The 72,089-nt window shown below is 42.1% G+C and overlaps 1 long non-coding RNA gene across 2 annotated transcripts; it reads left to right on the forward strand.

The window, feature by feature from the left end:
* The first annotated feature begins 12,549 nt into the window (after positions 1-12,549).
* LOC129784750 (uncharacterized) lies at positions 12,550-40,088 on the forward strand. 2 transcript variants are annotated; one of them, XR_008747816.1, is made up of 3 exons: positions 12,550-12,670; positions 29,874-29,970; positions 38,146-40,088. It is a non-coding gene; the product is annotated as an uncharacterized LOC129784750 (long non-coding RNA). The 2 variants fall into 2 exon arrangements; XR_008747817.1 differs by lacking the exon at positions 12,550-12,670 and adding an exon at positions 16,641-16,778.
* Positions 40,089-72,089: the final 32,001 nt, after the last annotated feature.

A 72,089-nucleotide genomic window follows, 5' to 3' on the forward strand; every position in this document is an offset into this window, starting at 1 on the left:
CCAGCAGGCACCTCCCCTAGCTGACTCACTCACCAGCTGTGTCAGGCAGTTATCTTCCACAGGCTCTGGAACTTCCTAGACTTGTTTCCTCTTTGCTGTATTGTATTTCCAGCAGACATCTGGTAAGTTGAACTCCCCAAAGAGAATGAGAGTTAGCGATTGTGAGAATTCTCCCTGCTGCTGATAGAATATTTCATCTGCTTCTTCATCCTGGTTGGGTGGTCTACAACAGACTCCTACCATGATACCTGCCTTGTTGACCTTCCCCCTCATTCTTATCCACTCAACTCTATTGTCAGCATCATCAAGCTCTAGACAATCAAAACACTCCCTAACATACAGGGATAACCCACCACCCCTCCTTTCTTGCCTATTCCTTCTGGGGAGTTTATAGACATCAGCTGCAGCACTCCAGTTGTCTGAGTCATCCCACCATGTTTCTGTGACTGCAAGTCTAGCGTAGTTTTCTTGCTGCGCAGTGGCTTCCAGTTTGTTGCCCCTGCTGTGTGCATTGGCATAGATGCACTTCGGCTTGGCTATAATGCTGCCACCTTTCTGGGGAAAGAAGCCCTAATTCCTATCTGATCATTCTCAGGCACTTTTGTTTCTTACACATCAATAACTATTGCATATTTGCTGCCACATGGCTCTCCATCCCCTGCCTCCACTGAGATGACAGACTGAAGGACCGCACCATTCCTCAAACATTGTCAAGCTGACCCCAGGTATTTAGCAACTCTGGTTTTATCCCTTTCCCCCTTTAAATCTGGTTTAAATCTCTTACAGTGATCTCTAACTCCTGTGCAAGGATCCTTTTCCCCTGTTGGGACAGGTGTACCCCGTCTGTTGCCAGCAGGCCTCCTGCCATGTAAACTGACCTGTGATCAAGAAACCCAAAATTCTGCCTCTAACACCAGGCTCGGGGCCAGGTATTGATCTGCTGGCTCTTCCTGCTTCTTCCCTCATCATTCCTGGCAACTGGAAGGACAGAGGAGAGCATTGCTTGTGCTCCTGATCTCCTAACCAGTCATCCCAAGACCTTGAAATCTCTCTTGATTGCCCTTGAACTTCTTGTTGCAACTTCGCTGCTGCCTGCCTGAAAAATTCATAATGAATAATAATCTGGGGGCTGTACCAGGGATGCAGCAGACTTCCCTAAGAAGTGGGTCTGGTCTGCAAGTTGGGCTTTCTGTTCTCCTCAGGAGAGACCCTTCTATAATAATGACCTGTCTTTTTATCTTTATGGAAGCAGGTTTGACACAGGGCATATGCTGACTTAACCTTGGCAACACCTTCAAACTAGATGAACCATCGTCCTTGTTATTGCTCAGTTCCACTTGCAGAACCTCACACCTATTATGCAAGGGCACTTGGGAAGATGAGGTGGTCACAGAGGAGACATGGTTGCTGCACTATGCAGGAACTTGTTGCCGTTCCCCCCCATTCCTTAAGCCAATGCATATAGTGTATACGTATGCATATTGTATACATACAATATAGTCAAAGATTAAGAAGGGACCATAGTTCTTGTCTCCGTACACACAGTAATGGCACAGAGACTGGTTCTGACACCAGCAAAGGTTGGTGGCACCTGCTGGCATGATCATATCCTCTGTTGGGCCAGGGGTGTTGTGTTCTAGATGCAAAAGGCCATGAGAGAGGTACTAAGCCAAAGTTTGCTCCAGCTGAGGAGTGTGCATGCAGCTAGCTCAACAAGGAGAAGCAAGCTCTTCATGGGCCAGACATACATCTGTACACACAGGCTGGTTCTGAGCTTGGACAGGATCCCTGCATACTGACAAAGAGATGATATGGCAGTCCCGACAAATAGCCAGCCACACATGCTTCAATGGCAGCATGTTGGGTGGCCCAGCAAAGGAGAGCATCAACCATCTGTGTGATATTGTCACTTCCAGGAAATCCCATGTACAGAGGAGACCTATGGTGGGTCAGTGCAGGCAACAAGGGAATTAATCTGTCAAAGCCAGAGTCCCCCCCATGAGCAGCTCATTCAGTGTTGCCAAATTAGAGCTGTAATCAAGTACAGAAATCCAATAGATACTGTTCCCCCTGCTTGGCTTTGCATTTCAGGGAGCACCTCTCTTGCTGTAAGGCACCGTACACCTCATGTCACAGTCTGCATGGCTTCACAGAAGAAGCTTTCTCCATTGTTCAGCCAGAGTGCTTCGTGTTCTCTTTGCTTGGTCTGAAGAATATCAATTACCAGAGAAACATCCTCAGACCTGATTTGTGGATCAATGAATACAAATATCTGCCTTCCAGGCAGACCTATGTGGTGACACCATCTCTGAAGGTTTCTCACAGCCTTCACATCTTCTTGTAGCTCTTGCTCTACACAAAGCAGCTACCTGAGCAATGGGAAGGCATTTAGTTAACAGTGTGAAAAAGAACAGAACATGATCAAGTCAGGAGAAGAGAAAATAAGGCGTGCAGCAAAGCACAGGTTTGGAAGTGTATTCTTCTTCCAAAGCTTAAGAAAATACAGTGGTTTATCATCGTGCAGCTCCTTTCCATGGCAAAGGGGGAAGCCACAGCAGGCCAGCCAATGATTTCTCTCCCTGGAGTGGCAGTTGATATCGTGCTTCCATATCAGGCTCATTTTCCATCTACAGGACTTCTTATGAGCAGCCTGTGGCTTACCAGTGTAAGCAGGTCTGGATCTCATTGCCAACAGCACACTGATTTCACCTGGAGACTTGCAATCTACACAGTGGACATGCCTGGTTTCAAAGCTGTTCAGAGTACAGATAGAACCAGCATCTCATATTATTAAAGCAATACCTTTCTGGTGTGGAGCTTTTTCCAGGCAGGTTCAAAAAGTGGAGAAATTTTTCACAAGCTTCCTGTCTCCCTTCTAAATACAGAAGTGTGCATGGTAATGTCTACTGATGAAAAGAACATGAAGAAAATGTGTGCAAAGATACTGTTTGTGAACTGGTACCAGTAGCAGCAAAGGCTATGTGCTAAATCCAAACCACTGTATGTTAACAGTTCGCTTACAGCTCATGAACACTAGGGTTTAAGAGCTAGGTTTGATTTGTGGACTCATGGTGATAGTCCAAGAGTCCAAGTTCAAGTCCAAGTTCAGAAGGGGCAAGATTTACATTTAAGGTCCAGTTCTAGGAGGTGGAAGCTGGGCTGTGGTATGTAGACCTGGGGTCAGAGTTTGCCTGCAATGCTCATAAGCGTTAGTTAAGCTATTCTAAATGTCAAGCCACTGTCTAATTAAAAATATTAATAGAATCATGGAATAACTTACATTTGAAGGGACTTCTGGAGGTCATCTGGTCCAATCCTGACTTAAAGCAGGGCCAGCTTTGATCAGGCTGCTCAAGGCCCTCCCCAGACTAGTTCAAAGTACCTCCAAGGGAGTCTGAGAAAGGAAAGGCAGATTTGTGCTGGGGGATATGAATTAGCTTTTCAGAAACTGTGTTTGGGAGAGCAAGGGAAGGAATAGAGGGCATGATCAAGGAAAAAAAAAAAGAGCATGCTTTTGATAAAATAATTGTTTGATACATGCAAAGGGTGGGGTCCATTTTGTTTGCTTAATGGGGATGTAGCTATTTGAAATTTCGGAAAACATTTTTGTGGCAAATAGCACATCACTAAGTATAAACAAAGCCTCAGGTCAGCATACAGCTTGCTTTTTTGCCACCTCTTCTTAATACCATTGTCTAAGAGAAAGGAGGAAAAGGATATTTGGATAAAAGAATAGATTTGGAGTTCTTCCTCTTCATTGCCTGTTTGAGTGATTTCATCTGTTAGAGCTATGTGAGGTTGGTAGAAGGCAGTGTTTCCAAATATTTTCTTCCAGAAAAGTCTAAACTTAGAATAGAAAACACTGTTACTTCATGTTATGTCATCAGTGACTTCGTTATGGTCCTACAATGTTTTACTCAGTACATCAGTGCTCATCTCATAGCTGCTCACAACACAAGGATTCAAGTCCTTTAGTGCTGCCCCTTTGCAAGAAGCATTAGATTCATTAGAAGCATTGCTAAATATATTAAGATTAACCTAAAATCTCAAACAACAGGTAGTATTGGAGGTATTGTAGATCTATCCAGAAATGTGCCAAAGCAGTCATTTGTTTCATCCAGCAGGCATCACTGAATTAGGCTGACATATATTAGCTCATTTATAGTTCAGTGGGGGATGCAAGAAACCTCCCCAATTTCTCAGAGCTGGACTTGGGTTCAACACAGCAACTATAGCTACAGAAAAAAAGAAAAAAAAGTATTCAAAAGAGAGTTAAATTTAGAGGAGGTTGTGCTATGGAAAGGGGGCTTTGCTTTGCGAGTGCTTTCACTCATTATCAATAGAAACATCAGTTCTAACCATCCAGCTTTCAATACAGGGACAGGCTAAAATCTTCACCACAACTGGTCTCAGCATATGCAGGCCTCTCCTATCTCCTCTTGTAACTGATCTGAAATCAGACTTTAGGATAATTGAAAGAATAACTCTAAAACACTGAGATTTCTTCCTTGTAGGATGTAGAAGAAGTTGAAAAGATTGTGAGTTTATACTCAGCAGTAAGTTCTCCAACCTCCTGTCAAGTCATTCATCTCCAGTCTATTCCTCCAGCAAGTGGTAACTACACAGATGATCCACGTATGCCCTTGTGCTCACTTGCTATGCGCCTTGTAAGGCATTTGCCTCTGCCTGCTAACAACAGGTCTTCTAGCATTTCAAGGAATAGACACTGGGAAAACTGAGGGCAGAGGCTAAGACTGTGACCATTCAGTTCATCACTTTGGAGCTTGAAACTAAGAATATAACCCACAAAAGTCATCCTTAACAAAAATAGACCAAAACCCAGGAGTTACAAGTTCCAAACGATTGCTTAAAAATTCAAATCTACAGCTACATTCTGCTTTCATGGTTTTCTTCCAGGGAAAATGTCAGAAGTAAATAGCAAGTATTGAAAACTACCTTCCACATTTTATTTCCAGCCTCAGCCATTTGGGTACTGGTCCATATTTCTGCCAGTAATTACTTGTAAATCTTCCAAGATGGAAGGGCTACAAAGAAACAGGTGTAAGAAGAAGGCATAATGGTAAAAAGCTTACTTGGCCCACCTTGGATTTAGAAATTAAATTTCCCCTAATCACAGTATGCAGTTAAGTCACTGTTTTCTTATGCCAACTGCACAACCAGAGGGATTGTATAGCTTTATCCAGGCCTTATTCATACCCAATGGTTGTGGTGGATTTGTCGTTTCAATTATGCATGCTCTGAGAGTAGAAAGCTGAATTCATAATGAACTTCCAATGCCATCAAGGAGAAAATCAACTTCATGTGCTGAAGTAATGTGCAGAGTATTTTTGCCTTATGCCTGCCTACAAAAACATTTCCAAAGACAGCAGGAGGGAGATAAGTCTCATATGTATAGAAAAACAACAGTACACTTACCGCGTCTCTCATACGCATCCATCGTTGCAAATTGCCTCTATAAAACACACTCCTCCACCTTGCTGAATAGCCAGCTCAGCCTTCCTTTCCTTCTCAGTGGGTAACAGAACCAACTCCCCCACTTCTTCACCCCTTGTCAGTTAATCATGATGACCCAGTAGCTCCAACAGAGACACGTATCATTTTCAGAATATGGTGTTCAAATGTGTCTAACAGAGAAATTCACTTTAGCCTCCACATAAGACTGAAAGATTTTACATATCGGAAAGGTGTCATCTTTTGATTATACCCCCTCCTCTTAGAGCCTCACTTTCCATCTGCTACGGTTTCCCCTACTCCTGTCATTCACCTTCAGCAGCAAGCATAATCCCAGTTACTTCATTGCAGTAGAATTGACTCGGTGATGGACAAGCATAAAGTAATTATCAGGTCAAAGTAAAATTTGGGATTATTTCAGTTTCCACACAAAAATCCATTTTCACAATGGAGGTTATTGACAGCACACATGATATGCCAAAGAAATTAATGTAGAAAGAACCCAGAATAAGCTAGATAAATCTCTGCAGCAACATTTCTTCTAATAGCCTCTAATAGAGAGTAAACGTGAAAACAGCTACTGTCATGTGTTCAAAATATGTTCCACATTTGTCCTAGGGTTTGCTTATTGAGAGGGGTGGGAAGGGGTGAAAAAGCACTTTCAAAATGCTTTCCATTCATGAAGACCATCCCATACTGCTATTCATTCATTGAGACTTTTGGTGTTTTCCTTTTTACCTAGTGAAAACAAACTCATCACTTCTCATTTTTATCTGGAAGTTTTATTGGCCAGAAATGTGACAGTTTTCTGAGGCACTTTGGACAGCCATTACGTTGCTGACAGATGAAAATAACAGTACGTTATAGAAGTACCAAAATAATGTGCAACAATTAGCTAGCTTTAACTATCACTACATACTCCTTAGTTTGTTGAGTACCCTCTTACCTCCCCATCTTACAGAAGGAACAACAGCACAAAAGAGACAGAACCTCCTCACCCAAAGTTGTAACAAATTTGAAATACAGCTTCAGTTTGAACCCAGGACTCTGATGTGACCACCAGGCTTCAAAATACCTGATTCCTCTAAAGGAAGAAAGAAAAATTTAAAAAAGACCCCAAACTCTCACTTGGTCACTCTAAAATCCAGTTAAAAGGCTTTCTGATGCCGTAAGGACAGGACTGAATAGCAACATGTCCATAAAGCCTTTTGTTTTCACACTGTAAGATTTGATTCTCAGCTTGGTCAGTCTGATGGCAAGCAAAAGACCATTTCTCTTTAACAATTGCTTAGTGGCCTGCACAAAACAAATTGGTTGTTATCTTGATCTTACATGGAATGGAAATTGAACAAGATAATCATTACAACTGTGAGAATAACTTACAGTGATTTATATACCCAGTGAATCAAAGCTTTTTTCTCCTTGCAAAAAAAAATCAAGGCTTGCACTGAAGAGGAATTCATTGGAATGGAACACACCCCATTTTTGCTCAAATGCAGGTCTTTTGTTTAGATGTGTGAAGATTTATGCCTATACAATGCAGTATAAATATAAGCAACCAAGTTTCATCTGCCTTTGCCAATGAACTTGATAGCCACTTTAGAGGGGAGCAATGAGCTTATATTAATTTCAGTAGAGCCTGAAATTAGCCATCCAACAAGAATTGTTCTCATGGTGTTGATATTCAGCATTTCATGACTGATCAAAGATGTCAAAACGATAAAGAGAGTCTCCTTCTGAAGATCTGTGGGTAAAGTGTGCTGTTCAGGAGCATGATATTAAAGCATCAAGATTAAAGTGGCAGATGTTTACTTTTTACCCAGAAGTTCTGCAAAGCACCTTGAAATATTTGTACTTCCTTCCTGTAACTGGAACTGAGATAAGCTTTCAAGTCTTAAAATTGAATTTTCATCCTCTGGAGGGCTTTAGAGCACCATCCATTTTTTACACTGTAGAGAGAGGGTGCCTGTGTCAATCCATTTTTAATAGCTGTGATTAGTTGTGTTTCTTGATTCAACAAATAGAACTCATTTCATTTGGAATGAAGGAGCAAGAAAGGGTAAAGAAAATGTGCTAAGAACCTTCAAGCCTTTCATGGGCCACGTGAAAGCATGGCCTTAGGTCTCCCAGTACCTTTGTTTTCCATAGGTAGGATGAAGGTGCTCAATGCTTTTATACCTTACTTCCCCAAGGAGAAATTACGTGCTTCACTGTGCAAGAAGTGCCATTCTTCCCCTTTCTTTCTTTTGTGCCTGACCCTGAACTCTGTCCAAGAAATCCTGCTTGCTGTTATGTTCAGGCTACATCTATAACAATATGTTCATGTATGCCCAGAAATGTTCAAGATCTGGGGCCTGGCTGTTTATGACTATAAATGGTCAAGATGGTTATTCCCTGGCAAGTCTTGACCTGTGCAACTAGTTCCCAGGCATGGCTGGTCTGACTCTAGCCAGGCCTCTTGTACAGGTTGTAAAAGCTGGAAGAAGTCCCCTAGGAAGTTTGAGTGTCTCATGTCATGGTGAAAAGGGTAGAGATGCTTCAAACTGGATAACTCACAGTTCATTTGTGCGTATTCATGAACCCTAGCTGTAGAAAGAGTTAGTCAATTGCTGTTTTCAAAGATGAGAATGCCTGAGAATTTGAATCAGTAGATTATAACCATTTTTTCCCAATAATAAATAAGTCAGTTGCTCTTCCTCAGTTTAATTTTTGCTCTTTTGAGTTACCATTTTCTAAGTTTAATGCAATAAAGAAATGGCAAAAATAAGGCTTGACACTTGTCTTAGAGTGGTCAAACTAGCATTTTACTAAAAAGATACTAACTTCTTTTGAGACCGATTGTAGCGGTGTGAGGCCTTCAGGTCAAAGAAATTCAAGACTGAAATCACCAGCACTATTTCATTTATCTTAGACAGGACAAAACCAAATTCAGAGCGTGCCAAAAGGTACTAATTTTAGTAGCCTTGCACATCCAAAGAGCAAACAGCTTTCAGTTAACCAAATGTGTTCTTTCTTTATCAGTCATCAGCACAATGAAAGGAAGGATGAAACAATCTATCTGCCAGACCAGACATACTGAGGCTACAGGCACATGTAATACAACCCAAGGGCAAGTCCCAGGCTCAGCAATGCAAAGAGTCAGCAATCACAGCCTGCCACTTCCACTATTCCGGAAAGCAGTGGTGACCACCTGTTGACAAACTGGAAAGGATTCAGAGAAAAAAATGTAAGTCTATTTCAATGATAGGATATGTTTCCTCCTAGTAAGATGTTTAAATATGTGCGTTATACCTGGGTCATTAAAAGAGTTGCTAGATCATAACTTAGAATTACCTAATGGGAGAATAGGAGAACGTTCTGACAGTAAGAGGTACAGTCATGTGTCTGGATATCTGACTGCGCTGGTTTTGGCTAGGATAGCGTTAATTTTCTTCATAGTAGGTAATAGGAGGCTGTGTTTTGGATCTGTGTTGACAGTACAGAAATGTTCTTGTTACTGTTGAGCTGGGCTCACATAGAGCCAAGGCCTTTTCTGCCCCTCACCCCACCCCACCAGCCAGCAGGCTGGGGGGGCACAAGAAGCCAAGAGGGGACACAGCCGGGACAGGTGACCCCAACTGACCAAAGGGATATTCCGTGCTATATGGCATCATGCTCAGTGTATAAAACTGGGAGAAGACAAAGGGTGGTGGGATGTTCGGGGTGATGGCATTTGTCTTCCTAAGTAACCGTAACATGTGACGGAGCCCTGCTTTCCTGGGGATGGCTGAACACCTGCCTGCCCATGGGAAGCAGTGACTGAATTCCTGGTTGTGCATGGCTTGCATGCAGAGCTTTTTGCTTTACCTGTTCAAATGTCTTTGTCTCAAACCACATTTTTTCTCATTTTTACTCTTCCATTTCTCTTCCCCATCCCACTGGGGGTTGGGGGTGGGCGTGGGTGGGCTGAGTGACCTGCTGTGTGGTGCTTAGTTGCTTGCTGCAGTTAAACAATGACTAAAGCTGAACACATTCAGATTAGAAATCAGGTATACTTTCAGAACACTGTGGTGAGGGGGACAATCTGCTGAAGGATGTATGGATAATCTATTAGTTGAAGTTAAGATGATCTAGCCTTAAAAATAAGAGTCAGCCAGAAACAATGATTCTGATGCACAGATTTCTAGTTAGAATCATAGATTCGTTTAGGTTTGAAAGGACATTTAAGATCACCAAGTTCAATCATTAGCCTAGCACTGCCAGGTCCACCACTAAATCATGCCTCTAAGCACCACATCTACATGTATTTTAAATACCTCCAGGGATGGTGACTCAGCCACTACCCTGGGCAGCCTGTTCCAGTGCTTGACAACCCTTTCAGTGAAGATTTTTTTCCTAATATCCAATCTAAACCCCCCCTGGCACAACTTGAGGTCTTTTCCTCACCTGGGAGAAGAGACCAACACCCACCTCGCTACAACCTCCTTTCAGGTGGTTGTAGAGAGTGATATGATCTCCCCAGAGCCTCCTTTTCTCCAGGCTAAACAACCCCAGTTCCCCCAGCTGCTTCCCATAGGAATTGTGCTCTAGACCCTTCACTGGCTTTGTTGCCCTTCTGTGGATGTGCTCCAGCACCTCAATGTCTTCCTTGTAGTGAGGGGGTCTAAAACTGGACACAAGATTCGAGGTGTGGCCTCACCAGTGCCAAGTACAGGGGGGTGATCACTTCCCTTGTCTGGCTGGCCTCACTCTTTCTGATACAAGCCAGGACACTGTTGGCCTTCTTGGCCACCTGGGCACACTGCCAGCTCATGTTCAACTAGCTGTCGACCAGCACCCCCATGTCCTTCTCTGCCAGGCAGCTTTCCAGCCACTCTTCCCCAAGCCTGTACTGTTGCATGTAGTTGTTGTGACCCAAGTGCAGGACCTGGTGCTTAGCCTTGTTGAACCTCACACAGTGTGCCTCAGCCCATCGGTGCAGCCAGACCAGATCCCTCTGCAGAGCCTGCCTGCCCTCAAGCAGATCAACACTCCCATCCAACCTGGTGTCGTCTGCAAACTTCAGGAGGGTACACTTGATCCCCACATCCAGATTGTTGGTAAAGATTCATAAACAGAACTGTCCCCAGTACTGAGCCCTGGGGAGCACCACTTGTGACCGGCTACCAACTGGATTTATTTCCATTCACCACCACTCTTTGTGCTCATCCAGCCAGCCATGTTTTGACTCAGCTATACATGCCTGTCAAAGCTGTGAGCAGCCATTTTCTCCAGGAGAATGCTGTGGAAAGCTGTGTCAGAGACTTTAGTAAAGTCTAGGTAGACAACAGCCACAGCCTTTCCTTCATCCACTAAGTGGGTCACCTTGTCATAGAAGGACATCAGGTTAGTCAAGCAGGACCTGCTTTTCATAAACCCATGCTGGCTGGGCCTGATCACCTGGTTGTCCTGTGAAAGCCACGTGATGGCACTCAAGATGTACACCTGTGCAGCAGGCCTAAGGTTAGGATCAAAAGTAGTCTGGTAAATGACTGAGTAAATGCAGGTGTCTTCCTCCTGAACAAAAAGACACATGCTGACTGTCACGGGACTGTTATACAAAATTAGCTGTTTTCAGGGACCCTTAAAGTATGACCCACCTGACAAAATGTAGACATCTAATATTAATATCTACAAAATGTAGACATCTAATGGTAACCAATATCATTGTGAGAGTATTTTTTGTCAGCTTTGAAAAGCGGTACCAACTGGGAAACATGCAATGACACCCCCCCCAGATATTACCCCATCTCTAAAATAAATGGAAAGGAAGTGGATTCAGGGAGCTACAGTTCTGTCAGCCTTCTTTTAGTTTAGGGGGGGGACAGTAAAGTAGACAGAGATTCTTCTTAGTCATGCCCAGTAACACTAAAATAGGCAATGAGTACAAACTGAAATATGGAAAATTCAACTTAAACATAAGAAGAAAACAACTTTACTGTGAGGATAGTTAAACACTGGGACAGGTTCCCCAACAGAGGTTGTGGGGCCTACATCCTTAGGGATATTCAAAACTGTCCTGGTTTCGGCTGGGATAGATTTATTTTTCTTTTCAGTAGCTGGTACAGTGTTGTGGTTTAGGTTGAGTTTGAGAGTAATGTTAATAACACACTGATGTTTTCAGTCATTGCTAAGTAAAGTTTAATACTAAGTCAAGGACTTTTCAGCTTCTTCAACCCTGCCAGCAAGAAGGCTAGAAGGACACAAGGAATTGGGAGGGGACACAGCCTGGACACCTGACCCAAACTAGCCAAAGGGGTGTTCGATAGCATGGGATGTCATACTGAGTGTATAAACTGGGAGGGTTGGCTGGGGCCCAGGGATCGCTGCTTGGAGACCACATCAGTCAGCGGGGGCGACCAGTTGTATTGTACATCGCTTGGGGTTTTTTGTTCCTTTTGCATTTTATTCCTCACTATCTCTCCTTTTCATTACAATTGTTGTTATTGTTATTATATTTTTGTTTATTTCAATTATTAAATTGCTTTTATCTCAACCCATGATTTTTAACTTTTTCCTGATTCTCCTCCCCATCCCACTGTGGGGAATAGGAGTGAGCAAGTGGCTGCATGATACTTAGTTGTCACCTGGGGTTAAACCACAACAAAGATCCATCTGGACATGGCCCTGAGCAACCTGTTCTAGGTGACCCTGCTTGAACGGGGTGGGGGTGGACTAGTTGACCTCCAAAGACCCCTTCCAACCTCAGCTATTCTGTGATTCCTTAACTCAGATCCAGCATGTTAGAGAAAGACAGCAAAGGTTTATCTGGTCCTTGGAGTATTTTCTCTTTCTGCTCTTCTATGTGGGCACCTGAGACCTTGCCAAGGGAGACCCTAGCCACATAAGGAATGACTACAGAGCTCTGGAGGTGGGAGTGAAGGGCATAGGAACCTAGCTGGTGTTTTCCCCAATCCTGCTGATGAAGGGGAAAGATAAATGTAGGAGCAGATATTTTGCAAGTCAATAGCTGGTAGTAAAGCTAATGTTGCAGGCAGGGTTTCAGCTTTTGTGAATACAGGAGTCCCCTCTGAGGAACAAGGACACCTCAGGAGACATGGGATTCACCTGACAAAACAGGACAAGAACATCTTTGCCAACAGGCTTTCTAGCCTAGCAGGGAAAACTTTAAGTCAGATTCACTGGAGAGATGAAGTACAAAGGAAAAGCAAGGGTGCAGGTAAGTGCCTATAAGGGAGTGCTCAAGGGACTGTATGAGAGAGGAGAATCTCTTTCAAGAGAAATCAGTATGACTGTGGGAGAACTACAGTGTCTATGCAGAAATGCACACAGTGTGGAGCAAAGGTTTTGTTTGCATACAGAAAAAATGCCATACTGTACATAACTCCTCCATACTCAAAATGGCCTTATTTTTCCATGGACTTAGTATTCTCTGTGGGTCTTTGCTGAGGGAAGAGTATTTGTTTGAACACCTTTTTTGCAGATATGAATAGCAACTATTGCAGTTATGAGATGAAAGTGTAGAGAAACACTGGGGGAGGGCAGGCAAGAAGCATACTTGCTATTTGCATCAAGTTGTGTGTTCTGTGCAAGTTATCCTGCTGAAAACATCTTTGAACTGAATCACTAGGTACACATACATTCTGCCTCCATACAATACCTCCCTTGGAGCAACTGGGAAACTAAATTCCTTATAAAAAGCTTCATGCTTCTGCTTTGGGAAGACATACTGCTCATACAGGAATACGTAACTTTGGGCTAGATGACTCATGCCTGTAAAAATTCGTAGTTGAAATGCAGATGAAGAGAAATTTAAATGAGAGTAGCATTACTTGCTCTGATAAGCTTCATGTTAAGCGTGGTGATACAACTCAATCCCTCCTAGGTTTCTGGCTTTGCCAGTGTTTAAGCAATTACCTTATATGAATATGTGATATACCAAAAAGTAATATGAACAAGGTTAGCTTAAAAAGAATAGTAGTATTTCCCTTCATTCCTAGCTACCAGTCTCAGTTTGCAGGCAGGAATTTCCAAATTGCAATTGTTCTGGCATCACCACTGGCAGCGATGACTACAGCAACTTCTAGCTGGCTACACACATATATGGAAAAGTGTTAGGAAAATTATTCAGACAGCATCTGTGTCCTACTTTGAAGTAGCTTGCATACGGCTCTGCACACATCTGTTTAGGAACCTCATCTAAAGGCATTTCCATCTTTTTTTGTTCATTAGAGAAAGAAAAAGCTCTTCCCAGATGCTTTCTTCTCACAGTGTTCTTGTAGCTTCCTCTGTTTCCCTTAATATTAATTTGTCAACAGCACCATACTGAGTCATGAATATACAATTTTTCTGAAATAAAATATGAAAGGCAATTACTAGTGCATTTGATTTTCTTGAAGAAAACCTGTAGCATGGTGGGGTTTTTTTTCCTTCAACTGACATGTTCTGAACTGTTAAAAATAATGGAGCTCTTTGAACTGTGTTTGAGGTCAAATAAATATAGGAGTAAAAAAGAAACAACAAAATCTTTGCCTGCAACATTTTGGTGATGTCAAATCAACAGATGCCAATGCCTGTATAGACAATTTTTTTCCTCAGGATTTGAGAATTTCTGCGAAGAGAAAGATCATAGCAGGTTAAAGACTTAAGGGAACGTTTCACTTCAGTATTCACTACTCCTGTGCCCACTTTTGGAGCTTTGGAAAAAAGCAGGTGCGTTCATAACTATCCCGGTTTACGAATGCACTTCTCTAGAAAACCAAAACCATCAGAAATCCAATGGGCAATTCTACAGTCAGACATTTCTTTAAATGTAGGTGGCTACAATCTCTGCCTTGGCAGCTGCTCTGCTTGCCTTGCAATCTCTCCAATTTGCAGGACAGAGCTCCAAGACCAACCACATGTACAAATAGAACTGAAGCCTAATGACTTTGGGAGGAGAAATACATGCATTGCTAAATCCACTATCACCTCTTCCATCAGCAGTCATCCTGAAGCACTGACTTTAATACTAATGTTACAGTCCAGAAACATCAATTGCCTCTTAACATTTAGCTTGACTGTGGCACTGATATGGCCATCTTTCAGTCTATTTGATTGCTGAAAAATTTAAGTGGAATTAAGCTACTAGTTGCAATTAGTCACAGATTGAGATAGTATGACTACAGTTTCCTAATTTTCTTCTCAGTTAAAAACCTCCAGTCTATCTCATGACAATTCCTGCAATGGGTTCTGTATTATGAAGAATGAAAAACCTGCAGCTAAGGGGAAAAAAATAAATGAATGCAAAATAAATTGCATTTAACATCAAAGCAAATTCAAGGGCTATGGCACAACGTGTATTATTCATTTTCATATTTAATTCATTAAACTTCATCTTTTTTTAATTTAAATAAACCTTACACTATCTATTTTGCCTACTGGCCCAGAGCATTGCAGGTATTCCAGATGAGTCAGAAAACTTACACGCACTTTGCTGCTCCATACACAGGCCCTTGAAAAGTCACACACAATTGCATACACACAAAGGCATGAAATATGCATATCTTCATGCATTTTAGAGAAAGCAACGAAAAAGTACTGTCCCTTTATTACTCCTAATACTGTTTTTCTCATTTTATTTCTCCTTCCTTTCCCAGACTTTCCCACTACCATCTGCTCAATCTCCTCTGTTTTTCCACCACAATCCTTCTCTTCCTTACATTGTTCTATACTTAATGTAGATTACAAATTTTCCATGGTCTAGAAAGCAATATCCTCCCCAGAAAAATAACCACTCAACCCCACACCCCCTTAACGATTCTTCCTCCTTGATTTTTTTTCCCCTCCTCTTTCATAAATGCTTTCCTGAATTTTCCCCTTGCATCTTCCTCACCATAATTGCCCTTGATTCTTTTTCAGAAGTAAAGCTTAAATCTCTAAGCCTCTACCAGTGCAGTTTAAAAAAAAAAAAAAAGCTGCTATCATTACCTTATTATATAAGGTGTCTGTGCTAAAAATAGCATTACTTGATTAAAGAAAAGATAACAGAGATGCTCATCCATAGGATTAGTGTCTCAAGAGCAGGCAGGATCAACATAAGGTAGACAATAATCCACCCCTGAGTTTCGGTATTACTGTTGCAGAAAGTGTGATGAAGTGAGAATATATTATGTCTGTTGTGACAGTACAATCGAAAAGGAGAAAGATCTGTGGAGGGAATCGTCATCTTGGAGGGCAAGGTGCACATGCTGTACATTTTCTCCAGTACGTGACTGAAAGAGATAGGTTGTCTCAAGTTAAAATCTACAAGGCTCTTTAGGAAGATGGACACTCATGCAGTTTCAGTCACCCTGTCTTTAATGTACTACCTGTTCCGGGACAGGCAAATCCCCACTGACACAATGGAAAGCTAGGAAAATGCAGAAAGCATCCTTGGTGTCAGGTTCAAATTCATGATGTGGTTCAGCATTTCCTAGAGGATTTCTTACAGCTTTTTTCTGTGGTGTGTTGTCAGAAGTGCTTCCCCCACACAGAAGGCCGTACTGTCCTGGTCTTCCCACCTCTTCTGCAAAACCACAGCACAGCTTTCTCCTCCCTTTCAGAAGTAGTTTAACAATGTTTATTGTAGCAGCACTCCCTGGTTACAGCGAAAAATAGAAGTCAGGAACCCTTCCAGTTTTAAAATGAGTAAGTGACATGTGAGCAGATGGCTGTCTACCGAACTGCACCCCAAGGAGCTCACAGAGTAGAAATGAACCACTGTCTACTTTGGGGAGTTATCTGGCTCTGGTAGCAGTCATCACACAAAAGAGGCAAGTCAGCCCACAAGGTTGACTATAATTTACCTTCTCCACGGAAGACCTGTCTTAGTGGGGGATCAGGATGACTTTGGACCCCCAGGTATAGAATATCCCTTCATTTCCCACCACCCCAAAATTGCTGTAGCTCTGCAGCTATTAGCAAAGGGATCACTATGTATGTAAGTCAGCCTTTCCAAGATAGGCCTAGAAGAAAGGACTGTGAATTGACAGGTTCAGCTTCATACAGTTCCCACTACACTGCATGCCAAACAGAACAGCTTTTCCCATTGCTGGTGTTGGAGATGGTCAGTCAAGTCATATGTGTTCCTGGACCAAGGCTGCAGACCCTTTGGCTGTGCAGCAGGCATACCTTGCATCTCTCTTTTTTTTTTGGTTCACTGCAGCTCCATAGAAGACTAAACTGTTGGCCGAAGGTGACTCAGGGGAGGAAGAGAGAGGAAAAAGTCATGAAAACCCCTTGAAAGAACAGGTTTGGAATCAGGGATTGAGAAGACAAGCATTTTCATCTCTGAGTAAGCCATGCAGGTAGTCACAAGGGGTTTTATGAGAAACTTCAGACACAGAATGCCTCCTCCTTTCTTCCTCGATGGCATTGGTTCAGTGGAGCAGGCTCATGCAGTGCCCAAAATAGGGAAGCACTGAGTTGAAAAGTGTGTTCTCATATGGAAAAGAGGAAAAGCTGTTTTTCCATCACAGAAAATACCACATTAAATAAAGCCTTTCAGCTAGCTTTCGGATTTAGTCATCCTTGGAAACAGCCATAAGCACAGTTTGGCTAATACCATCCAAATAAGCACGGTGATCAGTGACTTTTGCCAAGTGTTTTCAAAAGGTGCCATTACCACAGTTTCTGACCCTTTAACAATGACATCCAGATCTTGCAACAAGACACGGACACTTTTTATTGTAGCATCCATTGCAACCCCTATGAAAAAAAAAAACCTCAAAACCAACAACCAATCAAACAAACAAAAAAAAGCTGTCAAACAAACCAGTGGTCACAAGCATCACAAGAAAGGGCTGGGGGCTAGAAATAAGAAGACTTCCATAAGTGAGTCAGGAGCAGCAATATGTGTTGCAACCTTTTTGATTTCTGCTGACTTTGATAAAAAGGGCGGTGGGGTGGGGGGGTTGCTATCAAGGCTTTGGAAAAGTTCTAGACAGGTGGTCTCAGGAGGACAGACAAGCTCTGCTTTTGTTAGAGGTATGGGAGTACAAGAGCCCTCCTCTTCAGACAGGTCTCTCTTAGCAGGGCCTTCTCTTTAGTAATGATAAGAGGAAAACTGTCATTCCATCTATTTCCCCCCCCCCCCCCATGTTTATAACTTGCGGCAACAAGACCATGAGCTGCAATTGAAATTTTGCTCTTGGGAGATTAAGAACTGTCCTACAGTGCTTCTGAGGCCAGTTTATGCCTAACCTCCTAGCCTTCCTGCAGTCAAGAACCTTCCAGGATCTGCTGCAAGCAAGTGTATTTTCAAAAGCTGGTGTGGAACTAGCTCTCTATGACCTCTCTGGACCTACCAAAGATGGTGACAGCTGTCAACATGTTACCAGAATTATTGGGTAGGGACACACCACGCCTGAAGGCATATCTTAATTCAAGCCTTCAAACCTAACCTTGAGAAGAAACCAGTTTTAAAAATGACCCAAAGAGTCATACAGCTGCAATTCCTACCGTTCATGTTTTTGCTTGTTCCCTCCTTCACCACACCACAAATCACTCTGAACTGAGTATGGTGTATTTATTTACAATGCCTTCTTCAGTTTTTGATTAGCCATGAGCTGTATGGAGCTCTGGAGCTGAATCTCACCGAGAGACTTGAACACATGCCATTTGTTTACATCTCCATCTTACTAGAAGACAATTGCTGCAAAGGTCTCATCTCAGCTATTTCAGGATTCAAGTTATCTAGACCATGAGGCATCTCATCTTTCGCTCCACCATGAACCACTTACCTTGCCTTGTAGTACACTAAAAAATGCTGGAAATCACATTTGTTTTCTTATTTCTCTATTCATGTGGAAGAAGAGGACCACCAGCTTGAAATTCATATTGCCTCTTCAAAGGACAAAGGAAGCAAAGAAGCAAGACATATTCTAGAATTCACCTTCAGTTAAAATCTAAGAGGGTTTCCCCTGCTCTACCAGAGAATTACCATTGCTCAGACCCTCACTAGCCATAAAGAAAATTCATCCTTATGACTGTCTACACCAGTGTGCTTTACAGCTACCCGTTAACTTCCAAAAGTTGTCTCAACTTAAAAAAACCCACCAAACTACAAACAAAAACAAAACCCTCAAACCCCTAACAAACAAGAAAATCCCTAACAGCTTGCTTTCTGCTATCCACAACCTAACCCAGCCCACAATCCCTCACACAGCACATCATCTGCCTACCCATAATTATGGTTGAGGGCCAGCAGCTGCTTTTAAAGTGTTTCTTCATATTACTGATTAGGCCTTCAAACTCCACCTGGTTTGGGTTTCAAACACCTAGCTAGGCTTGCAGAAGACCTCAGTAGGGACTTAACTCTGTCTGCTGGAGCTGTGCCTGGTCTTCTCTTTCTCTTGAAATAGCCATACCTCACTGTGATGGAGTTTTGGTGGTGTGGTTTTTTTTTGCTATGGCTTTATCTTTAGTATGCTCACAAGTGTCTCTTAATGAGGTGGAAACCAGAACAGCAAATCATTTTTAAAAAGTATCTTTTTAAAAGCTATATGTTTGTGGTGCAGGCTACATCTATCAGACTATCTGATGAATTTAGTGAAATCAGTGTAAATAAAGTTTAGCCCAGGGCACTAGACTGGAAATCCAGAACATTTTTCTCAGTTTTGGCCTGATAAATGAAGTTGTACACATTGCTGTCAACTCTGTGTCTCAGTTTCCCATATATAAAATAGTAATGAGCTATTAAACTTACTTACGAAGTGCTGTGAAAGCACGAGAGAATAAACCTACCACGTAAAAAGCTTGGTATTATTGAAGCAACAGGAATTTTTAAAATTGAGTGGCCTGTATTTAAGGACTTGTGAAGAATTAAAAGATGCTGAAATTCCTTCCATTTGTGTGGATCTCATTTGCTAAAAGATGAAAAAAAGAAACAAAGGAGTAATCAGGCATGTTGAGTAGGTTGGGCTCTGAAAGTGGTGAGGGCCAGGTGTCTGCATTCCTTTTCCCATTGCATGAGGCTTATAAGCAAACTTTGACATGTATCAGTTTTTCTAAGAAGAGAAAAATACAGTGAATTTCTTACAGCTGACATGATCTCTCATCAACCATGTGCTCTACTGCATTCCAAACCCTGATTCCCACAGTATTTATACACCTAAAAATAAACACTGCTGCCTAATGGTGCTCTCAAAAGGGCAGATGAAGGGCTAACAGCCCACTGAAGTCACCAGTCTCTTTAGATGCTGTACAAAAAACTAGTAAGTGCCTACATTCACCTGCAGGCACTAAACCAGATTAGAAAATGAGGCATTGAGTCAGGAGTCTAAATCCCATCAAATCATCAAGAGTATAGGGGCTATATTCAGCCTGCCTAAAGTAATGGTCAAAGATGTTTTGAGAGGAGGAAAAGATGCTGAGTTCCCTGGTTATAGTGTAGCTTAGAACTTTACTCATCCTGAAGCTGTCACTGATATCTTCTAGAATGCACAAAGCGAGTATAGAAATGGTAGATCATGACAAGGTGAGTGCACCTTCACATCTGCCAAAAATGGAGTTGAGGCTGCAACAGAAACAAGTGTATTAGGAACGAGGCAGTAGTTTCTAATATGAAAACATCTTCATGGCATAGCATGAGGATTTCAGTCATAGGATCCTGCATGTTAGTGAAACATATCTAATTACCACAAAAAATCACACAAATATGCTGATACGGGCGTTCCCGTTTTTGGAAAGCATCTCATTCCCTATAACGTATGGTCTGTGGTAGAAATAGTGAACTCAGTAGAACGGTAAAAAACTATGGATCATTGGGATAGATTTAGATGCAATAACTTAATGGTTTTGTTCATAAAACTTCTGTATCTTTCATAACAATCAATACTGAAATCAAAAGGTCGAAGGATATTCCCAGCTTTGTGGCCCAGAGAAGTTGTGGATGCCTCCTCTGTAGAAGTATTCAAGGACAGGCTGGGTGAGGCTTTAAGCAAGCTGATTTAGTGGAAGGTGTCCCTGCCCATGGCAGGGGGGCTGAACTAGATGATCCTTAACCTCCCTTCCAACCCAAACGATTCTACGATATTACAATTCTACGAGAAGCCTGCTCTGGGGCCTTAGCTTGAAGCAGGAGTGAAGCAGGGGATAGTCCCAGACGTCTTACTGTAAGGTACTCATGTCATGGCCATGGTGGCTGCTGTCTATTCAGCACACCCAGCTGTGGCCTCACAGCTCTGAACAGCTTGGAACTGTCCCACTGATCACCATCACAGTCAGGAGCAGCAGGCTGGGCTTGCAGCAAACAAACCAGCTGCGCCTGACATGCAATCATAGCTCTGAACACCTCTGAACATGGAGCATGGGCTTTGTATACCTGTGCATATTTCTTGGGGAAGAAGGGTCAGCCAAATAGGAAGAACCAGTTTTGTGGGAAAGTATCCAGTTCCAGCTCTGCATGGAAATGTTCCTGTGGATCTTTACTGAATCTCTGTTGTCATTTAAATGCTTTTGAAAGCATAATGCAGGATGCATTTGGGCTGGGTGGCTTTTCCTCAGCTGCCTTTTCACAGGCAGGCTTGTCCTTTCCACTCCTCCTCCCCCCTCCCACCTGCTTTCAATTCCCTTCAGCAGTCCTGCTGATTGCTTTGTGGAATTTAGAAACTTGCTAGACAGAAAAAGCTGTTTTCTCTAAATTCCAGTGCTGTATGCAGCTGAAATCAGTGTCCATTCAGAACATGTTTATGAAGAATTTTGGTTTGATTTGCAGCTTGTGTAAGCATGCATCAGCCTTGCAAAATAGAAAAGATTGCTTATTGTTCTACATGCGTATAGCAAGACTGCAAGACAACTTCATCCTGTGCATGTACAAAAAAATTTATGGGCTCAATTAATTTTCTTTCATTCTGTATTATAATCTAGTATTTGTGTTATGCTAATTTTGAAAATAGAGTAAGCATTTTCCAGACCCCTTCCAGAAGATTTAATCTCTATTCCAGTCTATTTGTGTTGTTTGTTTATTTTTGACAGTTTTCTCTGGCGGGACAATGAAAATATGCTTGGCAGTTTCAAGTTTAATTTATAAATCATTATAGAACTTTCCTATGCAATCTAACAGGAAATGGTAATTTTCCTGTATGTCTGGGGATCACCCTGTAGAAGATGCTAATGCACAGTTGCTCTGCTGTGATATTTAGTCTGCCAGATGACTGAAGCAACTTGCATAAATAAAGATCTATATCTTTGATGTAGCTACTGAATCAATGCAAAGGGAGCTTTATGCCAATTTTGCAGTTTCCTGATTCTTGGGATATTCAGTTGCTGGGAAAATTCCCATTGGAAAGTTAAAATGCAAATGATCAAGCTAATCATGGCAGCCTCTCATCCTCTCTTTCTGTGGAGTAAAAAAATTAAAATTGCAAGTGACGTGTGTTATCAGCTGGTTCTTCACTGAAAGGACAAGTAAGCAGTGGGATTCTTTGTGGGAGTTAATAATGGATGCTTATAGTTTACACAGTCTGAGAAAGCAACAAGATCCTGAAAACTGGAAGCATATTCTGAGGAAACATCTTTATTACTTAGGTATTACAATCCTCCGTCTTGGGACCTGCTATTGACTGCTTTCAGTGGCAATACAGCCTTTCATATGACTTGGCATGGCTCTTATGAAGAAGGAAAGCTTCCTAGAAGAAATTCTGCAAATCTTGTGGAAGAAGCTGCAAGCTTTTGTGAGTTCAATGCATCAGAGCCCAGTGGGAAGGAATATGGCATCTTGTTAATTAATGGGCTGAATTGTCAGGCAACTTTAAGCTCTCAATGGGCTACTCGACTCCATTAATCAGCCCAACCCTGCATGAGTCTCCTCTAATACTGCTGGTAGTGCCACACGGTATTAATAATCAAAATTCCAATTAAATGACACTTTGCAAGTCTGTCTTTCCCATGTGCAAATGAAACCTGAAGCCACAGTGGTTTTTGTCTCTCTTTTATAGGGTTTTGTAGTTATTGTTCTGTAACACCTGTTTTGGAGTGGAGTTTATTTGCTCAAGATCTCATTATAATCCTCAACATACAGCAAACACACTCGTCCTATTGTTTTATTTTCATTTATTTTTATAATGAATAGAACAATTAAAGACACCATTTTGATAAGCACCTAGGCCTCTCTGAACATGCATGGATATAACCTCCAGGTGTTGCCAGAATCCTTTTTTTAAGTACAGAATCTTTTTTTTAAGTACAGGCCCACCATTTCTATGCTTTGTGATTCACTTGAAACCCATAACTCAACATGACGCTCACTTAAAAACAGCATAGTCAGCCTGGTTCGCAAATTGTGTGATCCACTTTCAGGAGCCAGGGAAAAGAAGGAGGAAGAGAGGAGAGAAGGGCTAGGTTAATTTCCAAACTTCGTGTAGATTTGATGAGAAGTCATCAGCTGAAACCTGGCCAGTGTCTGTGAGTTCAGAGTACACCTTAAATGTTTGGTTTACTTGCTGTAGGGGTGAGATTTTACAGGGAATATCTTAATCAAAGCCCTCTGCCTAACATATTATTCAGAAGTTAATTAGTAGCTGAAATCTGAGTCTCTCAAATAATCTTTGAATCCATAAGGACATCTATTAAGAGCCTTGAAGAGCCTTGTGTTGCTCTGTGTCACCTCAAAATCTTTCTAACGGGTCTCTTTGATTCAAAGAGCCACATCCTGGCATGGAGGAAGGCAAAACATTTACATCTTAGACTATTCCTCTCAGCATCTTTCCTCTAATATTCATAGGTTAAGTGCTGTATATTAAAGTTCTATCTTAATTATGAGTTCTGGCTCAGACTACTCAGTAACTAAAGTTTATGATGTTGGATTTAAGAAATATAGTAATTGTCTATTACTGAGATTAAAAATCATAGTCACTGATATTTTTTAAATGTCTTCATGCTCTTCCACTGGCTCTGATTTGTTATGTACATTCCTTTGCTGTGAGCTGCCTGAGACTGAGAATATGTTTTGATATTTGTATCCAAAGAGTTCTTTGCTGAGCAGTTTGTATGTACCACAGGGAAGGTGGGGTATATGTCCATGAAATCTCTGGAGAACTTATTATGGAGATCAGCTATATTTTGGAAACGTTGCTTCTTTTGTGGTCATGTAGCCACTTGCTCACTTAGCCAGAATCAGTCAGCAGAGATCTCCAAAGGCAGTCACCTAGGCAGAGAGCACTGTGCCGAGTCTTTGTCAAGTATCAACTACACCTGCCCTCTATTGTGGAAACCACAGAATTAGCAGAGATGTATCCATCTGGGTTCAGGACTGACTACTATGCAAGGGGAAATGCTTTTGTAGAACCGAAGTGTGGAGGAATGAAGCTGGGTTAATTATCATTGATAATATACAGCTGTGGGCTGGCTTCAGAGGCGGCGGGTTGGCTGATGTAGACAAGGTGCAGCTGTGGCTGGTTCTGTTAAGTGGTTGGGCAGCCAATAGAGAGAGAGCAGCCGAGGAAGAAGCATTGTATGGGAGTGTACCTTGGATGAGGAGAGACTAGGAGAAGGCAGCAGAGGGACTGGCATAAAGAGTATGTTGGTATGTGATGGTAAAAGACCTTGTTGTAGCTGGTTAGTTTGGAAAGTGCTGTGACACCAAGGAGAGGAAGCATGTGAGTAATGCAAGCAGCAGTAAATGACAACAAATTGTTGGGTCAGTTAACTGGATCTGTGCTGTAGCTGTGGAAGGCAAGTGATATAACTCCTGCTGATTTAGAAGAACAGTATAGGCCATTTTCTGTTTTCCTAAGGCATCAGGAAACAGAGATCCCTACACTAACCACAGGGATGCTGGAACTACATGATCCTAAAATTCCATATGTTTTGCTTCATAATGAGAGGCAAAACCTGAAACCATCCTTTGTCCACCACATTGAGCTCCGTGATGACCAGGTGCATGTACTATTCTTGGAGTCAATTCTTTTGGACACTGTTGGTCCAGCAGTAGCCCAAAGCTGTTCTCAAGTTCACCTACAACCCACGCTGTGTTTACAAGCTTGCCCTTGCACACGGCCTCTGATCAAGCTACAGAGATCCAGGTGCAGGGCAGATTCAGGAGTTTTTCTTCAAACCTATGGTGTCTCAGCAGTCTGAGACCACAGGACAAAATCTTATGTAATCCACTTTTAAGTTTCTGATACCTGTTGTTTGCGTTTCTCAAGCACAGTGTGGCTTTAAGATCAAACTCGCAGCAGAGCCAAAAAGTAGGTCAGTGCAGAGGTGGAGCAAGCAAAAAGTGCTAGACTGAATGTCACTAAGACCTAGTGATTGCAGGAGGAACGAAGAGACCCTTGAAGGACATCACACAAAAATCCCCATGGAGAAACACCTTTACACCCTGCAAGAGTCTGGTTTAACCTGAAGCCTGCTAACCACAGCTAGTCTCTCTGGTCATCTTTCCCCTAGAGCGGCTGGGAATAGCTTTTCAGGAAGCAAACATGGTCTGGAAAGATGGATACCTCCTTCTGTCCTGGCAAATCACTTAATAAACAAAAACTTAACCTGGTGCCTGCTTCTGCTTTCATGGTAGCAGTCTCCTCCTTGCTCTTAGCTTCTGCAAGTTGTTGCTGTTGCTACCACTATGCTGGCTTTTCCATCAGGAGGATCCCACAACTGCGGTGCAGACCCCACAGCTGGTAAGGCTGGATCATCCTGCCAAACTGGATCACTCTGCCAAAGCAAGGGCCTCAGCCAAACCCATTGGTATCATTGGAAAAGAAGGCTTGCTGGGTTGCATAAACTTTGGAGAAGATAAAAATTCTGTTGCTCTTGAGCTCTTCAAATAGCTTCACTCATTGCAAGGTGAAAAGGAACAAGTAAGATGATGGAGCCTAATACTTCCCTGAATTAATTTGTGTTTGAGTTAGAACACATCTTTAAGAAGACACCAATTTTGACAGATATAGGATCCTACCAGCCCACAACATGTAGGAATCAAAGGAGAATATTAGCTCTAAAAGGAAGGAGAGTGGAATGAAAATGTTCACATATAATGTTAACTGGATTTTTAAATGCAAAAAAAATTACATTAATTGCATTAATAACCCTTACTCCTTCAAAATCATTGAGGGGAATTGTGCTCTCTATGGCAAAAACAGAAGCTGGCTTGGCATTGGGCATTCTTCACACATTCACACATCTTCAACTAATGTAAAACAGCTTGGAATCTCTCAAGCCAAAAGAACTAAACTGATTTACACCATTGTAGGAATCTGAGTCCAGTCTTTTTCTTTGTTTTTAAGGAAAGCTTTGCACTTCATTGTAATTCTGCTGTTGAAAGAACAGGTGGAGGGTTACATTTGTGGAGCTATGATGAAGTGTGCTGTACGTTGTACCTGATAAGAATAATGTGTTTATTTATTAGGTGGGTACAAGAGAAGATTTATGTCCTTAATGATGCATTTCCCCTGCTTTTATGTATTTGGTGTTTCGCAAATGTCAACTTTCTAAGTAATGCAACTTTGCTTAATTACAGCCCATTTTCTTCAAAACCAGTAGGGATGTGAATTTTCAAGGGGATTTACCTTCATAGAAAACCTGAAGGGACAAAAATAAACTACTGCATAGCTAAAAGGACAAAGAAATGGTAGTAAAAAACAAATTGGAAGAATGCCTGATGTCAAGTCAGCTTCTGTTTTTGCCATAGAGAGACCAATTCCCCTCAATGGTTTTGAAGGAGTAAGGGTTATTAATGGAATTAATGTAATTTTTATATTTTTTTTTGCATTTAAAAATCCAGTTAACAATTCAAAGATGGTACAATTTAGTAACTTTGATTAAGTATGTGTTTTCTGTAGGATTCGTGGTATGCCAGATACATTCAAAACATGAATGGACAATGCAGAAGCACTAAACAAATTAGCTGGTTGGGAACACTTAGCAAGCCAACTACATTAGCACAGGCTTCACCATAGGTGACCTAGGAATACCCAGAGGCCAGAGTAACGTCTGGTGGCTGAAACACATGTTTTACTGCTCAGATACCTAAAGTAGTTACTTAAAAGTGAGCCTAATTGGCTCTGGCTCAGAGTTTTGAATCACAGAGAAAACAACCTCCATAATAAGAAGCAAACAGTCCGAGGATGCAAAGAAAAAAATATGCAAGAACACATAAGAGAAATCTGAGTTATGCTTAAGTAAACTTGATTCACTGTAAATGACTTTGCAGATGAAGCTCTTCAAGAAGGGTGCAAGAGCAGACAGGACCTGGGGGATAAGCTTGCTGCAGACAGGATATATCATTTGAAGAAATCTACCATGATGAATTCAAATAGTATTCATTTCAGACCAGTTGGTGGGTTGCTGGCAAGACAGAGAGGTCATGTGGGTTTCTTACAGAGGAGGAATTGCCTTCAGGTTGTACAACCTACTTGGGGCATGAATTTTGTCCATAAACCACAAGACAACATGTGCAAGTGTTGATTCTTTTGTTCTCTTTCCCTCTTTTAGCAGAAACAGAAGGTTTTTCTTGACATTACTCTTTGTCAAGAATAACAAAATCCTATTGAAAACACTGTATCATTTTGGACATGGAAATACAGCAACAAGGCTTGATAGAAAACAACAACTGGTACATGATTAAATTATTACCATATATCATGTTAAGGGATCTGAAACAGTACTGGCTAGTTCTTATCTGATGCATGTCAATACAGCTCTGTTTAAGCTGGTTTTTTACTGGCATGAAGGTCCTCCTTCTTCCTCCTGGCAGTGTCAAGTACAGTATTGGCAGTGTAGGCGGGTGGGGTGGGGTGGGGTGTCTACACAGGCTCTGGGGGTCTGTCCCTCCAGTAGAGGTGCCTTGGTACCCCTGGTCAATGGGGCTTGTAAGTTTTCTGCCATAGTTTCCATAAAACCTTCCTGGTTTAAGCTGTGATTGGGTTTCTGAAAGTTCCTTACCATGCTAAGTTTTTCCACGCTTTGTCTCTGACCAAAGATAAATCTTCATCTGATGTCTAAAACGTACTACAGAATTCTCAAATCTACAGTCCTCTTAATCAACATTAAAGATATATTTGGTTACTTTAATTAAAAACTGTTCTTATGTAGCACTCAGGCATTTAGCTAGAGCACTTTACTTCATCATGCTGGAGTGATTACTCAGAGTTGTCATCCAGGGTGTCTAGGATAGGTATTGTATTATTCATATTACAGCTAATCACCTTGCAAGTATAAAACCTCACATTTGCTAGCACTGTGATGCTAACACTCCACAAGAAGTTTCTACTAGACACTCCTTGTGACTACACAATTGTCAGGGGTCACAAGGGAAAACAAGGGAGTGAGGTTTTGTCTAGACTACTGTGTAGGCAGACACTGATATTTGCCCGTATGCTGAACTAGGGAGATGCATGTCAGCTCTGATTCACAAACTGAGGTGAGATTGCAGGCCTTTTGCAAAGACATGTTAGTTAGAGGGCAGCAGCCTGCTAAGCTGCTGTGGTTATCAGCAATTTAATCCTACATCACCTCTGAGTGACGAGGTCGGTCGCTCTGATCCCTCAAAGAGGAATGTCTGTCGTGGTCTCTGGAGTAGGCTGGGTTCAGCAGGTAAAACGTGCAGGTCTTACAGCTGGGCTGTGGGCTTGCTAAGCTTCTCACTGGGCACAAAAGAAGGTATGGACAACACCAGGGAGTTGATTATCACCTACCCAGGAACCCTCTCTGACCCCGAGGGAATCATTGAAATCCTGGGGAACCCCTGGTCTGACTTATGACTCTGGTTAGCAGCCAGGCACTGCTGCCTTAGAATGAAAAATCCATGTGAGGCACAGAGAGGAAATGTTAATGTAATATTACAACTAGAAATATCCAGTCTGTCAAATGAAATGCCCCGCTATTTGATCCCATTTACTGGAGTAAGGCTTGGGTTTTAAATTACATGTCAGATGTAATTTTGCACTGTGGACATGAAATGTGGGACTGTCCTTTAAGGGAAGAAAAGAGCATCCCAGCTCTCAGTGGCTGACTAATAGTAAGCTCATTTGCCTAATGGTTCCAAATCTGGCAGCTGGCCACGGCTGTGAATGAGGGTTTGGAAAGTGGCCATGGACGTTGACAGCAAAGTCCAGTGCTGACTCAAGTAAGTCCATCTCCCTTGGAAGGCATCCCTGCTTTGTGGTGGATTCTGCCTGGAGGACCCGGGAAGCAGAACGCCTCCGCACTGCCTCAGGATTGCGTGACGGCACGTGTGGTGAGCTCATTTCAGGCAGAGGCTGCAGTGTTTGTGCGGGAAAGGACTTCTGCACTTCTCACCAATATAGAGGGATGGGAATCGAGTGATCGCACCTTATTGTGGATTTTCTGAGTTACTTTACACAGGCCTGTGAGCACAACAGCATAAAACCACATTTCCTTTCCTTTCTTGTGGAACAACACTTCTGAATACATGTTCAGACTTACTTCAAGAGGTTGTCTTCCTCTTACAAGCCATTTGCCTACCTTATTTTATTATCCACTCTTATTATATCCTTTCTAAGTGTGCCTGTTGGGAAGTGAGGGCAGCATTAGAGCCTGCGTTTCTATTGTACTTTCTGTCTGTTTCTGCCAGAGTTTTCATGCTAGAAGAAATTTTAAGGGTGATTATCTACCTTACTGATGCAATGGGATGATTCAATCATTCTGTTCTTCAAATTGAAAGCCTTGAACACCTAGAATAAAAGGTAGTCCCCACAGGCAATTTTTAATTAAGTTTTTTCTCACTGGTTATTATCCCTACCACACTAATGTCTAGAGGTCTCAAGGCAGATCTGGGCTTTGTTGTGCAAGATGCTGTATCAATCCAGGGAAAAGGATCAATCCCAGCTGATTTTAGTTATCTGAAAGTGAAGTACCTGTGCTGAGCTGCTTGGAAGGGTTCTCTCTACAGTGTAAAAGACAACAGCAAACCAGCCCATTCTAGGATACATATTTCAGAAAGGTGGGGTGAGTGTTTTCCTGGGAGTACCTCTGTCCATTAACTATAGCAACCTAAACAAGAAGCTTGGTTTTGGTGCCTTGGTCTCAGCATGCTCAGGTGAGAATCAGCTCTGGTGTGTGGCCATTTTCATCTCAAGGGGGACAGCCCTCAGCCCAAATGAATTCCAATTTCTGCTGCACACAATGGGGCAAGAGAGCCATGAGAAAAACAGTACCGAATGGTCAAATGTTTTGCATGTTTCCAGGTAGAGAGGGAAGCAGAACTTGGATCTCTTGTCCCCTCAGCTCAGTGTTAAGTCACTAACTCAACTGGAGATTCAAACAGTATCTCCCTTGATCAGTGAAGATGAAAGCTGGTTTACCCAGGGTGAGGTGGGATCTCAAAGGCCACTTTGTTGCAAAGGCTTCTATGCAATTGTGTCTTATTTTCCCCATGAAGGACGCAGAACTTGAGGAAGCCTTGCAGAACTTTGCTAAGATCTCTGATTCTCTCCCCACAGGAAGCTCTTCACACCAAAATTACTTCTTGGCGCTTGCTCTCCATGTGATTGTCAAAATGAAGCCTCTGATTTTGTCACAGTCTGATATCTGCACCAGGTACTCCATCCTCAAGAGCCTGTCCTTGATGGCTTTTTAATCAGATGAATGGTCAATTACAAAGTAGGATTGAGTGAGTTAAGCACAATGGATCATTTTTTTTCATTTTTACTCTCTCTTTCTCTTTACAGATAGTCTGGGAATAGATGAGGATTTCCTCAAATGTATTTGTTATTTGAAATGATTAATGCATTTTGCTAACAAATAATTCTTAGCCTGTAGATTGTTCACCAGTAATTTGTTGAGGATATTTGGAATGCGTGCAATGTTGGTTAGATACATAATTCACTTCATATTGTTACTGTGCCCTGATTGTATAATTTATATAACAAAATACGGGGCAAATTATGAATTTTACCATTGCTTACACAATGAGAAATTTACTCTCAGTGAATATTTGCAGATTCAGTCTCAACATTCATTTTTCATGAGCATTCATTCTGGCAAAGCTGCTTTGCTAAAATATTTCTGGAAAGCAAATACCAAAAGGATCTTAAACACAGACAAAAGGGTAGTGGGAAACAAACAGGCATTCAATGGAAAGCACTTGCTGGATTCATACAGGACTGTTGCTGTGTTGTTTTGCCCAGCTCTTCATCTCATCACTGGTCTGAAGACAGAAAGTGGCCATCAGTGGAAATGGAAAATACTGAGGAAAAACTGAACCTCAGTGTAAGCCCATCACTGCCTCGGTCATTCAGGACTCCCAAGTCATGCACAGGATGGCTGCAACAGTGACTGTCCCCAGCTATCCTAACTGCCTTTTTGAAAGGTCTCCCCTCCACACTAACCTTGCTTTTCTATTAATTTACCAAACAGATAAATTCACACACACACCCTTTTTTTAAAAAAAATAATTTCTTCCCTTGTACCCTGAAGTACCAACAGCTGGGCCCAGGACACTTCAGGGACTCTGTGGCTGCCTTTGGGCTTCCCGAGGCTGTAGGTGGCACTTCCCTGCCTGCACAGATTCCATGCTCAGGATAGCTTCAAGCAAGAAAGGGAAAGGCACCATGCTCCCTGGCAAACCTCTAAGCACAATAGGACAGCCAGCAAACCAGACTCTTGCCACGCTACCTAGTGTAGTGCAGCACTGACAGCTTTGGAAGAATCCGTTGAGAAACTGGAGGTTCCTGGCTTGGGATTTGTTTTTTTTTTAATTCCCTCACAGTTGAGCTCTACCAAGTCACTCAAGCAAAGTATGGCAAAGCTTGAAAGCCCTGAAGACATTATTTATTTATTTTTACAAATACTGCAATAAGTCAGTGTAGTTGTTTTGAGGTTGTTTTTATAATCTTGGAGAATTTTTGCTGTTATTCCCACTCCTTTTAGCTGGAGAGTCCTTTGATTCTAAGCCTCAGAGTAGCCTAGGTAACATGGTAGCTAAAAATCATGGCATTCACTTGAAATGCTAAGTTGACCCAACTGCTGCTGGTCTCCTACTGATCCATGGAGAGGCAGAGTGGAAAGGCTGGGAGAGCTGTTGCATTGATCCACCGGTAAACTAGAGCCAACATTTTCAATCAAAGTTTGCCATTTGTCTACATGTGCCCATGTACGTTCATGGAAAGCATGGGCCTGATGCCAAACTACCAGAAAAGAAGCAGCTCATATCCTCCGTCTATAGTCACACTCCAGTGTCGCTATTCTAAGCACAAATTTACAAGCCATTTGCTAATGCCTGGGAAAACCAGTCCTGCCCTACTGATTCCTGTGGCTCCAGATTCCTTCAGAAGGAATTCCTTCTGGATTCTTTCCTTTTGCAAAGCTGGTGGTATGAATACACTCAATTTTTATTGTGATCAATGGAGCCTTATTTGACTGTCTTCCCAGAGTGCAGGCATTCTGGGCTAAATTGTCCCTTAAGTGAACAGTACTGAAGCTGGAGAGTTGCATCAACATTGCAGTTGGCCATATTGCCCCATCTGGACAACTGGAACACATATAATATGCCTTTATAGGCTCGCTACTGCATGTGAGGCTTTCTACTTACATTGCATGTGCCCTTGAATCAGTGATACTGTCTCTGTGTCAGAATGCATGGTGCAGCACACACCATCAGTATCAAAGTGGTTGGTGCAGAAACTGATTGTCACCTCCTTAGTGGAAGTATATGAATGTGTCTGCTCCAGACATTGAAGTGAAAGAGGACAAAATCTCTTTTGCCAGCTTGCAAGGAGAAGCGGCAACCTCCCTTTGCAGTGGCTGCTCTCTGTACACGCCCGGCTGCAGACTTTAATTAACTTCCCTGACTGAGCAGAGCCGTTGCTAATGAAGCGGCTAAATCTGAGAGCAGGGGACATGTTCCATCATTTAGTGCATTCGTGTGATTCCAGCATCCCATAATATCCTGTTTTTCTCATCAGTTAGTTCCTTTTCTATTTTTTATATTTATAACTCCAGTGCTCTCCTTTCCCACATGGGTGTCTGTGTTCTGGCTTCAATTACATTTCTGCAAAAATCTATCTGAGCTGGGTACAAAGCTCCAGTTCAAGATTTACCAATATCTAATCTCAGGACAATAGTGCCATGTGAAGTAGAAAACCTCAAACTGGATTTATGTGCTCACTTGGAATTAACACAAGGCTCTGAATGAGATTTCTCTGCTTCCTCAGGATGGATTCTGTCCATAACTACTCTGATGAAAATAGAATAAACTAGCTTTGTTGTTGCTGTTGTTCACCATTTGCTATTGTCAAGACACCACTATTTTCACCAGAGAGCAAAGGTGGTGCATCCAGCTGGAGGTTTAATATCTGATACTGCCTCTGGCCAGGTCTCCAAATAGATGTAAACCTCACCAACGTGGCATCCTGAAAATTTTTTTCATTGCTTTGTGGGTTTTTTTTAACTGCATCTTATCCTCAAGCCAGCTTGTCCTAGAAACTTCAGATGAAGTTTAGCTGAAAGGTTTTGGAATCAATTCTGAGAGAAAGAAAACCTCAGAGAGAACGTACTTAGAAACTAAAAAAACTTCAAAATTACACAGAGTCCAGAAGGTACTGAAAGAGTGAGCAAGGGCTGAAGGAAGCCTATAGTTTGACCTGGAAGGACATGGTTAAGGTATTGTCTTTCACTCAAAAGGAATAAATGTTCTCCCAAGCAAGCCCACCACCTCCACTTCTGCTTATTGCACTCTGACAGCCATTGCCTCTCTCTGGCAACTCTGAGAAGCTCCTCACTGTTACTGAAAATGTGGGAACATCCAATGCAATGTCCAGTCTTTGGGAGCCTAGGCAAAAAGGAGGACCCATCACTCACTCTACTTGGGTGTCAGAGACAAAAAGGAACAGCAGGGACCAAGTTAGGAGAACTGATTACATATCTCAGCACCCAGAAGCAAGCATCAGGCAGCCTCTTGGAAGCCTCATGACAGTGAAACCTCTTGCGAGAACTTTATGGGCCATGGTCTGGAGAGAAACTTCTGTAGACCCCTCACCCTGCCTTGTCACTGCTCTCCCTTTCAGCAGGGGAAGAAAGCAAGAGAACAAGAAAGCTGCTGCTGAGTTGAGGGTATAGAAAATATTTGGGCCAGCAAGGGAAGGGACTGAGAAAATCTGCAGATGGTTGTGGGGAACAAGCTGGACCCCAAGGCAAGGGAAAAAGGGAATCCTGAGTTGGAGGAGGTCCACAGGCAGCAGGAAGGAAGGCAGTAATAGACCTAGCTATTTGCTCAATTAATTATCATTTGTTTAATTTGTAATTTAGAAATGAAATGATTTTTTGTGATTCATTCAGAAGAAATTTCCTGAGGTGCCGAGTGCAGTTTGCTGAAATGAAAGATGACATCCTGTGGTTAGAAAGATGATTATTGCACTCTGGGCTGAGTGGGTTGTTTGGCAAGGTACAGCTTGTCAGCACATCTCTCTAGTCTCACACCCTCCCTACTCAGCCTTCAGTGTCACACATGCTGCTGGAGGGGGGCTGCCTGGGGTTGCTCCCTGGCAGTTTGGCAGGTTGTGTGAGACCAACACCTCCGTGTTTTCTCAATTTGTGTCCTCACTCTCTTTGATTTCTCAAGGTAAAGACACCGCATGAGAGGCCAGGGGAAACAGGAAAAGTGGGAAACATAAAAAATGTGAGAAAAGTGAGGAGAGGGCAAACAGAAGGTGAAGTAGCCAAGGCTGGGGCAGGGAGGATCTCCTCTGTGCCAGAGGCAAAGGAGGGGGCAAGCGCGTGTCCATCACAGTTGCCATGCAGAGATGAAGGCTTTTGTCTATATCAAGGAGTTGAGGACTTCTGCAAACTGGAATCGTCCTTCAGATAGAGGATCAACGAAAGAGTAGGACATGGAAGTCCAAAAACTTGATTTGAGGAAATTCTCTTATATGTTGTGATTTAGGGCTCAATGCCACTATTGTTGGTTTTTTTGTTGTTGTATTACTAAGAAAGGAGGAAGACCTAACTCAGGAGAATTTAATGATAGTTTATCAAGAATTGATGGAGACCCAAGAACAAAAAGAACCTGCACAACAGCTAAAAAAGCCAGATCCTGATACTGGTCTTGGTTTAAAGCTTTGTGATGCTAAAGAAATAAAAATACAAGTGCCAATAATGAAGTAAAAACAAACATGAAATGCAGTTTCATCTTATTAACCACTACCAAACCTGCAATTTTTTACTTTTAACTGTATATTAAATATTGATTCCAGCCTCCTTTAAAGTAGTACTCTGTTCAAAGACACTTAGGTATTTTACCAGTTTCTCATTAGAGGAACAACTTACTGAAAGCAAATATTGCCTCTAGAAGTTAAAATGTATAAGGCAAGCTTGTGGGTTTGTCCTGCACATTTTGATGTAGAGGGGGAAGTATTGCTACTAAGCTAGAAACAGGAGGTATTGGTAGCTGCTGTGTATTCACAAATCAGTGAGTTCCCTATCTTTCATGAAAGCATAGAGAATATAGAAATATCAGGCGGTATTAAAAAGGAGGTAGCTATTAAAAACAGCTGTAGGAATACAAAACCTAACAGATCCTACACCATCTGAGCTTCAGCTTTGTCTTACTTGTAGACCAGGAATGTTCTTGAGCTGGCTTGCACCGAGTCCTCTAGTGACACAGTGTACTGCAAGTGCATATAGGATCCTGAAGGATTTCAGAATAATTCCTGTTTAGAAAATAGCAATATTATGATTATTATAAAAGAGATAGGCTAATCAATAACTTTCAGAAATGGACTGACATCCTTAGGCACAATTCTAAGCGCCCATTTTCTACCTGGGATAAAGAATCATTTGGTAGCAACAGTCCTGCACTCTGTCTGTCAGAGCACTGTTTTCACCTGGACAGAGTAATTCTTTAGTCTCATTTTAAGCAAATTTAGCACAGTACCAGAAACTATACAGGGGAAAGGCAGAGACAAGCTGAACCCAATATTATTTACTATTAACACCATTACTCTTCAAGGCTGCAGTAAATTAGGAGATCAGGGTTTCATCTGGCTAGGCCCTGGACACAGATGAAAAGGCAGTATGTCTTCCCCCCACCCCTTACTGCTCCTTCTGGGAAATATACAGGATAATAACCAAAAGCCCTATCTCTAACCTCTGTGAAATCAGGATTTTTTGATCTTACAGAAGGCCAATAGTTCTTGGAAACCTGAAGCTCTGGATTTCCCCAGATGAAGTGAGGTAAAAGCGCCTGTGCATACATTACCCAAAGACTGGGCAAAATAGTGTAAGGTTTGTGAGGGGATGTGTGTCTGCCTGTGCCGGTGATTGCCTGGAAGACATGGGCACCACAGCTACTGCAACCCACGTGGAGCTACAGCTTCCAGTTTTACCAGTGCTGATACTTCCAATTCCCAAATATTTTCTAAATCACTCCCCTCACTAAAGGACACAAATTGCTCTTCAAGGTAACGGTGGATGACATAGGAAAGAAACTTCTCAGAGAGTTAACAAATGCTTCACGCGATGAAGGAGTGTCTCAGAAGAACGAAAGAAGAGCTGGACTGAGTCTGAGCAATGCTGAGCCTGGCTGAGCCTCCTTTTTCTGATGTGCCCAAGAGGGAACGCACAGGATAAAAGAAACAGAGCCAGCACACTGTGATGCCCACATATGTAAATGAATGTGTTAAGACTTCCTCAGGCACTAGGAGCACCCAGATCATTGTCTTAAATAGCCATTAGTGGACCTGCACTATGCAGAGGATGCACAGACTTATCCTTGTCCAAATTCCACCTCCTCTAAGGCAGTTTCCCCTCTCTGGTTGTACTTGCTGCCTCTGAAAACTTTTCTGAACACCTAAGATAAATGGGAGACAATAAAGCTCAGCTTTTATAGCACTTTTCATGCAAAATGGACTCTTAAGCACTTAAACAAGTTAAATCACACAGTTACAAAATTAAATAATGTAAATTTTATTTTTTTCAGCTTTAAAGTATTACTCTTTGTTTTATTGCTACTGTCCAATTTGAATAATGCTTTCCCTTCTCTTTTATTGCTATTATTTATATAACAGTGCTGATCAGAGTTCTCAGTAAAATTCATCTAGGTGTTGTGGAGACTGAGTAGTCCCATTATGCTCTTCAAGATCAGGTGCTGCAGAGATGAATTTTGCTTTTACTGAGGTCAGTGGCAAAATTTTACTCAGTTTCACAGATGTCTTTAGAGAGACCTTATCCAAGTATGGACACCTGATTGTCCTGTCATCCCTAGTCTGACTGCAGGTGTGATGCTTGTGGTTTTAAAGAGCCCAAGATGATTTTCTGGATGTTGTACCTGGAGTTACAGCAATTCTCAGCTTGTGCTAGAGGTACAGGCATGGCAGCTGGGACTATGGTGTGCACCATGCCAATGAGCAGAGTTTTGGTGAAAAACTGGCTGAAGAGACAGAGATGAGCTCTTTGAAGGTCTGGTCAGGATGATATGTGCAGAGGACTTTCTAGACTTGGGGTCTCAGTGACTGCAGAGCTCTGGCAAAAAGCTGTCAGGAGGGAAATAATGATTGAGATGCTTAACCTCTGGATATCTAAGTGGCCGGAAGTACAGAGAAATGTAGAGGTTTGCATGCTAGGGGACTGGAAGATTGCTGAAAACTCACTTCACATGCACTGACCTTTCTATTCTGAGCCAGCTTTCACCAGTACCTTAGAAACAGTAGCCAGCCCGAGGGTAACACAATCCCCAGGCTGAAAACCGCTGTCCTAAATACTTCTCAGGCTGTTCTGAAATGTCAGCTTCCCCAAGGATGCAGAAAACCCAGCCCTAGCACAACCTTTCTGGAGAGAGAGACCCAGACAGAAAAGAAATTTTTTGGATGTCTCCAGTGAAGTAATCTTTCTTGGCCAGTTGTCTGCATCTAAGGGACAATATACTGAGCACCAGACTCAGTTCCCTACAGTAAAAGCTCTTCTTTATTTATTTCATCTTATCACATGGTGGATGCCAAGTCTTATGCCCAGTGGCCTTTTACAAACCTTATCTACCTCTTCTTCCTCATGTCCTTCATCAAGATCTGGCCAGAAGTTTTACAGCAGATCATTTTTTTTTTTTCTTTGGTCATTCCAATGAAATCAAAGTGTGTCAGGAGACTGTACTGATTTTCTAATACAGTCTGCGTCAACTTCCTTGTCTCCTGGACACCCACCCATGAACCTCCTCAGAACCAAGCACCTGCTAGCTCTGGGAATTTCAAACAGAAAGTGCTCAGGCCAGGCAGAGATCTCCAGAGCTGACATCTTAAACCCCTGATGTTCAAGTGACTTGGGAAGCAGTGCTTGTTTTACTAAGAAAAATCATAATGCCGTAAAATTTCAGGAGTCCTGTTCCACAGTAGTCATGGGGCTTGACCTTAGTGGATTGCCTGTCCTGTTAATCTTCTTCACATGATGTTCACTTAATGTCTGATCATTCCTGTGACACAATTGCACTCATATTTTTGTTCTTCCACAACTTTCTCCCCTTTTCATTGGTGGGAAAATCCCCTTCTTCTCCATGATATTAAACACCCAGGCAGTGTTTCATCAAAGCCATCTCAGATCACTATTCTGTTCTTCTCCCTGAAAACCCTTCTCCAAAAGATCTGTGCCAGAATAACAGTTTCAAAAGGCTTATTTCCCCACATTGCTCCAGACAAACCTTTGAAACACACCAAGATGCTGTAGAAAAGCAGAGAGCATAATGAATGTATGTTTTCCTGTGAAAGCTCTGTCCCTTACTGTTTTCTGCAGATCCTCTGTTGCTGTCTATAGCATTTCCCTGGAGGCTGCTGTCTGAGTGACAAACAAGTGAAGGGACAAGATGCATCTGAAAAGAACAAAAGCTCCCAGAAAACCCTGGAGGGCCTTTCCACTGCTGCAGAGAAGTACCCTCCAGGAGTCAAAAGGAAACCTCTGAACACCCAAACAGAAGTGCCCTCTGAGGCTTTCAAACCAAGCAAGGCATCCATCCCTTAAATTTAAGGCTCCCTTTAACCCCATTTGATTTGGTGTTACAAGCCTGAGGGCTCTTTGTGCTCCAGCCATCAGAAGGCATGTGGCCTGGAGCAGTCTCCACTTCCCTAGTGAGGGAAACACAGGGGGTCCTTTTTCCCAGGACATCCCAAGCAGCTTTGTCCAAGGGAGCCTTTTCAACCGACTTTGATTGTTTCAGGTCCAAATTCAATGCGGCACTCAAACAGGGTACCAGAGATTTATGTGTGTGTTGGAAGTCCTACAGAGGTCAGGAGAACAACAACATTCAGTTCAGATGCCTAAGCAAGAATTCAGTATGATTGGTTTTGCAAAGAACCATACTTGTTGGCTTTGAGACCAAGCTGAGTTTCTGAGATTGAAGCCACACTCTGATATTAAAGTTCTGCATATTTGTTTTGTTTTGTTTTGTTTTTAAAAAATAAAATTTCAAACTCCAGCAAGAAAGAAATTCTGGAAAGGGTGTGCTGAACTGGCTTGCCTCGCTTGTGCAAATGGCCAGGACACTGTTCCTCCTAGTTGCTTTTTCTCAGGAGGTCATGTTTTCACCTTTTTCCCAGAAAATCTACAGCAATCTTGCAGCTTAGTGCATCTTGCTGTTGGGGCATAGGTTTCCTAATAACCACTTTTTTTTTTTTTCCTACCCTTCTGTATCTTCTGTTCTCATTGACCTGTTGTTAGTAATATTATTGCCACTCTGAAACACTGTAAAAAACCTCCTCTGACTACCTGAAGCTGAAGAAGGAGAGTGAGACAGAAATGGGTCCCAGGCTATGGTGCAGGTGCCTCTGCAGAAGAGTCTCAGGCTGCTCTGCTGCACATGGGGGGCTGCCTCAGTCCCTTGACCTTTTACGAACGAAGGCTCCCACAGCTTTTGACTCACAGAGGCCTGAGCAGTGTTGTACTGTTGTGTTGGGTCGTGTGAGGACAGTCCACACGATCATGCCACCACTGTGCAGAATGCTCTTCAGCAGGGATCCTTTGAAGCTGCTGCCCTGCAGGGTGTCACTGCCCCGCTGCAGCTCAGTGCCACAGCCACCCTCCCACCGAAGGATGCTGCAGACTGTACAATGGGGGGTCCTGGGGTGGCAAAGAGGCCAAAACAGTGTGAGAGAGACATCAGCTGTGCAGATCAGCACATGGCATATGTGGCTTGGCAGAGCTGCAGAGTCCAGGAACCACACTGTATTGCATCTGGTTGAGGACTCATAATGCTGTGCTTTGTACTAGTAGCTAGAAAGGTGGTGATAACACAACAGTGCTTTGGCTGCTGCTGAGCAGTGCTCACACAGCATCAAGGCTGGCTCTCTAACATTGCCTACCCCGTCACCGGTAGGTTGGGGTGGGCAAGATCTTAGGAGGGGACATAGCCAGGACAGCTGACCCAAACCGATCAAAGGGACATTCGACACCATGTGACTTCTGCTCAGGTATAAAAGCTAAGAAAGAAGAAGGAAGTGGGGGGCATGTGTTATTTACAATGTTTGTCTTCCAGGGCGCATGTACTGAAGCCCTGTTTCTCATCACCTACTGATGGGAAGCAGAGAATAACATCTTTTGTTTTTCTTTGTTTCTGCACACACTGCTTTTGCTATTTCTTCATTAAACTGCCTTTATCTTGATCCACAAGGCTCTTTTCACATTATTTTCTCCTCCACCCACCCACTCACCCTGGCCCCCTCCAGCTGAGAAGGGGAGTAGACATCTGGCATCCAGCCAAGGTCAACCCACCACAAACATAGACATCAGCAAGCACCAGCTGGTCCTTGTGGCCCTCTTCCTTCCTGGACCATGTCTTTGTTTTGAGCTTCTCAGGAGACTCAGATGTACTACATCTAGCATTTCAGGCTCTCCAGTTCATGGTGTTGCTACTTTGGCTGTTAAGTCAAGCAATGTCTTTATATCTAATTTCCTTTCCATTATAACCTATATTAGGGCAATGTCATGCTCCTTCTGCCACACTCTCAGGTACATGTAGTATCTGGTGTGTGGGAAATAAAGACATAACGTCATCTCTAACTTGGTTGCCTTCTCTCCTTAATACTTTATTAGATGCCTAATGTAGCTTTTATGTTTGAAAAGAGTTCATTAGTTTATAAATTAGCAGCCTGAAGTGATCACTGAGTGACTTTCCATTTCTAGCAATATGTCTGCTTGGATTTCGTTTTTTAAGATTAGTGTTTGTGAAATACAAGTGAGATGAATCACTCAGCTACATCAACTTTTGAGACATCTATGATAATTTCTTCCTCTTATAGTCTGTTCTTCCACCCACACCTCCCACCACTTCGGCACTTAAAACCTGCCCCACCATATTCCCTTCAGCCAGAAGGAAATGTAACTTTTCCTCTAGGAAATCAGTTGGGCTTGGGAGAACAAAACGATGGTGACACTGCACACTTTACTTTGACAGAAGTTCAGCAGCTGCATCTAGACTCCGTGTAATTGCTATGAGCCTTAAGTGACTTGCAAGGTGTGAGGCTAAAAGTTCAATGTCTCCAGCCTCCTCAGGTGTGAAAAGATACCCTAAAAACTGAATGCCCAGGAGAAACTTGAAGTAGATTCAATTTAAAAAAAAAAATCTAAGGAGGCAAATCTATACATTTGCCTGGAATTAGACACCAGTTTGATATCGCTGACAGCCTATCTTCAGGTTCCATTCAAGTCCTGAGAGTTTAATTAGTGTTATAAACTCCATTCCTATCCACACGAAAATCTCTCAGGTAAGGGTGGACAAAGTACAGAAAAGTGGTCTGTGAAAAGAAATGTGAAAGTTTCACCGAACTTCAGAAATTTGGCCATAATTTTTCTGGGTAATTTTTTTCCTGGGTGCGGTGACACCCTGTGGCAGCCGTTTGCTGGAACAAAACCAGTGGGAACCATGAACCCCCAGTAAGTCAGTACACTGTACAGCACCTTCCTTTGAAACACGGAGGGTGCCAGATGCCAGCCTTCTGTAAGCACTGGCACTGCAAATGCTTGAGGGAGATGCAGTGTAAAAATCTCCCAGAGGTTTTTGCCTAATTAAAATGACTGGTCTCTTACGCCTGCCAAACCTCTTTTCTCTGCTGGTCTCTGTGGGTCAGATTGTCTCTCAGACAGTTTCTGTAGCACAGCTGGCCTCTTTTGCTGGCTTGAATGGCAGCAAATAAAATCCTCCCTCCCCAGCTCTAGAGGAACAGCAAGCAATAATGTCCCTGTGGTGGGAAGAAATAAGCCTTCGTGGCACAGACTCCCCATCCTGGGAGGCTGATGCTGTGCACTTCCCACTCCATGGAATGTGCTTTGGCAATCCTGGGAAACATAAGAGACAAAGGGACCATTTGGGATGCCTAGGGATTGATCCCACCTAAATTTAACTGCCTGAAAGGCGTCTAGTATAGGTCTCGATCCTTCTGTAGTCAGCAGACAGTGATCCCCACCTCCCACCACTTGCAAAATCATCCCCTGTGCTCTCCACAGCTGTTGTAGCCAGGGACAAACTGTCTGCAAAAAGTGGGAGCACTGTAATGTACTGTTACAGGGAACTGGGTGACTTCATGACACAGCAGAAATATGAATAGATGAAGGAACCCTGGAGAAACAGCCTTTTAATTAATCTGAATTCTTTTGGGTAAAATATGTATGAAGATGCTGCAGTCATTAAGGTAACAGCAAAACCACTGTAGAAATTCACAGTGAAGTCCAGCTCTGGTTTTCATCTTCATAACTGAAGGCAGTGTCTTGGGCAGCATACTAGTTAAAACTATGAAAGCCTGAGTGGATACTGTTGGGGTTTTTTTTCAGTAAAACTGTGGCCTCTCAAAAATATTCCAAAGTGATAAGAAGTCTTCAAAATCATACAAAAGGATGATTCCTCTCCTCAATATTTAGACAACCTGCCCCAGCATCTGCTGGAGTGTGCATGACTGTGACTTTGTAGCTCTGCATGCCTCAGGGATGTTGCAGGCAGGAAATGAAAGATGATGTGACTTCAACTGAGCAACAGTTCCCTGGAAATTCAGTTTATTAATCCTTCTTGGCTTAAGATGAGCAAAAGGGAGATTGTTTATTTACTTGTTCTTTCTGTTCAAAAGTCAAAAGTGTAGATCCGGGACAAGACATCAGTCAGATGTCACTCCACTCTCTGTGGTAGGCATTTCTATGGGCAGCCCTCGAGCTTGAAAGAGTGACTGGAACGATATCAGGCAAAGTACAAATATAGCTGTCCTGCTCTTAAGATCTCCCTGATATCCACTTCTTGGCACTGTGACAAACAGCATATACATTAAACACGTAATCTTTTGGTCCAACAGAAACAGCCATGTTTAGGTGTAGATACATCCGACAATTAACGCATGCATACTCTTGCTGCATATTTACTACAGGTAACCAAACAAAAGCCATTTCTGGCCTGGATATACCACCGTCTCTCAGGAAAGCTTCAAATCATGGATGCAGCATCTTGTTAATGTGGCTCTGTGGCTCAAATCAGGCCAGTTTTGTGTCCAGCCAAGCTAAAGGGAACATACATGTTACTACACACATTGCTACAGGCATACCTTACAATAATCAACGCTAACATTTGTGGGCTTCTTTTACCTAGAAGTTTTTTTTTGAAACAGAACATGGCAAACTAAGGAAATGTGACACATGCTAAATATTAGGAAACATTTTCTCACAGTAAAACCAGCAAGGAATGTAGCGCTATGGAGTGGTGGAGTAGGGACCAAGATACTGCCTTTTGAGGCTGTGTGGTGTTCAGCACCAGGCGTTTTGAAAGCAGACTATACACCATCGATCAAAAATAGCTTAAATTCCAGCAACAGGTCCTGAATGGTCAAGATGGCTTTTAGAGGCCCCTCCTAGGCTTACTTTCTCTGGATACATTATAATTTTTTTATTTTACAAATCATATGATTGTTACAAAGTGGTTGAGTCTGCTCAGTGATTGCTCAGGGTCTACTCAGAATTTTCATTAATATCTGGAATGCACAGGGATGCAACAAACAATAAGGGATACAACTAATGGTCCTGGGGCTAGCACCAAACTGGAGGAGTTGCAAGAACCCTGGAAAACAGGGATGCAGTGATAAGGGTGTTGACAAACATAAGAGCTGATATGAAATCAACAAGTGCAAATCAGTAAAGACACAGGAAAGGAAGGTTAATGGATGGCAAAACAAAACAGGGACTAAGTGGGTAGGCAGCAGGACAGAAAGGAAGCATGAAAGTTTAGTGTCTTTTAAACTACCTCTAAGCCTAGAGCCTTTGATTGTGCGACAGGCTTCCTCTGTGAAAGCAGCACTGAAAGAAGCACTAACAAGGCCCAGAAGGCTATTTGCACTAGGGGCTGGGGGAGCGAACAAGCTGGAGCATGCAGGGAAGATGCTTTGAGGAGAATAATGAGAAATAGGAAATATGCAGCAAACCTTGAAAGCAAGGAAGAGGTGATGGAGTCAGAGACAGGGAGATGAATAAATCTTTCAGCATGCATAAAGCTGTTAAAAAGGTGATATGAGAGAGGGACAGACTGGGAGAATTATCAGAGAGTGAAGGGCAAAAAGTATTTTTCCTTATGCTTGCACAAATGCTTAGTTGCTGGGTTCCTAGCACAGAAGCTGCATACTCTTTCCTTTCTAGAAGCTTTCTCATGTCCTCACAGTGCAATAAAGCATCTCAATATGCTGCAAATATGGTGAGAGGGAGCTCTAAACTTCCACTTAGGAAGCTTATTTACCAAGCAGGGCAGTGGAAATACTGAATCTGTCTTTTCTCTCTGCTGCTTACTCCCTGGCATCTCTGAAAGGATGTCATGGTGGCAGTCAGGAGAAGCCAGCTCTGTGATGTCCACAGCTGACCACCCACCCACGACAAAGACAAGATAAAGAGATGGAGGGCTCAATCTCTCATCCTGCCTTGAATGACAAATTGTTTCCCCTTGCAGTGCTTGGTAGTGGGGTGAACTCTTAGGGGCTGCCAGTACACAGCTGTGGGGAACTCTCTTGTTAAGCGGTGCCTACCAAAGTGGGGTACCTATTTATAAAGGGGTGTCTGCAGACAATGGACAAAAGACAAAAATGGTGAAGCTTTCTAAGGAGTGCCCATTGCTCAGGAAGTTCATGAAATGCAGGATGTCTTGCTCTTCCTTCTGAGGCATAAAAGACTTGCCTTGAGGCACCATTTGCTGTGAGCACAGGCCTAGCTCTTGGGTGACTTGGACACTAGGTCTTAGTATGCCATTTCCCTCCCTCTGATCTATTCTTTGCTGGTTATTTCCCCATGTAAACCTGTTGGTTCCTGCAAAGCCTATTCATGCAAACCAGCAGGGGAGGAGCGTCACTGAGAAACTAGTAACTCTAAGACAGAAAGGAGCTTGAATTTTCCTATCAATCTTCACCCAGCATAAACAAGTCTATTAGTTTCTCTGACCAAATATACTTTAGAAGCATTTTTAGGTGAAGATAATGCTGTTTGGACTGAAAGTAGTAGAAGGATAGCGCATAATATCCACTTATGTTGTACTTACCACCTTGTACCAAAATACTTTAGCCTGTCTTCTGCCTAGAAATGTGATTTCTGGGGGCAGAACAGATAACGTAGGAGAAATGTGGAGGAAAACCTTTCTTAACCTCTATTTACTTATCCCAGCAGCCAAATACAGCTTTGAAATCTGCACATGTATTTCTCTTTCACCAGGGATTTAATTATTGCTTCTTCTGTGTGACTTCAGCAGTGACATGTCTCTGTCAAAACGTCTCATCAGTTGCTGGTATGCAGCTGCCTGTGTGAAAGACGTAGCTGACACTGTCCAGCCTCCACGCAATCTCTGATCTCACTCTGGATGGAACACTGCATGTCATGCACAAAGCAGAACTTCCTGCTTTCACACAGGGCCTTCAGCCATAAACTTGTTACAGAGCTCAAGAGTAATAAAAATTCTTTGTGACTTAGTGAATAAATACATCAAAACTTTTGAGATGGGATAGGTTTAAAAGTGACAAAGATCAAAGCCCAAGGGGCAAATATTTCTGCTTGAAAAGCCAGGATGTTTGTCTAAGCACTGGGGAAGATTTTGCACCAACAAGAAATGCACACACAACTGTTATTTTCTGACACTTCAGGAAGACTTCAGAAACCATTTATTAGATAGACAGGAAAAGAAATAATACAGAGGAAAGCAATGTTGACAGCAGTAAACAGAAGAAAACATCGATAGCATTATTTTATTTAACCTGTGGTGTTTTCACAGAGGGACTATGTGGCTCAGGCCTAAGCTAGATAGCTGTGGAGCCTTTACCTGCAGTCCTGGTCAGCCTGGTAGCTGACAGAGGTTTGTACAGCTGGGTGGCTGCAAGGTGTCCAGGAGGTAATTCAGGTGGTCCATCTTGAAAGCTCCCATTAGCATGGGGGTGTCACATGTGATGCATTATTGAAATGGAAGCTGTGTCTGAAGTGGTGGATTTACCCAGGTGCTTAGAAGATCTCCTGATAGATACCCCAGCCACAAGCTGAGTCTATACTGGTGGAGTCCAGGCTGGGTGTTGTACTTCTGCCCACTCTCCTGGTCTCTGTGAGAAGGAACCCAGCAACATGGGCTACAAAAAGGTATGGCATGCTCTGGTAAGGTCCCCAAGGCAAACAGCTGGGATCCCAGGACCATGGGCCTTGAATCACCTTCCTGTTCCATTCAGATGTAACCTCAGGCACTAGGGTTGATCCCTACATCCTGACACTACTGCTAATCAGTTGCTGAAGCCTGAGGAACTCCCTGACCTGTAGATCAGTTCTGGGATCTGTTTATGCAGATTTTTAGTTTCTAGAGATGGACCAGGTTAGATCCAAGACAGAGGGGCTCAGGCCTGAGAGAAGGCTGTGTTTCCTCCTCTTCCAGCAAAGTGCCTGTCTCCCAGGGTTGCTGGAAAAGGGAACAATTAAGCCTATGAAACCTAGCATATGAAGTACCTGTTTTGTTTATCTGTATAGATGCTCCCAGAGCCAGAAAACCAAGATAGAGCACTGAACCCAGACTAACACACACCAACCACCCTTCAGCAGAGTTGGGGAACATGGGCTGGAATTAATGCAGTTCCCGTAGAACAACACCCATGTGTTTCCACTCCATGTTTTAAACTCTGTGCTGTCATACCTGTGTTGCTAGCAGCACCTGGCCTGTTTGTTAGCTAGCTGCAGCACTGAGCAACAGTAGGAGAGACCAACCCCTTGTGTGTCTCCTTCCTCTGATGCCATCAGAGTGCAAGTAGTAACACAGGGCAAGCGGGACTTTCTCCTTCAGCTCTTCTCAGCGAGGATAAGTGATTGAAGCAGTCTGTCCTGCACAACACTCGTGGCAGCCAGCCCACCTGCAGCGTGCAGGTCTGTCTCCCACGGGGTGGGAGAGTAAGCATGTACTCAGATGCAGTCCTGAAGAAGTCCTCGTTCTCCCAGCTCCAAAAGAATACCTCATTTATAATGAGGATTATTTAAATATGCCATTTTAAGGGCGTTAAAATCTTGATTTATCTTCTTTAAGTTTTTTCCTTTTAGGTCCAGAGTAAGAAGATGAATATTATTACTGGCAGGTTTTGTGGCTTGCGGACATACAGTCAGTAGATGATCTCACAGCGAAGGCTGAAGGTTCAGGCAGTTGAACTGGCTTGACTACATGGGTAACTCAGCACACAGCACTTGGCATCCAGCCTGAGGGTAGGAATTACCCTGTCACTGGAGCCACTGCTTTTAGGAAGATGAAAGCATGGAGCAGTGCAGAAATGAACACAGGAATGCCATGTTGTTTATGAGAAAATATGCATGTATGTGTATTGGAAATGGTGGGTATCTTCCTTTTACTCCCAGGGCTTCCAAGATATGTAGTGGTTTACAATCACTTCCCTTACTCTCCCACGCATTGAATTGACCAAATAAACACTCTGCATGTGTTTGCTGCCACAGCTGAGAAGTACCCAGTGCAGCAGGGGTTATCACTGCTCAAAGCTGGGAGGCAGTCCCTAAAGCAGGGGTCCTCAAACTACAGCCCTCAGGCCAGATACGGCCCCCCAGGGTCCTCAATCCACCCCCTGGTATTTACAGAACCCCCCTGCCCACCCTCGCCGGGGGTTGGGGGGGGAAACCAAGCAACCGCAGATGACTGCCTGCCACTTCATCATGCGCCGGCCCCCTGTTTAAAAAGTTTGAGGACCCCTGCCCTAAAGCCTCCCACCCCTTTGTCACCTGAAGGGGCTCGGAGGGCTTCTCCCCAGTCCAACCAGAGTGTGCTGGGGCCACGTCCAGGTGTGACACTGCACCAAAGTAAGCCTTCAGCTTGGGGTCCGGAGACACTGGGCTGCTCCTGGTGCCAGGGTGAGCTGCTTCAGGGCATGCCTAGGTGTCTCTGCTTAGTGTGGCATCATGCCAGGTAGGCTTACCTAAGGAAGGGTAATTTAATTCCTCATTCAGCTGTAGTTGTGTTTGTAGTCACCTGTATGTCAAAGGCTGGCATGTCGTAGCCATTAACACTTCCTGCAAACACAGTAACACCTTCTGCTTTTTAAACAGCACCTTTCTGACACAGATCTAAATGTGCTTCTGACAGAGCGAAAACTCTCAGCCCTTTCCCAGGCAGGCAGCGTTAGTTCTGCTGTACAGAGAAGCAAGAGCAAAGGGAAATGAAAAACCAGGTCTTCAGAGGCATTAGGGTGTTTAAAGAGCACTTATGGCCTTCTCTCATTCCCTGCAGTGGGAGATAGGTGTGAAAATCCCAGTGCCTATCGATTACCCTTAGATATTTTGACACCCTTGAAAGTCTGGCTCTTGACTTCCAAGTGACTTCTAAAATTCACACATAATGAAAGAGGCAACTCCAGGCGCAAAACGGGGATGACAGAGTGCCTGGTTCTGTGCTTCAGGCCTCTGCAGCACTCTGTCCTTACAGATACGAGTGGCAATTCACCCACAGCGATGGTGTTCATTAGGCCTGTTGTCCTGCCAGAGGTTCACCTTGGGGGAATTATGTTCTGGATGGTCAGAATGCCCTCCCTCTTCTTTAACAAATGGATGTGGTATTATGTTGTTATTACATACTGATTTATAAAGCCCCTTTCACATACATCACAGTGCTGTATGATCTAATTACCAAACACCTCAGACAGAATAAGAAGTATCCAGGCAAGAAAATTGCTTGAAGCCTGACCTTTAATGCACTAAAAGAACCAGAGGTTTGGAGTGAGTGGGAGACCCAAGATGAAGGAATCCATCAATCCTGACTGTATATAGAAACAAGAGCTTAGGAGCTAGCAAAACTGTACAATTAGGAAGTGGCCAGATGGAAGAATTATGAATAAAATGGAGAAGCCTTCATTAGCCACTGCCTCCTCCATACCTCAAACGCCATGGAAATCAAGGGAAGCCATGCTCTTTGCTTGGTCCTCTGATGTCCCCAGATAACCCATGGGTTGCTGGTACCAAAGTTATTCTGTGTTACATCCCAAATTCAGTGTGTGTGCAATGATTGTTATCCATATACATTTGCAACCAGTTTGAGGAAAGATATAAAGTATAATTAAAGTAGTTATTTCTTTTATTCTGGATGGATTTTTATTTCTGTTTTAATTCTGAAGATTACAATTTTCTTTCCTGAAGTCATCTCCTCAATCTTTATAATTAAATCTCATTTAAATATTTTGGTCACTTTCATCTTAAGCTTCTATTTGCAGGTGCTTAGAACTTTTAGAAAATAATATCCTTTGGGCTTAAAACTTATGTTTGCAGAGATCAAAGCTGACCTGGGGATGGAAAACAATTGTGTAGGAGGCCTTTCCCCCCCTTTTCTGACATGCAATAAGATATGCAATGGTAATTTTCCTCCTGCTTCTTTCTTTATTGCCTTCACAATTATTGGGACTATATCACATTATATGTACCAGTGTTTAGGGAAGGCTTCTTAGAAGACTGAAGGGGTGAGGAGGAACATACCTCATCAGTACTAAATGTGCTGTGCTTTTTGACTTTTTAATACAGGCATTTTTTTTTCTCAGATTGTGGCATTTAAACAATAACAAATCTATAACAAAGCTAAAATGTTATGCAGACTGACTGGAAGGGATCTTTTCTTCACTACCGCAGAAGTTTCATCATTTTGGGCTTAAACCAAAGACTGTTAATTCTGTGGGTTTGTTTGTTTGTTGGTGTTTAGTTTTGGTTGCTTTTTTTTTGTTGATTTCAGCAAGCCTCAGATCCTGTGTCATGAATAGACTGCTCAACTGGAATTCTGTGTCTATAGAAAGAGATGAAATTATCTGTCTTTGTAGGTCGCAATAAAGGTTCAAAGCCATGTTTGTATTAGTTCTCCACTCATTAGAGAGGTCTCCAGCAACAGCAAGGAGCTTCAGGATGGATACTTCTCAGCATAAAGACCAAATGAAGTCCCATGTCTCCAAGGACTGCCTGGTATCCCATCTATTTGAGATCTGGTGATATCCAGCACAAGGACCTAGCTCACTGACTTTGTGTTACTGCATCCAGGAAATGGCTCAATGCATCTAGGGAATGAAACCTGCCAGAAAACTAATGGGGATGCTCATGGTTTCAGTTCCAAGGGTGTTCAGAAAATGCCTTTTATTGTCAGTGAAAAAAACCCTACAATATATGTTCAAGTCTTCTGCTCAGACACAGAACTGTGGCCTCAGACCAGGTTATCCCAGATGTCCCATCCATTTCCTTCACTCCCCTGGAAGAGTGGCTTTCTGAACAACAGGTGATTTACTGCAGTGCACCTTTCCTGGAGCTGCCTGACCTATCCTTATATGTCCCTTTTAATTAAATAACACTCAAATTGGTTTAGTAGAGATAATAAAAGATGGCAAGCATAGTACAAGGTATCTTTACCTTGCCAGGCTGATTTGGGAAAGCTGCAAATCCAATCTGTATGTCTAAAACCCACTTCTGTTTGGGGGCTGGAGGGGAAAACCCATCTTTGCCTTTCCTAATATTCTCCTCTAGGGAGAATTTAAAGGGGCCTAGGGTTTTCTTTGTTCTCCCTCTGCTATCCCATCTTTCACTTTCTTGCATCTTTAACTTCCATTCTCCTTTAAATTGCATTAAAGGAATAGAAGGAACCATTGCTTTTCTCTTTTTGCCTTGGAGCTAAAAGCTTTCTCTTTTCTTCACAGAGCTTGTTAAATGTGATAGACGGAATGAAAGCTTCATAAATCATAAACAAGCAGAGGACCTAAATAAAAGTCACTGCAAACTGAGGAAAAGAGAGGCCCCAGCATGCTCATTAGGGCTAGCATCAAGCATTCAGTGCTTATTTTAAAATACTAGCAGGAGGCAGGGGGCATGCCTGTGTTGTGTATAACCTAGGAACCAAAACAAAAGCCAGTGGGCCATGAAAATCAGTTAAGAAATAGCTCTGCAGTGTTACAGCCCCAATAGATGCAGATTTCCACTCCCTAGTTTTGCCCATCCCTCTATGATGACCACCTCCTTTTCTCTCTGTGCCTCCTTATAGCATGGAAAGGCTTCTCCATGTTTCATCAAGTGATAACTTGCTCTGAGCTCTGCTGAGTGCAGCACCAGCAACCTCCAGAGCATTCCAGCAGTGAGAAGCGCTGGACCGTGATGCTAGTGGATCAGCCTGTGCTCAGGGTTAGGGTAAGGATGTTGGGATTCTGGCAGGGAAGAAGTTTGTTTCAGAACATCCTTCTTTTCCTCGTGCCTGCTTACAAAGCTATGAGATATATAAGTGGGTGATACAGCAGGAAAAAAAGCAAAAAGGAGTCCATGTTCCCTCCAATGAAAGCACTCGCTGATGATAAGGAAGCAGAGGGATTTAATGAAGGAATCAGAAAATTGATTCCCATCCACCCTGCTGGTGAGGCCCAGCCTTCCCATGGTCAATCTGCTCCGCAGGGGACAAACTGGGCTCCTCCATCTCCCAGGGCAAGTCTGTACAAAGAAGGGAAGAGCCAGCCCTGCCCATTGCAGCTCAGGTAGGGCTGGCACATCTTACCAGTCAGAAATGTGTGTAGTGAACTGGTTGGTGTCCTCACCTCTATCTTAAGAGTTCAGGTGCTAATAACCATGTTTTTCTGAATAGACTTCTCTTTGTAAGGAACTCTTTCTTGATGTCAGTGGATCACATTTCTTCCCTGATGCAGAAAGATTCAGTCCAGGTTTGCACTCATAATGCTGCACTGTTTCTCCTCACTTTGAAGTGTGATTTTATTCTTTCTTTCATGGTGTCCTTGGAGGTGGGAGTGTTCCAGCCTTGGGTCTGGAAAACACCTTGTTGGGGACTGGCACTCCAGCAGTCACAGCAATAATGCAAAGTACTTTTCACTTGTTCCAATGTTTTTCCCCATATTAGCCTTTAAATCTATGACAGGAGTTTTCTTTTCATGGTATGGTTATAAAACTTCTTGAATTACTTTCCTGTGGGGGTAATTTTGCGGGGAATGTTTTGCATCTTTTTATCAGTCCACCATTATCCATGATATTGTTCATTCTTACACAGTATTCTAGTAAGTTAAACAGGATGGATTTACACTGACAGAAGTCACATTGTCCTCATCTAGGCATATTTATATTTTTAGGTTCGATAACTGAGCTACTATCTACTGCACTAAGGCACATCTGCCTAAAATTTCTTGGATCCCACTCAGTTGTTTTTAAGAAGACAAAAATAAAATTTGAGACCATATATGTATTGATTTTCCTGACTTCAGGAAGGAAGTTGTGTTAAAGAAATGATACTCTTCATTAGCACACAAACCAACAGCATTTTGTCTTCCTTCAGCAGCGTTTGAAACATGTAGTTAATTTAGAACAATTGAAAATATTGGGTTAACTGGTAGGGAACATTTGGTTTTGTTTTTATGTTCCTCTTCCTGATAACTTTTTCTGCTGATGCTTTGCTTTTACCACCCAAAAAGATGGCCCACAGCTCTCTTTTCCCATCACGTTCTGGGGCAACCATGGGAAAAGAAACATTCAGCCCTCTGCAGTCAGTTTCCCTTTGCCTTCCCTCTCCATCCTTTTGTAATTTTAACAAACCCACTTGCTCTCCCACAGGCTGCCTATTTCAGATACACGTTGGAAATTGTGTGTCTCAGTTTTGCTCCTAGAAATCTTGACTTGACAAATGCTACTCCTTCCTGGCATCCAATACAACCTTTAATAACTGACGAGAGGGGTTAATCTTTGGTCTGGGGAGTATAAAGTTATAAATCAGTTGCTGTTCAAAAGGGCTGGGTTTGCATCAGGTTTTTCAATTTCTTCCTTTAGAAAACAAAACAAAACAAAACAAAACAAAACAAAACAAAACAAAACCAAAGAAACCCCCAGAACAGATAACCTAATACAGCTGTGGCTGGGAGGAAACAAGACATTTGTAACAGCTTTTAAAGCATTAGAAAGGAAGCGTGCTAGGAACAAATACTGTGTTTGTGTTCTGAGGCTAAAACATGACAGTTCTGAAAGAAGAGATTTACTGAATCAGGTTTGATGCCTTAAAATAATGAGAGGGTAAGAAATTCTAGGGGAGGAGGGAGAAGAGAGGGTATGTGGCCTCATTTGTGGCCTCATTTAGAGAAAACATAAATGTGCACAGAGCAGAAAGGAATTGAACATTTAAGCCTTAGTTTATTTTCATGGAGGAAAAAGCTCTGTAATGTTAAACATTTATCAGGAAGGCTCTTACTGATGTCATGCTGAGCCCAGAAGCGGCTTGGGTTCAGAGGTTTTAGTCATGACAGTAGGATGTTGAATTGCTCCCTGTAGGGAGAGACTGCACAGCCTCCTGGGGAAGGGCAGGAGGGACAGTAGCATGAGGAGCAGAAGGAAGCAGGCTGCGTACTTGGTGCCAGCAGGGGCAGAGACTCTAGCTGGGGCCTGGACTGGATGAAACATCACTATGATAAAGCCATTTATGTGTTTCAGATCATAGAATACAGCCAGGCTAGGCAAAGGCTCTGCCCCAGCCTTTAGGGTACACAGTGCCTTCTATTTTATATGCTTTGGTAAATGGTCATAGCCAAGTCAGTTGTGTCCTCAGCTTCCTGGAGATCCCCACCAGCAAACTGGGGGAAAAAAAGCAAGCATGCAATTTCATGAGGGAACCTATATCTGACCTGAGTTTTCCTAGAAATGAAATAAAACTTGTGGTTGTTTGGTTTTTGGTTTTGGTTGTTTTTTTTTTAGAGAGTGTTTTGGATTATTCTTTTTCCATTTCTGAACGCTTACTTTGCATTGAAGTGATAAAGTGTTTTGGATTATTCTTTTTCCATTTCTGGACACTTCCTTTGCAATGAAGTGTTATGTAGTCACTTTTCTTGTTTAGCACTGGTACTCTTCAACCATATCTCCTTTGGTGCTATCTATCATATCAACATGAGCATCTTATTGCCTTTGCCAGCAGGGACATTTGGGGAGGCAAGGGGAGGCAAAGAGTTTGCCAAGGTAGTTTTTCAGATGTCCCAGTTCAGTTGTGGTGCACACAATACTTTCACACCTTTCATAAGGCCAGAAAACACCTGTGGTTTGGTATCGAAGAGAAATTGCTGAAAGGAATAGTGGATAAGCGCTGACAGACTCTGGTTTTCCAGAAGCAAAGAGTCATTCAACCTTGGATAACGATCACAGCATAGATGACAAGATAAACACAGTACACGAGATTGAAGTAGACACACAACATTTAAGAACATCATCCCAACAATGCTAGCTGCTACATTCATTCATTAAACAGTGACAAAAATGCTATTTAAGGAGGGTAAAAAGCAAATTGGAGTTAAATGGACATATACAACTGCCTCACGCATCCACATGCAATCACATGTGCTGCTACATTTATACATATTATCATGTTATTCACCACCCTACTCTTGTTCAGATAAAGGCATGTTTTGCATACACACATTCTCCCACAGAACTTAATTCAACACTGTGATGCAACAGCACACTTTTATGTTCAACACACATAGGCTATAATCTTGACATTTCTGGGTAAAGTTGAGGCAGTGGGAACTAAACTCACTAAACTAAATGTAATGCAAATTACATTCCTAGAGCCAGGCATGAGTCAACAAAGCCAGGGAAGGGAAGTCCTGTGACTGAAGATACTTCAGGCAAACTTTTTACTATCTACTGTCAAGTCAGTGTTCACCGAGTGTATGAAAAATATCCTGGAGGAGTTGTTTTGGAGGGAAGTAGCCAGCTTGTTGTTTCCATATAAATACTGTATATTTCTCACCCTTGGTACAGTCATGTAATTCATATTCTGCCTCTGAAACAGGTAATTTTCATTACTTCAGAGGGATGCTATCAGGATATCTTATACTAAGTATATTCCTTAGTACCTTTTCCAAAAAACATATACCAGACCTTCCGTTTAGTACCCTAGGCCAAATACATTTATAACTCTTGAATTTCCTTTATATGTTAGATACATATGTAACCTGATGATGACAAAAAGATGGCTTCTGTCAACTACCTATGCTGAACAGCCCTGTTCTTCTGGTTTAGTTTCAGAGCAGCTTTGCCCAGAACAGGAGAGCTAATTTGGTTTTCCACTGTTGGTACTGGAGTTATGACAGCTTAATGGAGGATAGCTTGGGTAGCTAAAGGATTCATCACAGCCTGCTTTAGTGTTCAGGCAGTAGCCCATCTGAGGAGAAAAGCAGCTCCAGAACACAATCTGGAGAAGGAGATGGGGGAAAAAGACCCAACCAAACAAAAAACCAGCAGCATTTCTCTGTCTCATAGCAAGGGGTGAACTTCAATGCCAGGCATCTTGAATATAGCTCAGTTTACTACAGAGCTGAAAGATGCAGCTTTCTTATTATCCAAAGCTGCTAAACCCTATGCAGTCAGTGGAGAGCAGCTGGAATTGTACTCCTTTTTGACAGCTCTACTAGGTGCCCATTTATAGTATGGTGCCCCATACTATAGCCCTTTACCATTTGTGTTATGGCAGTATATTACCACATCAAAAAATGTTACAGCTCAGCTGGAAGCTATTTGGCTTAGTAACATTTACTTTGCTACAAGAAAGACAAGGCAAAATTCTCATCTATTTATGGCCTGTGTGATGGTAGTAGATTAAACAAGATGATTCTCCATATCTGTCCATGTGGCAGGCTCCTCCTAAAAGAACACCAACCCTTCCAAATCCAGGCTACAAGGATCTTTGGATACCATCGATGCGTGAGCATAGAAGTCCTGGTCAGACAGTGACAGCTCTGTCTGCCTGATAGGAGAATACACTGGCACACATACATGATACACACAAGATGTTTGTTGGGAACCATTCAGTCTTAGCTGGATATAGGCTTTCAAGAAAACATAAAGGATGTGTCTGTTTCCTTTGACTAGCATTCCAAGGAAAAGAAGCCCATGAGCAGCATAACCAGCCATTCCCCCTGTACTGTTGCTGTTTATAATCCATACAACCATATGGTGAGTAGGTTGTCTCTTTCACTGTTGTCTGTTTGTTCTAGCATACAAAGTTGCCTTTTCATAGGACCATAGGATAATTCAGGTTGGAAGACACCTCAGGAGTCTTCTAGTTCAACTTCCTGCTCAAACTGTGGTCAGGTCTAAGGTCAAAGCAGATCTCTTATGGCTGTACCCATTCAGGCCTTCAAATGCTCCAAGGATGGGGAACAGAACACACAGTCCCTCTGGATAGCAGCTTCCACTGCTTGACCATCCTCAGTGTGAGAAGCTTTTCCTTATATCTGATGTGAACCTCTCTCATTTCAGTTTATGCCCATTGTGCACCACTGTGCAGAACCTGGCTCTGTCTTCTTGATATGTAGGAATACTGGTAAAAAAGACTTGGCTGTATTTTATTTTCATGGTAGACATAAATAAGCAGAAAATGAAGCTGAGCTGTGGAAAATACAATCAAAAAAATGGTGCTTTTTGTATCAGTTGCAGATGATAGTCGTTGTGAGCATAAGAAGGCTTTCAGCTTCTGTTTCTTAGGAAAACAGTACGTGCTTATGTTGCCCATCAAAAACATGCTATGAGCTTTGTGCAGTGCAACAGGGATGACACAGTCATATATTCCAGGGCATAAAGACAATATATACTATATATTGTGATGATGCTACTGCATTACTTCAGTTATATCAATCAAGATGAAATCAAAGCATGCTTTACTCTGCCTTTTTTAGGCAATGTGTGTACCTCAAACTTTTTGCTTGCTTTGAAAGCTGTCCTGCCAAGGATGATTGTGCTCTGTGTTAATCTAATGGAAAGCAGAGCTGGATGTCCCATCGTCTGTGCCATTATTTGGAGTACAGGAGGTATACTGTAAGTATGTTGTAAGTATTTTGTAAGATGCCCTGGACAGAGAATGCATTGTAATCTAGCTCTGACACATACTGCAATTTAGTACTACTTCAAGAGCAAAATGGGCGTGAGTCTTCCTAGCAAGAGCATTGCTGTTGTAGTTTTTCCATTGTTCCTGAATGGAGTACATCTTTGAGAGAAATACCTAGAACCAATCAGTGCAGAAAGGCTTATTGCCTCTGAGAAATGATCCAGAGAATCTAAGGAAAACACTGAGAGGAGAGCAGCCAAAAGGCAGTCTAGCAAAGCACTAGTCACAGGAACTGGATGAACATGGTAGGGCATCAGCATGCAGCCTTCAATCTATATTTGTCCACTCAAATGAGTAGCTTGAGGACTCAATTATTTTCTGTATGAACAATATTTATGTTCATAAGAAAAAAATGGAGTCCCAAGGCAAAGTGAGTACCTTGATCACTGAGGGTTTTGTGCTGGCTAGAAGGCAAATAAGAGAAGGGATAAACACAGTGTCTTTTGGATCTGTGTGTGACAGACAAGTTCCTTGTCCTCTAATTGCTGTTTGCAGCAGTACAGACACCTGAGGCAGCTATGGAAAATCACAAGGATGAGAAAGGCTTTTATGTTGTACAAGGGCATTCAGAGAAGCACTTAACTTGTGCTTTTAGGTGCAAAACCTAAAACAAATAAGAAGCTTATTTTGAACACATTAATGTGGGCAGCATGAGTCCAAATAATGAGCTGTAATTTCCAGTCTGTCTGTAATTGACAGCTCTGGTGAGGGCTGAACACACAGTCCAGGCAAGTGTCCTCCATGCAGTGATGGGGGACAGAGCATATTTTCATCATCCATGACAAAGGCAGTACACATTTGCTCTACTTTCTCTTTAAGCCAGCCTAAACAACTGCTATGGCAGCTTGAGTCAAGAAGATAAATTTCTTTACTCAGATCAGCTCTAATTTTTTTGCACTTTCACCACTTAACAGGCTAAAGGTGAGGCAAATGAGTTTCAGTTCCTTGCTCTGGGTAATGCTGTGCCAAACCTCCCACTTTCTCAATCTGTGAAATGGGCAATGCTATGTGAATAAAATCTGTGATGGAAGAGAGCTATGATGGAGTCAAGTTTTATTATTCAGCTTTGCAATGCATTATGACTTTCTCATTTTCTTTATTTTTTCTGATGACACTTGGGTTTGAATAGCAACAGAGCTGTTCAGTGCCTTAATTGAGTTGCATGGATGAAAGACAACTGACTTATTCAGCCTTTGTCTGGCACACCCATAGGAAGCTCCCAGGACTGCTTAAAGAACAGAGACAGGTGTTTTCTGTACTCACCTTCCATTCCTCAGAGGCCTGGACCAAGCCTCATCCAGTGTAAAAGCAGACCCCAAGCTGAGCCAGGTGAGTAACCCCTTCATATAACTGCTCAGGGCAGCAGATTGTCTGAGAGTGCATGTCAGGGGCCTGGAGAGCATGGGCTAGGGTCTCTAGGAGGTTAGGGTATCTCATTCCCATTAATTTGACAGAAGATGGAGAGAATACCTGTTCCTTGGGAAGAAGAGCTGCAAAAAATACAGAATAACAGCTTGGAAAAGACATTGAAGGTCTCTAGTCCGACTCCTTACTCAATATGAAGCTAACTTCCAGTTGGATCAGATTACTTAGCATCTTGTCAAGTTTTGCAAACTTCCCAGGACAGAGATTGCACAACATCTCTAGGAAACCTGTGCTGATGCTTAACCACCTTAACTGTTAATTTACTTGTATCTACTTGTGCATTGTCTTAGTTGGTATCAGGTGGCATATGCAGAGACATGGCACTGCCAGGTATGTTTGAATGTCAGGACTGAAGCAGTGTTTTCTTCTTCCCTGGATGTTTGTGCACTTCCAAGCTGTGTCCTGTCACTGGGAGGTTACATGCATACAGGGCAGAAGAGTGTGGGCTGATCAGGCACCGGGACGCCAGGTTCCTCATGGATTTGTCGATGAGGTGTTCTGTAGCTAGTAGCGGACACTGCATCTTGTGTGAAAAGAGCAAGAGACACCTCTCTGAATCTGGCTGATTTCCATGAAACTCCTGCGTCACTCTGGGTCATATTCCTGCCCTGTCTCCTCTTGCACCAGCAAAGAAATGGAATTTCCGCTCTCCTTTCTCCTCTGCTCTTCTTTTCCACCTTCTTGACACAAACAATTCTTTACAAATATTTGATTTCTTAAATTTGTCTTCAATGTTTTCAAACCATCAATTTAAACACTGGAAATCCATTCAATATTCAATGGTCAAATGCCAGAAGTTTTCAAGTTTCTTGTTTTTTAATTTGCAACTAGATGTGGAAGAAGGAAAAGGAAAGGATCAGCAGAGCAGAGAACTCATAGTGTAACATCCTTAAACACCCACAGAGAGAAAAGTTAGGCTAGGCTCATTCCAGTTCAGCCATGAGGGAATGAGTAACTCTGATAGGAAATTAAAAATACCTCATACTCCTTTGATTGTCTGTATACAATCCGCACTCACCACTCCAACAGTTTGCAGTCTACTGAAGAAGATTTAATTTGATTCCCTAATCAACTGTGTTAGCTTTAGCTTTGCATATACCACTTTTCCTACATGACCAAGGCCCTGATTTTTGAAACCTGCTCTCTTCCCTCTAATAAAACAGGGAAAATGACATTGCAAAGATAATAGAGCTTGTGCACGCAGAGCTTTTGCACTTAAGGGTTTAACTGAGGACTTAATGCTATGACAGCCAGAGACTTTGAGTCAAAGAAACAATAAAATTAGAAAAACCGCATGTGTATGTTAACAGAGTATATTAAAGCACATGCCACTTGGACTTAATCAGGAAATTCGTTTAATCAGGACGTCTCTAGGAGCAAACCTAATTTAAGCCTAATGACATTTAATAGTGATAACTATGGCTTGGTGGGGATGGTAATCCCATTTAACTGGGATGCCTCCAGGTTATGCAATGGTGCATGTGTGTGTGCGTGTGCATGTGTGTGTGTGTGTGTGACAACTGCAGGCTGGTTCTGACTGTTTATGTACCCAGCAGCAGCCTTCAGTCCCTGTCTGGCTGCCAAGAACCAAGACAGCCCAGGAAAAGGGTCTGAAAGTCCTTCACTACAGCTAGAATTTCACAGAAACTGTAACAAATTCCTCCACGCCAGCAATACTAGTTGGTCTCTTGTCTTCTGTCTCCATATCTGCCCCCTCATGAGGGCTCTATTCTGGTCCACCTTCACAGCATCCTCCCCTAACTTCCCAGGACTCATCACATGCCTGTAAGCTTCCTGTACAGCTTCCTAACAAGTGATATGAATATTGCAATGGCACCTGGTGTCAAATGGAAATTCAGGCTCATTAGGATGAAGGCCATCCACAGGGGTGTCCCAGAGAAGAGACTTCTAAGGCAGGTTGCCAGCAGTCTCCCTTTCAGTAACAGAGACTTTAACCTCCATAGCTCTTTTTGAGCTGTTGCTGCTGAATTAAGTCTCTGTGTTTGTGCAGTCTCCGCAGCACCAGCATCCAGCTTATGGCTGAAAAGCTCTTTGGAATACCTTGAATAGGAAAGTGTCCAGGAAAGTCAAATTTCAATCTTTTAAAACTCCTTCCTCAATCCAGTGGGATGTGATTGTGAGAAAAAATAGGTCATTTCAGTTCCCTCTGTAGAACTCACTCCATCCACGAAGCATAACACTTAGATCTTGTCTGCACACAAAAGTGGCATTGATTTAAATAATCAGGTTTAAAACAAATTTAAAAACTGGTGCAGCCATTTTTGTGGACCTTAGGTCAATTTAAAAGAGGCTTTTATCCTTATTGCTCAAAGGTAAAGTCAGATAATCATAAGTGATTGAGTTAAAGTGTGTCAAGAAGTTATGGTCTCTTCAGATGAAGACCACTGTCATCTCTGCTAGAAATTTCATACACCACACCCCCTCCCCCAGCTGGAACTGAGTATCTCACCCCATCACACACCATGAATTTTCAGGTGTTTTCAGTTCATTGCATTGCAGTTAAAAAGGAAAAACAATGGCTTTTCCAGCACTGAATCCATACCTTGCTGGCCTTCACAGTGAAGCAGCATCAAAAAGATCAGGGGGAAGGTTTTTCAGTCCAAGAAGCTTGGAGGGCAGCAATAGGAAGGGTAACCTTTAAAAAAAAAACAAAACCAGAGAAAGTTCTCTACTGGTATGAGGAACTGCAAATTCTTGACTACGAAGAACTTTAATCCATTTCTATCAGTAGACAATTTTGTATTGAAATCTTTAACATAACACACATGAAGTACACAGAGGGGAGGAAAACAAGAAAAACACATGTATCCAAAAGTGCAGGAGCACATTCTGTGTCTGTTTTCTTTCCCAAAAACACAGGGCGCCTTTTAAGAGGGGACATAATCCTTATGCCCTTGCATTATGGCTCAAAATATTACTGCATACAGTGCAGAAATTCTGCAGAGAGGAAATAACAAGCAGGAGAGTACTGTGAGTAGTGAGACGTGCAGTTGAGTAGGGGAAGAATTTTAACAACATCATGAAAACTGGTTAGAGTTGTTACAAAAAATCCCTCCTCAGGTGAGAGGGATGTTGATATTTTATTTTTGCATATGTTCAGTTGGATGAGTGAACTGGTCTCTCCTGAACATTTTAAAATAGATGTTCATTTAATATAGATGTGTTCATTTTTCTCATTTTAAAACTAGGATTTACTTTCTATTCTAAAACAGAAAGGTCATCTTGACCTCTCAGATAAAACATTTTAATTGAAAACAAGTCAAATGTAATGCCAAAGGAAAATGCCAGAGGAGCTAGCTTTTTTCTGCAAAAAGCTTCATTTTGATGAATCAGCATCTTCTGACAAGATGCTGACAAGATTTAGTCAAAATACTCCTGTTCTGCTCCAGGTCAGAATACTGGTTGTTTAATGCAGGTTCTCCAAAGCCAATACAGCAGATCATACCCAGCTTGCTGGATGCATTTGGCTGATGGCTAACTGTGTGCTCCTGTAACAAGTCACATAAGGCTTGCACAACCTGCCACATGGTTGGACATGAATCTGAAATATAAGGGAACATATGATTTTAGTCATATGAAGAATACAGAAGCAGTTACATGAAGAAAAATAGCCCTAGAATAAAGTGGTTCTACAAACATCCATTACTAGCTAGGAAGCACCTCTGGTTTAAGCTTTCAAACAGCATCTTCACAGGTTAAGAGCCTGTAACCTTGCAAACATGCATATATGTATGTATACACACACACATGCACACACATACATATGTATACATGTGTCCGTATCGGTGTATATGGATGGATTGGGCTGTCTCTGGATTTGTAGCATAGTCTTCTCTACAAAATAATGGAATTACCTTTATTTTTTCTTTAATTTACCTGAACAAAAGGAACACCTGCATTCCCACTCCAGGTTAGGGGACACCAGAACTCCTAAAGGCTGTCTCTCCAAGACTTTAAAGAAGTACATGTTAACACTGTGGAGCTTCTCAGAGGATGTAATCTTCCCTACACTCAGCAGCTCTGTCAGAGCAATATTTCATTGCTACATTATTATGCACGGAAGTGCACACTCAAGCCATTTCTGTTTGCTCAGAATAGTGTTTACTGAAATATGTTCTGCAGTTTACTGTTCCTTATGGAAGATAATATGGTATATACAAGAGCAAATTGAATATATGTAGTGCAGTAATTGCCATCATGCCCAACAAGTTGATGTGTTTGAATACTCGAGATAGAGAAGGTTTCTCTAAGGATTACCCTTCAGCACATTCACCAAATTTAATTTTGTTTTGTTACTTACAATTTCTTCTAGCATATTACTCATAAAAAAAATTGCTGCAAACACTTTCTTTGACAAAATTTTGTACATGCTTCCCATAGGCTCCAGCCTTGGGATCTTTGGAAAGCAGTTTTATTTCTCTTCCATGTAGTAATGGGCTCCGTCACTGAAGAGCAATCCAGGGCCATTGTTCTAGAATGGAGTTTGGGGGAAGTTGAATATTGACTATGCAAACCCATGCCCCTCATATAGCTTAAATACCCTGATGTATTTGTTCAGCATTTGGTACCATTAGATGCTAAAAAATGGACCTAGTTATCAGATACTGTTGGGAAGGAGTTTGAAGAGCAGTCAGCAGTTAAATGAAGACACAAAGGAGTACCTACAAGAAAGGAAACACTTAGAAAAAAAAAAGGTGTCAGGATTTCTCCTTTTGTGATTCATATGGGTTTCTGATACAACATGGCAGGAAGCAGAGAGTGGAACAAAACGTAATGAAAAAAATATGGGCAAGCTTGTCCAGGCAAGGACCATGTTCCGGTCCTAGTGTGAGAGCACTTGCTATGCATATATTCTTCACAACTATTCTTTATAAAAATTGTACCAGGGCTATGTACTGAAGAATCTCTGGTAACAGGTCCCCCACAGCATCACTCACTGCTTCCCCATGGCTCTACACGTACTCCTGCCTCAATACTCCTCACACTTTGTTGGCACGCCGGCTCTGTTATTTCTTTTTCTTCATGCAGCCTTCCATCTCTCTGGCTTCTCATCCTGGAACTCCAGTTTCACCAGAGGAGCTAGCGCTATGAACAAGTACCTGTTATAGAATGGCATTAGAATGACATCAAATAAATCACTTTTCCCTTTTTTTTTTTTTTTTTTTAAACTGAAAGCAAGCTGGTTACAGCACTGTAGATGTCAGTCCATGTGAAGCATAAAATTTAGTAACATGACAGAAATACTCCAAAATAACACAGTATTCTCAGTATGCACCCTTTTTTTCTGGAGAGAATGGGACAAGAGCAAACTGCAGGTAATAGTCATTTGTCATGTCATCTGATGGGCCAACAGGAAGGATTTGTATTTCACTGTACAGAGGGATGTAAGAACTGTATGAACTGGAAAGGAAGGGGGAAGCACCACTCACCCAGTTTTCAGGAGTTTCTACATCCCGAGGGTTTTGAGCCCACTGATCTGCACTGTTCTTGCACCACTGCTTTGTGATCAGGAGGTCCTGCTTGAGCCTGCTCCACCCAGGATGTTAAGGCAGCAAGTGGGCTTCTCTCTCCTCCCCTCCCTTCCTTTCCTGATTCAAGCAAATCTACTTTCATGTTCCCTCTAGTTCTGGCTACTGGCTTTGAAGTCCCCTTCTCTCTCTTTCTCCCTCCCCTCTCCCTCCTCCTGAGTCTTCCTGACAAGAAGAAAAGAAGAGAAGCAGGATTTTGCAGTAAACAGCAAGAGAGTTTTGTGGCACTAATCAGCATTTGCAAATGAAGATTAACAAAAGTGCAAACAAGCCTATGTGATAACTCCACAGCCTGACCTAATCTTAATGAAATCTGCAAGATCTATTTATATAAATAATAATGAATTTCCTTGCTTTCAACATGGTGCAATTTACGCATGTAGATTACAAGTGACACACACAATTGTTTTGCCTGCATAAGTTCCCCAACTTTAAAGAGCTTACTGACAGCTCCCTACAAAAGTGAAGACATGCAGCTGACAGAGCTGTCTCAGTTTTATTCAGCTCCAGCAGGAGGGCTCTCTTGCTTTTCTTTTAAAAATACATTCCATTTAATTCCTTACTTCCCTGAGGACATCAGGCAAGACTGAATGCTGAGCGGAGGGGGATCTCTGAAAGCTGGCCTGATGGCATGTAGTGGAATAAGGACAGAGGGATAATTTTCTCTGGAGAGCTTTGGGATTCTCCATTGGGAAGTGTAACTTAGGCTCCCCGCTTTTTGCATAACACCAACAAAGGCTGATCACTGTGCACCTGGAAATGTATATTAAACTTACAAGCATTCATATGGAACGATCTAGAAAAGCACTGAAACACCAGCCACACGGGGTAGAAAGGCCACAGAGGACTTGTAGCTGAATCAGGAGACAGCAGTTCAAGGGCAGGCTCGGCCACCTTGCAAACAAAACAGTTCCCATGTTGTGGGAAACTTGCACATTACAGGTGTCCATCCACCCAAATTAACATACAATAAGGTAATTGGAGAACAAGGGTTCTGAGCTAAGGACAAGGAGGTCTCTGAGGACCAGCACCTATATGTAACTGCACCGTTCTTTACATCACCCTTCCTCACAATCCCTCCACAGCTAGATGATAGTCAAACTTCAACAGGTACTTTATCTCCATTCCACATGTTGTGTTACAACTTATAGTCTCTTTATCAGAGACTGGAAATCATGCTTAAAAGTGCTCTTTAAGATCTACAGAGGGGAAAAAAAAGGCCCTTACCCTTTCCTCAGGCATATCACAACTGACAGGTTCCAGCAAATTAAGTAGGAAAGAGACTGAGGAGTAAATAAGGCTGTTGTAACCTTCCCCAGCAGTTGCTTTTAGCTGCTGACACCTTAATATCTTATGAACTAGCAAATGGAGGTCAAGGGGAAGGAGAGGGTTGTAAGAATACAATGGAAGGCGATGATTTCATTGCAGACATTTTAGCATCTTGCCTGCTGTTCTGCCTGCTCATACGTGGCAGACTTCTGCTAATTTGGTTTGACAATAAACTTTGAAAGCTGTCAAGTGCTGAGATATCTCTGCGTATCTGCATTCATGTTTCCTTATCGTAACCCGTCAGATAACTCTCCATCCCACAGGTTAGAGAAGAAAAGAAGTAGTGCTGGATAGTTTCCCACCAGGTATTGCCCTTGCATGATTCATGATGGGCTTTCATGGCAAATTAAATTTTGAAGAGTCACAAGTCATTTACCACTGCATTTGCCCATCTTTATAGATAACTACTGCTTATTGCTGTGGGCTATCCGTCTGTTTCTCTAGAGATCTGCCTGCCAGATACTTTTCCATATCTACATCTGCAATATTTATGCTTACTATTTTTGTGCATTTGTTTATTTCTATTCCCTCTGCCTTTTCTTGTGTATGTGTGTTTATGTAAGGAAGGAGCACCGTGCCACTATCTGTCTTTGTGCATCAAGAAAACCAACTCAGTTACTTGAGACTAGAAACATCAGCACACGTGAAGCCTCAGAAATTGTACGTACACACTAATCATACAGCATAGTCACTCATTACAGAGAGACCCTCAAGGGGAATGGGGTGTCCAGGTGGCACTGTGTTCCCATGAAAACCTGCTACAGGGTCTCTGACTCTTGCTCTGGGGAGACCAGGGGCTTTAAAACCTCTGTCAGTGAAGAGAAGTGGGAGCACCTGCCTGCGCTGCTCCTTGGAAAGGTGGAAGCAAAAGAGGCAGCTGGACAGGGCTACCCCAGCACAGCAAAGTGCGGAGGAGATACCTGGATTCAGGTCTTTTGTGAGGAGTGCTTCATATATCTTTTGCCTGTGGGAATTACAAAGCAAGCAAAAAGCTAATTTGGGTACTGACACGAGCTGCCTCTCAGAACCCAAGGTCAGTGATAAGACTTCAAGTCAACAGAGGAACAAAACCAAAACAAGCCACAGCAAAGAACGAGATGGCCACTAGCAGCATGAAGGGGCTCTCTTCCCACCAACTATGATGAGCCTCGCTGCTTCACGTTTATTTATTTATTGTGATGGCTTTAATCATGTGCTGGCTGTTTCCAGACATAGTGGAGTTCTTGTTTCTGCTGGAGTTGGATAGCACAAAAGCAAGGGAAAGGAGAAAATATAAGATCTTTATTCAAACATATCCCATAGCAGAAGATGGCTTTTATGAGGGGGATAAGAAAGGCTGAGGTCATGGTCCTTTGGAAGAGATAAAAGAAGTTGTTTGGTTGTATTAGCCTCCTTGAAGGAAAGTGGAGAAGGAGGCAAACTAGTGGGTAGCAGAAGAAAAGGGAGGATGCACGAGCTTTCACCTTGCTTTTTGGTTGCATCCTGGGATAGTTTATATAAAGCTATACACACCTACAGATGGTATCTTCTACTCATCTACTCCCTCAGACACTATGGTTTTCAAGCTATGAATTTGTGATCTCTAAATGAATATAGTTAATGCCTCTGTGTAAAGAGGGAGTGTAAGACTTGTTTACCTAAAAATAGGCCAGACATCACAGACTACAGATTGAGAGCTACTGCACAAATACATAATTACATGTAATATTCACCATTACTAGCCTGTAGAAATAAATGTATGTTAACCCCTGTCCCTGACAGCTCTGCAGAGTGAAAAGAAAGCATTTAATTCTTGCTTCCAAGTTTTCAAGAAATAGGAGGCCGATTTAGAAGACGTAGTAATCAGCTATTTCAATGCAAACCCAGAAGAAATCTGTTACAGGAAAATTGCAAGTTACTGCCTAGGGCTCAAGAATCTGACATGTCAGTCTCCAGAAATAAAAACACACTCCTGAGAATTCAAGCTTTCCCTGAAACATACACAGTGAGATTTTAGCTAGGATTGCCAACACTTTTTTAAGCTTAATGTGCAACAGAAATAATTGCTTGCTTTGTAAAGAGAATTCACACTAACTCACTACCAGGTCATTTCTCACTAATTCACTACCATGGATGCAGTTTTGTATCAGTCAATACTAAATGGAGTAAAAATATTATATGTAACACCAATGTAAAATTAGTGATTAACTGCTCCAAATAACACTTTCTGCCAATTTCTGCAGAACATTGGCTGTCTCATACCTGCACACCAGCAGATTCACAGTGGGACAGAAAAGAACGATAAACTCCCTTTCTTTCACTGAAGAGTAGAAAAAAAATAACTCCAGTTCAATTCATTTACTGGGAGTTTTCAACAGCCACAGGTTGCTGGATGGAAGCATAAAAATGATGAAAAGAAGGTTGATGATGTTTTGTCTTCTGTTCAATCACATCAAATGAAAGGCTTTGGAAAACTTTCTGCCTCCCATCTTTTCATCATTTATCTGGAGTTCATGTGGTTTATTTATATTCTGGACTAGTGACTAGTCAAGAGTTTCCTGTAAAAGCAAAGGGGGAAAAAATCCTTATTATTTTTCTTTAGGGGGATAAAAGTCAAAGGCCAAAGTAGTTCAGCATAAAACCAAACAATATGATTTGCTAATACTGTTTTTGCCAAGTCACCTGAGAGTTTAGGTCCCTGATCTCTTCAGCTTCAGTTCAGCGAGTTCACTATTTAGACAACAGGTCTTTAGCATCCACTTACCTAGTGTCTGTAGTTGTGAAAGGTGGGAGCTCTACTTCTTCTGCAAACTTATTTTATGAACAAGGTGATGACAAAGGAAACCAACTACAGCATGAAAATCACGGCAGACTACCCAAGCAAAATACAAGAGAAGTCAGGTTTAAATTTCACACACACACCTGGCACACTTCCAGAAACAGAAGTAGGCATTACTATAATTGGAGGTCCCATTTTCCTGCTGAAAAACCATTTTGAAATACAATTTCTGACCACCAGTTTCAGCCATTGAAATGAGTCATCCCCCTCATACACAATGATCTCTATTCATATTTAAATTGATAGGACAATTTGAAATGTTAATGAGCTGGGATACATGTAACAAGCTTGTATTTACTTTTGGAGGGTAGTGTAGTGGATAGAAGAACTACAGAGACAAAAAAGTGTTATTGTCTGGGGAGCCCTAGATTCATGTTTTTACATTCTTCATCTGGGGTTTTTCTGAGTGGGGACGGAGTAAATTTTGCTTTAACACTATCCTCAACCCCAGGTATTTTTAAAAAGTTTTTTTTTGTATATTTGCTCTTCAAATTTTCAATGTAGGTTCACAAATGTAAGTGAAGAAGTTTTCCTGTTGTAATGTACTCATTTTTAATAAACAACACATGAAATTCACATGTGCATGTGCAGCCTGCAGCATAAAGCTCTGTAATTATCTGACAGCTACTTTCTGGATTTCATTGTGTACTCCTTCTTGCTAAAGCTCCAGTCACTTATTATCACTGCTATGCTGTTTACTTTGTTGCAGTGAGTTTTTTAACCTTGGATGGCATCAACAGCAACATGGTGATGCTAGAAGATACATCATAAGGAAAAACTCCTTTTCTTCACCCCTAAATGTTTATGGGATGCTCTCATGATGATACGAGAGTGGGAGACCAACAAAAATCAATGAGAAAATGATTGTGTATCTATGGTCATGGTTGTTTATGGAGCTAACAGAGGGGTCACAGAATTAGAAGGTCCATGCCAGGCTGCTGTTTGTGTGGGATGGTGATATTGATATTAATAGTCCCTATGTATTAAGACTTGGTGCTGGCATGTGACTAAAAGAACAGCTGGCTGCAAGGAGACTGCTGCTGTCCATTCTATTTTGTGACTTCAGAAGCCTATAGTATCAGGGACAAACTTAATAAGCTATTTCAGATCCTATCAAGCTGCTCTACTGTTTCCACTTTTCCAGTGGATACCTTCCAAGTTCACCAGCTCTCTCCTCTTTTTATGCAGAGTGGGAGGGATGAGGACCTTTTGAATAAATCATATTTGAAGTTTCTAGGCCAAACCATTCATGAGCTATTGCATGACAGTAGAGGAAGAATCATTTCAAATTGTTCCAAATGTGATTTACACCAGATTTTTCAAACTCCATATTTTACAAGCTGCTTCTCTGCTTTTATGTTAGTGTACCTACAAATAAATTATCGCCCTCCTGCAGACTACAGACATGACAAACTTTTCAGAATATGAAGTGAATGTGACCAACTATAAATACTTAGTCCACCACTGAGTGCTATGGAGGTGCCTTCATCTCTTATCTAATTAATGGAACTTTTACTTTAAAATTAAACTGGCTAAGAATACATAAAACCAGGCTCCAATCTTAATTATGCAGAGGTTACTTCTTTCCACTAATCAAAATCTTGACTGAAGCCCAAGTATTCACAATAGGTCATCATGATCTGAATCAGTGAGTTGTCACAGGTGGGATGCTAAATTGTCCTTCCTTCATTACATTTAATGAAAATATGTATGCCAAGGAAATTGCTTTGAATAGAGATGAACAATTAAGAGAACCGAATGTATATAGGCGAGGGAGGGAGGGAAAAGTGTTCCTAGTGAATGTGTTGGGTGTGTTTAGGCAAGTTTCTCATTTCAAAGCAAAATTCCTCTGTTGCTTTGTTTTCTAGATTGTAACCCCAGAGCAAAAGCAACTCTGCTGAGCTATCAGCCTCCAGGGAGGAAAGGATAAGACACACATTCCCAAGAGAAAAACAGGAGTAGGAACAGGGAGAAAGAGATGCATGCACTTGGTGGCAGGAAAAATGTAGGAACTGTGAGACAAAGCATTAGAGAAGAGGGGCCAGCAAAGTATTATGAGGAAGGAATATGGGGAGAAACAATGCTGGAAGGTCATAGAATGATTGCAGTTTTAGCTGCCTGAATTGGGAACTTCTTTATTTTATTCCTTTTCCTTATGTACACAGTATGCATACAGTTAGCCTCATCTGTGTGACTTTGAATCCCTTCCCCCCAATGACTATTGAACCTGCTGCCTGATTTCAATCCAATTTAATGGAAAAGGAAGAGACGTAGAACATAATTAAGCTCCTAATTTTTAATGCAAATAGCTGGCTAGAAAAAAGAGACTTTGAGAGCCATAGATGTGAGAAAAACTGCAAGAGGAGCCCATCTCTTACTGGAGACTAGAGAATCCATGAAGAATCCATCCTGGGTCAACTCACCAGATACAGGCAACAATTCAGTGAGAAGTTATATTCCCCTGGAAATTGCAGTTGAGCACAATACACAAATCCATAGAAACCTTGGCTTCGTTGATTCTGGTGTTCACTTCTTTGTTATTGTCGATGAAAGCTCAAGTAGCCTCACTGGGATTTAAAAATTATGTTAATAGAAGGGCTATCTATGTTTTTCAGTATTGTAGGCTCTGCAACTAGCGTGTAGCCCAGGAGTTCTCCCTTTGACACAGAAATTACTTCCTTACCTTTTGAATGTGATTACTACTGGCAATGCACGAGGAAGTTCCACATATCTGTGTTTAGGGCTGCCAAAGCAAATATCTACAGAAAAATACAAAATGTGTAGACAGTAAAATAACCCTTGAACTAACTGACATTTAAATAGCTAGATATAAAGGAATACATAGCTTAACACAAAACCAAAGTCAGGTCTTTCTCTTCATACCTGTACACATACCCCCCCCTATTAATTCTAAGTTACATTATGCATATTTGCAATAAATACATTTCATCCAACTGCTACCTGATCATAATACAACACAAACCTTGCACTTGTTTGTTGTACATTATTAGAAGAGATTTAAGCACTCTGGATGGGATTCTCAGGTAGTGAAAACCACTGATCCTCTGTTGATTTTCATTAACAACACCAATTAACACTAGCAGAGAAACTACATCCTTTTGCTGATTCTCCATGTGCAGGTGAGGGATTTAATTTCCCTCATCACAGCTCCTAGTATAGATACAGACAATTCAACAATATTCACTCCATAAAAAACAACAAGAAGAAACCCATATGCCCACCAGCTGCATTTCTTTCCCTCTGCCTTCCATCCAATTTTACTTTTCAAGAAGGAAACAAACTATCAAACCCTGAACAGAGTTAGAGCTTTCTGGAAAGAAAGCACTTCTACAAGCATACTGTACAATTGCCAGATAACTCATATAAACTTTCATAGCCAGAAAAGTATATTGGTCCTTTAGCTCCAAAAAACATAGTTCATCATTCTCCCCTTTCTCAATTTACAATGCCCTTAATCCATTTTTTTTCCCTCTATAGGTTTCAAAATATGCTTGTAATTACCATTCAAGTCCCTTTCCTATTTCTAGTATATTGTGTCTAGGGTTTCAAAGACATGAGGGAGTCAGATGCATAACTCTGTTAGGCTGCTTTTAAACTTCAGCTCATAGCACTAAGAGATTATTTATTATGCAGTGTGTACATTCATCCCATATAGGCTCATAAACCATGCTGTTAAACACAAACTTTCCTACACGAGCTCTCCCTAGATTATATAATCTATGCATTTCATCATACAAATGGATTGATCACTCTGATCCTAATAGCTAAAGTGTTCTTCTGCTTCACCATGTAATACTGGTACAAGATTTTACCGTCCTCTGCATAACCAAAATAATCCTGGGATTACAGACTCTTCAGAGACCTTTACAGCATATTTGAGAATACTGTATTTAAACCCGCAATGTAAATATAATGGTGTCTTTCTATCGGAACCACACAAAAAGCAGAAAGAAGCTTATAAAAACTAAATAAATTAAGAAACTGTGATGGTGAAGTATGGAAGGATATGTAGTGATAGGGAATATGTTGGCAGACTTTTAACTGTTCACCTTCAGTCATTCCAACTCTTTTGAGCAGTAGAACTTTTGTAAAGAAAGTAGAATAATGGTTTTCTGATCATTAGCTGGACTGTAGCAAAATGCATTTCAGCCATAAACCTCTTCTAATGAAGCTTTTTTGTTTGGGAATAATGCAAATTATC

Source organism: Falco peregrinus, chromosome 6, assembly GCF_023634155.1.
Source record: "Falco peregrinus isolate bFalPer1 chromosome 6, bFalPer1.pri, whole genome shotgun sequence".
NCBI classification, from domain to species: Eukaryota; Metazoa; Chordata; class Aves; order Falconiformes; family Falconidae; genus Falco; species Falco peregrinus.